The following is a 72,089-nucleotide window of genomic DNA, read 5'->3' on the forward strand; positions in this document are numbered from 1 at the left end:
TGAGTGTGTGAGTAGGAGGATCATGAAGGGTGTGTGGTGGGAGGGACTGTGGTGGGAGGGCTTGTGGTGTGAGTGTGTGTGTTGCGAGGGTGTGTGTGTCGTGGGAATGTGGGAGAAGGAGTGTGGTGGGAGGGTGTGTGGACGGAGGTGTGTGGTGAATGCAGTGTTTTGGGAGGGGATGAGGTGGAAGGGCATGTGGTGGGAGGGCGTGTGGTTAGAGAAAGTGTGGAGTAAGGAGTATGATGTAGGCAATGTGGTGGGAGCCCATGTGGTGCGAAGGTGTGTGGTGAAGGTTAGTGTTGGGAGGGATGTGTTAGAAGAAGTGCTGCGAAGGTTGTGTGGTCGGAGGGACTGTGGTGGGTGTCCGTGTGGCGCGAGGGTGTGTGATGTGTGGGAATGTGAGTCAAGGAGTGTGGTGATTGAGTGTGGTGGGGGGGCATGTGGTGGGAGGACATGTGGTGCGAGTGATTGTGGAGAACTGAGAGTAGTGTGAGGGCGTGTGGTGTGAAGGAGTGGTGAGAAATAGTGAATGGAGTGTGGTGGTAGCACGTGGTGAGAGGGTGTGTGTTGCGAGTTAGTGTGGTGAACTGATGAACCGAGTGTGGTAGTAGGGCGTGTGGTGTAAAGGTGTGTGGTGCGAGTGAGTGTGGTAAAAGCATATGGTAGAGAGAGTTAGTTGGGAGGGTGTGTGTGGTGAGGACATGTGGTGCGAGGTTGACTCATGCGAGTGATTGTGGGAATAGGAATGTGGTGAACTGAGAGTGATGGGAGGGCGAGTGGGGGGAGTGCGTGTGGTGCGAGTGAGTGTAGTGAGTGGGCGTGCCGTATGTGGGTGTGTGGGAGAAGGTGTGTGGTGAAGGGAGTGTGGTGGGAGGGCATCTGGTCAGAGGGTGTGTGGAGCGAGAGTGTATGGGAGAGATAGTGTGGTGAGGTGAGTGTGATGGGAGGGAGTGTGGTTGGAGGGCTTGTTGTTAGAGGAAGTGTGGGATAAGGAGTGTGATTTAGGCAATGTGGTGGGAGGGCATGTGTTGTGAAGGTGTGGTGAAAGTTCCTGTGGGGAGGAGTGTGTTAGAAGAAGTGCGGTGAAGGGTGTGTGGCGTGAGGTACTGTGGTTGGAGTGCGTGTGGTGCCAGGGTGTGTGGTGTGTGGGAATGTGTGACAAGGAGTGTTGAGAAGGGAGTGTGGTGCGAGTGCATGTGGTGTGAGGGTTTTTGGGAGACTTATTGTGGTGAGGGGAGTGTGGTGGGAGGGCGTGTGGTGGGAGTGTGAGTGGTGGGAGGGCATGTGGGCGAAGGAGTGTGGTGAAGGGAGTGTGTTGGGAAGTTATAAGGTTGATGTGCGTATGATGCGAGGGCATCTGGTGGGAGGGCGTGAGGGGCAATGGTGAAGGGAGGTTGGTGGGAGGGCGTGTGGTGTGTTAGTGTGTGGTGCGAGGGAATGTTGAAGATGGAGTATAGTGAAAGGTGTGTGTTGGTAGGGTGGGAGGTGTGCGGACGTGTGGTTCTTGGTTGTGTTGTGCGAATGATTGTGGGAGAATGTGTGTGCCGAAGTGGGTGTGGTGGGAGGGTGAGTGGTGGAGGTGTGTGTGATGCGAGGGAGTGTGATGCATGGGCGTGTCGTGCATGGGTGTCTGGGAGAAGGTGTGTGCTGAAGGAAGTGTGGTGTGGGAGGGCATCCGGTCCGAAGGTGTGTGTTGCGAGGGTGTATGAGAGAGGTAGTGTGGTGAAGTTAGTGTGATGGGAGGGAGTGTGTTTGGAGGGCGTGCGGTTAGAGGAAGTGTGGGATAAGCAGTGTGATTTAGGCAATGTGGTGGGAGGGCATGTGTTGTGAAGGTGCGTGGTGAAAGTTCCTGTGGGGAGGAGTGTGTTAGAAGAAGTGAGGTGAAGGCTGTGTAATGGGACGGACTGTGGTTAGAGTGCGTGTGGTGCCATGGTGTGTGGTGCGTGGGAATGTCGGATAAGGAGTGTGGAGAAGGGAGTGTGGTGTGTGGACGTGTGGTGGGAGGGCTTTTGGGTAAAGGTAGTGTGGGGGGAGTGTGGGAGAAGGAGCGTGGTGAAGGAAATGTGGTGTGAGTTAGTGTGGTGGTTTATCATGTGGTGGGAGAGAGTGTGGTGCAAAAGAGTGTGTGACCAGGAGTGTGGTGAAGAGAATTTGGTGGGAGGGCGGGTGTGGTGTGAGAGAGTATGTGAGTAGGAATGTGGTGAAGGGAGTGGTGGGAGTGCGTGTGGTGGGAGGGCATGTGGTGCCAAGGAATATGGTGGGTTGACGTGTGGAGAAGGAGTGTGGTGGGAGGGCTTGTATGGAAATGTATTGTGGGGAAGTGTAAGGGAGAAGAAATATGGTGAAAGAAGTGTGGTAGGAGTCCATGTGGTGGGCGAGAGTGTGGTGCGAAGGAGTTTGTGACCAGGAGTGTGGCAAAGGGAATTTATTTCAATATTTGCAGCTTCATTTTAGCATTTATTTATACTTTTCGAAATTGAAATTTAATTCGAATTACTTTATCTACATTTTGTTTTTTGGTTGTAAAGTATATTTTTAAAATTCTTTAAAAGTTTTACAAGTCTTATTAATATTTAAACATGAAAGTTCATAGATGTAAAACAATGAATTGATAACATTTCGCAAAAAAAGCATTTATTTTGATGTTAGTAGTTTCATTTTAGCCTGTATATTATTGTTTTTAAAATTTAAATGTGGACGTGAATTTCCTGATCGACATTTTGTTTTCTTTAAGATAATTATGTTTTCAAGCCTCTGACAATTTTTTACATTAGAAAGGCTATTAATATTGGAACTTGGCAGTTCATATGAGAATCATTGTTTAATCATTTCCCAAAAATCCATTTATATTAATGATTGTTGTTTCATTTTCGAAATTATATTATACTTCTTTAAATTGGAAACGTAGATGTGAATTTAGTGTTCTATATTAGGCTAGGTGACCATCGGTTGAGGATGGAGATCTTGTCGCTGAGGAGGACTTTGCCGTCTGAGCTGCGCAGCGGGCTTTGGACTTGGGGTGAGTGGCCGTACACAGCCATTAGAGCCTCGTAGAAACCCCTGAAGTCGCCAATGTCCGCGCTGAGCTGTGTTCGTTTGGCGAGGCTAGTCCACTCATTTTGGATCTCCCGGAGTTTGCGCTGAAGATGGCTGCATGCGCGACGGAAGGCTTGTTTCTTCTCTGGACAGGACGGCTTTGTAAGGTGAGCCTGGTGGGCAGCTCGCTTCTTTGCCAGCAGCTCCTGGATTTCCTGGCTGTTTTCGTCAAACCAGTCCTTGTTTTTCCTGGAGGAGAAGCCCAGTACCTCTTCAGTGGATTGCAGTATGGTAGTCTTCAACTGATCCCAGAGGGTTTCAGGGGACGGGTCCGTGAGGCGGGTTGCAACGTCGAGCTTTGCTTTGAGGTTTGCCTGGAAGTTTCCTCTCGCTTCGTCTGACTGCAGGTTTCCAACATTGAACCTCTTTCTGGGGGCTTTATTGTTCCTGGGCTTTGGCTTGAAGTGAAGTTTGAGCTTGCAGCGAACCAGCCGGTGGTCAGTGTGGCATTCCGCGCTAGGCATGACCCTGGTGTTGAGCACATCTTGTTTGTCACTTTCTCGCACCAGGATGTAGTCCAGGAGGTGCCAGTGTTTGGATCGGGGATGCATCCAGGTGGTCTTAAGGCTGTCCCTCTGCTGAAAAAGGGTGTTTGTAATGACAAGTCGCTGTTCTGCGCAGAGCTCCAACAGGAGGCGCCCATTGTCGTTGCACTTGCCGACGCCATGCTTGCCCAGGATTCCTGGCCAGGTTTCTGAGTCTTTGCCGACACGAGCGTTGAAGTCGCCCAGGATGACAACCTTGTCGGCTGTAGGGGTACGTTGGATGAGGTTGCGCAGGTCGGTGTAGAACGTGTTCTTTTCTGCTGGTTCCGCCTGGAGGGTTGGAGCATAGACACTGATGAGGGTGATGTGACGCTTGTTTTGAAGTGGGAGTCGCATGGACATGATTCGGTCCGAGAGGCCTGTCGTAAGGTTTTCGAGTTTGGAGGCAATGAAGCTCTTGACCATGAAGCCTACACCAGATAGGCGTCGTTCATCCGAAGGCTTTACAGACCAGTAGAGTGTGTAGCCCGCGCCGCGTTCTTGGAGGCTGCCTACATCTGCCAGGCGGACTTCACTGAGAGCGGCTATGTCGATGTCAAGTCTGAGGAGTTCATGTGCAATGAGGGCAGACCGACGTTCAGGTCGGTGGCTGTCAGCCTTGTGTAGCATGGTTCTGATGTTCCAGCATGCTAGCTTGAGTTTGTGAGCATCTTTTGAGGGGGAGGACGTGGAGGGGGAGGACGTGGAGGGGGAGGACATGGACCTGTCCTCGGGCCTGCGCAAAGGAGCTTTTAGGTGGAGTGCAGTGCGCGCAGTACTGGCCCCACACTTTACACCCACGGTTCGTGTGCCGTGGCCAAGCAAGCTGGGACGTGGCAGCGAGGTCCTTGGGTCGTAGGTTTTATATCGTAGTGGCCTTCTCCTATGCAGGTTTCTTACCCGGGCTGGAGGGGCCTGCCTCCCCTCCTAGGTCGGTCCATACTGCCCGGACCGGGGCCGAGGCCGCCGCAGCTCACCCTGTGCCTGGATTGGGACCGCCGCCTCCCACTCTCTGCCCGGATCGGGGCCTTCTTTTTTCAGTGCCAACCGCTCAGTCCAAGATTCCGCCCTGCTCCAGCTCCCTCAACAGCCCCTAAGGCTAGAGCTGGATGAGGTTCCCACCCTGGATGAGACATATAAGGCAATCGAACAACTGAAAAGTGGCAAAGCAGCAGGTATGGATGGAATCCCCCCAGAAGTCTGGAAGGCTGGCGGCAAAACTCTGCATGCCAAACTGCATGAGTTTTTCAAGCTTTGTTGGGACCAAGGAAAACTGCCTCAGGATCTTCGTGATGCCACCATCATCACCCTGTACAAAAACAAAGGCGAGAAATCAGACTGCTCAAACTACAGGGGAATCACGTTGCTCTCCATTGCAGGCAAAATCTTCGCTAGGATTCTACTAAATAGAATAATACCTAGTGTCGCCGAGAATATTCTCCCAGAATCACAGTGCGGCTTTCGCGCAAACAGAGGAACCACTGACATGGTCTTTGCCCTCAGACAGCTCCAAGAAATGTGCAGAGAACAAAACAAAGGACTCTACATCACCTTTGTTGACCTCACCAAAGCCTTCGACACCGTGAGCAGGAAAGGGCTTTGGCAAATACTAGAGCGCATCGGATGTCCCCCAAAGTTCCTCAACATGATTATCCAACTGCACGAAAACCAACAAGGTCGGGTCAGATACAGCAATGAGCTCTCTGAACCCTTCTCCATTAACAATGGCGTGAAGCAAGGCTGTGTTCTCGCACCAACCCTCTTTTCAATCTTCTTCAGCATGATGCTGAACCAAGCCATGAAAGACCCCAACAATGAAGACGCTGTTTACATCCGGTACCGCACGGATGGCAGTCTCTTCAATCTGAGGCGCCTGCAAGCTCACACCAAGACACAAGAGAAACTTGTCCGTGAACTACTCTTTGCAGATGATGCCGCTTTAGTTGCCCATTCAGAGCCAGCTCTTCAGCGCTTGACGTCCTGCTTTGCGGAAACTGCCAAAATGTTTGGCCTGGAAGTCAGCCTGAAGAAAACTGAGGTCCTCCATCAGCCAGCTCCCCACCATGACTACCAGCCCCCCCACATCTCCATCGGGCACACAAAACTCAAAACGGTCAACCAGTTTACCTATCTCGGCTGCACCATTTCATCAGATGCAAGGATCGACAATGAGATAAACAACAGACTCGCCAAGGCAAATAGCGCCTTTGGAAGACTACACAAAAGAGTCTGGAAAAACAACCAACTGAAAAATCTCACAAAGATAAGCGTATACAGAGCCGTTGTCATACCCACACTCCTGTTCGGCTCCGAATCATGGGTCCTCTACCGGCACCACCTACGGCTCCTAGAACGCTTCCACCAGCGTTGTCTCCGCTCCATCCTCAACATCCATTGGAGCGCTTTCATCCCTAACGTCGAAGTACTCGAGATGGCAGAGGTCGACAGCATCGAGTCCACGCTGCTGAAGATCCAGCTGCGCTGGGTGGGTCACATCTCCAGAATGGAGGACCATCGCCTTCCCAAGATCGTGTTATATGGCGAGCTCTCCACTGGCCACCGTGACAGAGGTGCACCAGAGAAAAGGTACAAGGACTGCCTAAAGAAATCTCTTGGTGCCTGCCACATTGACCACCGCCAGTGGGCTGATAACGCCTCAAACCGTGCATCTTGGCGCCTCACAGTTTGGCGGGCAGCAACCTCCTTTGAAGAAGACCACAGAGCCCACCTCACTGACAAAAGGCAAAGGAGGAAAAACCCAACACCCAACCCCAACCAACCAATTTTCCCTTGCAACCGCTGCAATCGTGTCTGCCTGTCCCGCATCGGACTTGTCAGCCACAAACGAGCCTGCAGCTGACGTGGACTTTTTACCCCCTCCATAAATCTTCGTCCGCGAAGCCAAGCCAAAGAAGATTAGGCTAGGTATTTTTACAACCTCTGACAAACGTTTTACATGTGCTGTTTAATCAACTGAGATCATAGGCCACACTACCTTTCCCCACTTTCCGTCGCACCACACGGCATCCCACCACACGCCCTCCTACCAAACTCCCTTCGCCACACTCCTGCTCCCACATACCCTCCCATCACACTCCTCCCACACTAACTCGCACGACATGTCCTCGCACCACACACCCTCCAAACACAGTCTCTTCACCATATCCTTCTTACACTTTCTCCTACCACTCTCCCTTCAACATATTCCTTCTACCACAAGCCCAGGCATCCACACGCCCTCGCACAACACGCCCTCCCAGCACAGTCCCTTCACCACACGCCTTCTCCCACACACCCTCGCACCACACGCCCCCAAACCACTCTCCCTTCTCCACACTCCTTCTCTCACACTCCATCGCTCCACACACCCTCATAACCCTCCCAATACACTCCCTTCACCACACTCCTTACCTCACACACCTTGTCCCACACTCCCTAGCTCCACACACCCTCACAATACTCTCCCTTATCCTCATTCCATCGCACCACACGTCCTAGAACCACACGTCCCCCAAACACCCGCCCTCCAACCATGCGCCCTCCAACCACACGTCCTCCCACCACACTTCTTTCACCACACTCCTTCTACCACATTCATCCTCACAATACCTTCCCCCACAAACCCTCCCACCACATTGCCTACATTAAACCCCTTATCCCACACTTCCTCTAACCACACCTCTTACAACCACACTCCCTCCCATCACAGTTCACCACACTACCTCTCCCATACTGCCTCGCTCCACACCCCCTCTGACCGGATGCCCTCCCAACACACTCCCTTCACCACACACATTCTCTCACACACCCACGCATGACTCGCCCACTCACCACACACCCTCACACCACACGCACCCCCACCACTCACCCTCCCACCACACTCACTTCTCCACACTCTTTCTCCCACACACCTTCGCAACACACAACCTTAAACCAGACGCCCAACCACAGCACTCCATTCACTATTTCACCACGCCCTCAAAAATGAAGCTGCAAACATATATGTATTTTTGGGTAATGTTTAAACAATATTTCACACCTATGAACTGTCATGTTTAAATATTAATAGCCTTTGTAAAACGTTTAAAGAAGTTTAAAAATATACTATACAACAAGAAAACAAAATGTAGAGAAAGAAATTTGCATTTCAAAAAGTATAAATAAACGCTAATATGAAGCCGCAAACATTGAAATGAATGCATTTTAGGAAACGATTAAACATTGCTTTCTCAGCTTTGAACTACGTTGATTATAGTTTAACAGAACATGTAAAACGTTTGTCAGAGGTTGGAAAAGAACTTCTTTAAGAAACCAAATTGTAGATCAGTAAATTTACAATTACATTCTAATTTTAAAAAGATTAATATATGCTTAAAATGAAATTACAAACATAAAATAAAATGTTTTTTTGAGAAATGTTGAAATTTTTTCACATCTATAAACTTTCATGTTTAAATATTAATAGCCTTTGTAAAACGTTTAAAGAAGTTTAAAAATATACTATACAACCATAAAAAAAATGTAGATAAAGAAATTCTCATTTAAATTTCAAGTTCAAAACGTAATAAATGCTAATATGAAGCTGCAAACATTGAAATGAATGTATTTTAGGAAAAGATTAAACATAGCTTTCTCAGCTATGAACTACGTTGTTTATAGTTTAACAGAACTTGTAAAACGTTTGTCAAAGGTTGTCAAGAAACCAAAATGTAGATCAGTAAATTCACATTTGCATATCAATTTTTAAAGAAATAATATAAATTCTTAAAATGAAATTACAAAAATAAAACAAAATACTTTTTTGAGAAATGTTTAAACATTTTTTCACATCTTTAAACTTTCATGTTTAAATATTAATAGCCTTTGTAAAACGTTTAAAGAAGTTGAAAAATATACATTACAACCGGGAAACAAAATGTAGATAAAGAAATTCGCATTTAATTTTCAATTTGAAAAAGTATAAATAAATGCTAATATGTAGCTGCAAACATTGAATTGAATGCATTTTAGGAAAAGATTAAACATAGTTTTCTCAGCTATGTACACCATCGTTTATATATAAACATGCGTAAAACGTTTGTCAGAGTTTATAACAATACTTTTCTTTAACGAAACGAAATGTAGAAGAGTAAATTCATATCTACATTTCAAGTTTAAAAACCATCGTATAATTTCCAAACTGAATCTAAAAACATTAACGCAAATGTATTTTTCAGAAATATTTAAATATTGTTTCACATCTATGAACTTTCATGTTTAAATATTCATAGCCTTTGTAAAACGTTTAAAGCAGTTTAAAAATATACTATGCAACCAGAAAACGAAGTGTAGGCAAAGAAATTTGGATTTAAATTTCAATTTCAAAAAGTAAAATATAATGCTAATATGAAGCTGCATTTTAGGAAAAGATTAAATATAGCTTTCTCAGCTAGAACTACGTTATTTATAGTTTAACAGCACATGTCAAACATGTGTCAGAGCTTGGAAAAATACTTTTCTTCAAGAAGCCCAATTATAGATCAATAAAGTCGCATTTACATATCCAAATTTAAAAGAATAATATAAATGCTTTAAATTACAAAAAATTGCTTATTTGAGAATTTTTTCACAACTATGAACTTTCATGTTTAAATATTAATAACCTTTGTAAAACGTTAAAAGAAGTTTAAAAATATACTATACAACCAGAAAACAAAATGTAGATAAAGAAATTCGCATTTAAATTTCAATTTCAAAAAGTATAAATAAATGCTAATATGAAGCTGCAAACATTGAAATGAATGCACTTTTGGGAAAGATTAAACATAGCTTTCTCATCTATGAATTACGTTGTTTATAGTTTAACAGCACATGTTAAACGTTTGTCAGAGCTTGTAAATGTACTTTTCTTCAAGAAAACAAATTGTAGCTCAGTAAATTCACATTAACATTTCAATATTTAAAAGATAATATAAATGCTTAAAATGAAATTACAAACATAAAATAAAATGCTTTTTTGAGAAATGTTTAAGCATTTCTTCACATCTATGAACTTTCATGTTTAATATTCATAGCCTTTGTAAAACGTTTAAAGCAGTTTAAAAATATACTATGCAACCAGAAAACGAAGTGTAGTCAAAGAAATTCGCATTTAAATTTCAATTTCAAAATGTAAAATATAATGCTAATATGAAGCTGCATTTTAGGAAAAGATTAAACAATCTTTCTCTGCTAAGAACTACGTCGTTTATAGTTTAACAGCACATGTCAAACATGTGTCAGAGCTTGGAAAAATACTTTTCTTCAAGAAGCCCAATTATAGATCAATAAAGTCGCATTTACATTTCAAAATTTAAAAGAATAATATAAATGCTTTAAATTACAAAAAATTGCTTATTTGAGAATTTTTTCACAACTATGAACTTTCATGTTTAAATATTAATAACTTTGTAAAACGTTAAAAGAAGTTTAAAAATATACTATACAACCAGAAAACAAAATGTAGATAAAGAAATTCGCATTTAAATTTCAATTTCAAAAAGTATAAATAAATGCTAATATGAAGCTGCAAACATTGATATGAATGCATTTTTGGGAAAGATTAAACATAGTTTTCTCAGCTATGAACTCCATCGTTAAAATATAAACATGCTTGTAAAACGTTTGTCAGAGTTTGTAAAAATACTTATAATTAAATGAAACGTAGAAGAGTAAATTCACATCTACATTTCAAATTTTAAAAACCATAGTATAATTTACAAAATAAAGCTAAAAACATTATTGCGGATGTATATTTGAGAAAAATATTAAAATTATTTCACCAATGAACTTTCATGTTTAAATATTAATAGCATATGTAAAATGTTTAAAGAATTTTTAAAATATACGTACAACCAGAAAAGAAGTTCGCATTTTAATTTCAATTTCAAAATGTGTTAATAAATGCTAATATGCAGCTGCAATCATTGAAATAAATGCTTTTTAGGAAAAGATTAAACATAGTTTTCTCAGCGATGAACTACGTTATTTAGAGTTTAACCGCACATGTAAAACGTTTGTGAGAGGTTGAAAGAGTACTTTCCTACAGGAATCCCCAATGTAGATCAGGAAATTCACGTCTACATTTAAATTTTGAAAGGAATAATATAAATGCTTGAAATGAAATTACAAACATAAACATAAATGCTTTTTTCAGAAATGTTTAAACATTGTATCACATCTATGAATGTTCATCTTTAAATATTAATAACAGATGTAAAACTTTTATAAAAGTTAAAAACATTATCTTTACAACCAGAAAACAAAATGTAGATAAGAAAATTGGCTTTTAAATTTCAATGTCATGAAGAATAAATATTTATTTATTGCAAACATTGAAAGAATGTTTCTTTGAGAAATGGTTAAACCCAGTTTTGTCACCTATGAACTACGTTGTTTATATTTAAACAGCACATTTAAAACTCTTTGCCAGAGGTTTGAAAAGAACTTTTCTAAAAGAAATAAAATGTTGAACAGTAAATTCACATCTACATTTCCAATTTTGAAAAGCATATTATAATTTCTAACATGAAGCTGTGAACAATAATATATATATGTATTTTTGGGTAATGTTTAAACAATGATTCACTCCTATCAATAGTCATGTTTAAATATTAATAGCCTTTGTAAAATGTTTAAAGAAGTTTTAAAATATACTATGGAACCAGAAAATGAAATGTAGGCAAAAAAATTTGCATTTAAATTTAAATTTCAAAAAGTATAAATAAATGCTAATATGAAGGTGCGAACATTGAATTGAATGCATTTTATGAAAGATTAAACATTGCTTTCTCATCTATGAACTACGTTGTTTAAAGTTGAACAGAACATGTAAAAGTTTGTCAGAGGTTGTAAAAGTACTTTTCTTCAAGAAACCAAATGTAGATCAGTAAATTCACATTTACATTTCAATATTTAAATGAATAATATAAATACTTAAAATGAAATTACAAATATAGAATAAAATGCTTTTTTTTGAGAAATGTTTAAGCATTTCTTGACATCTATGAACTTTCATGTTTCATGTTAATAGTCTTTGTAAAACGTTTAAAGAACTTTGAAAATATTCTATACAACCAGAAAACAAAATGTAGATAAAGAAATTCGCATTTAAATTTCAAAATGAAAACCACAGACCATGGCACAACACACACTCCAACCACCGTCCCTCCCACCACACACCCTTCACCGCACTTCTTCTAACACGTTCCTCAAAAGACTAACTTACACCTCACAGCTTCTCACCACAACCCCTCCCACCACATTCCCTACATCACACTCGTTATTCAACACTTTCTCTAACCATACGTTCTCCAAACACATAGCCTCCCACCACTCTCAGTTAACCACACTGCTTCTCACACACTCCCTCGCTCAACACTCTCCCCGAACGGACGCCTTCCCACCTCACTCTCTTCACCACACTCCACCAACACACCCTCACTTAAAACGCCATCTCACCACACTGCTTCTCACACACTCCCTCGCTCAACACTCCCCCCGAACGGACGCCTTCCCACCACACTCCCATCACCACATTCCTCCAACACTCCCTCGAAACCCACTACCTAGCACCACACGCACTCCACCCACTTGCCCTCCCACCACTCTCAGTTCACCACAATCCTATTCCCACACTCCCTCACACCAGTCAACCTCGCACCACATGTCCTCGCCACACACACCCTCCCAACGAACTCTCTTTACCATATCCTTTTACCACACGCACACGCACCACACTCCCTTCTCCACACTCCTTATCCCACATTCCAATGCACCACTCACCCTGGCTCCACACGCACTCCAACCACAGTCCCTTCCACCACACACCCTTCACCGCACTTCTAACACACTCCTCCCCACGCTAACATTCACCACATACCTTGGCAACACATGACCTCCAACCACATTGCCTCACTCACACTACTTATCCCAAATTTACACTAATCACACGCCGTCCATAACTCCCTCCCATCACACTCACCTCACCACACTACCTCACGCATACACTCTCGCTCCACACACCGTCTGAACGGACGCCGTCCCACCAAAATCCCTTCACCACACTCATTCTCCCACACTCCTTCGAACCACACAACCATGAACTACACGTCCTCACACCACACACACTCCCAACACACCCCCTTCACCACACACCTTCATATACACCCTCACACCACACATCCTCACACCATACGCGCTCCCACCAACCTCCTTTCAATATTGCTCCACACGCCCTCGCATCACACGCATCACACGCACATCACAGGAGCTCGCATCAACTTCATACCTTCCCACCACACTCCCTTCACCACACTCCCTCTCACACACTCCCTCGCACACACCTTCTCCCACCACACGCCCTTGCAGCGCTGCAACTCCCACCACAGGACCTCCCACCACACTCCCCTCACCACACATTCCATCAAACACCCTCGCACAACACTCACTAGCACCACACTCCCTTCTCCACACTCCTTATCCCACATTCCCACGCACCACACACCATGGCACCACACCCACTCCAACCACCGTCCCTCCCACCACACACCCTTCACCGCACTTCTTCTAACACATTCCTCCAAACACTAACTTTCACCACACACCTTCTCAAGACATGCCCTACCACCACGATACCTACGTCAAAATCCTTATTCCACAATTCATCAAACCACACGCCCTCCAACCACAATCCCTCCCACAACACTCACTTAACCACACTGCTTCTCACACACTCCATCGCTCCAGACACCCCCCGAACGGACGCCCTCCAACCACACTCCCTTCACCACACGCTCTCCTCCAACTCGCCCTCCCACCACTCTCAGTTCACCACACTCCTTTTCCCAAACTCCCTCGTACCAGTCAACCTCAAACCACATGTCCTCGCAACACAAACCCTCCCAACTATCTCTCTTTACCATATCCTTTTACTAAACTCACTCGCACCACACACCCCTACACCACATGCCCTACCACCACAATCCATTGACCACGTCAACACACTCATTCGTACCACATACCCGTCCACCACACACCCTACCACCACACTCCATTCACAATTTCTCCCCACTCTTTCACACCACACGCCCTCACACTATTCTACCTTCTCCACACTCACTCGCACCACACGCCCTCCCACCACAAAACTTCCCACCACACTCAATTCACCACACTCCTTGACCCACATTCCCACACACGACACACCCTCGCACCACACGAGCTCCCACCACAGTCACTCTGACAACACTCCCTTCACCCCACTCCTTTTCCCACACTCCCTCGCACCACACGCACACGCACCACACTCCCTTCACCACACTCCTTATCCCACATTCCCACGCACCACACATGCTGGCATCACATGCGCTCCAACCACAGTCCCTCCCACCACACACCCTTCACCGCACATCTTCTAACAAATTCCACCCCACACTAACTTTCACCATACACCTTCACTCCACATGCCCACCCACCACATTGCCAACATAACATACCTTATTCCACACTTCCTCTTACCACACGCCCTCCAACCACAATCCCTCCCACCACACTCACTTAACTACACTGCTTCTCACACACTCCCTCGCTCCAGATACCCCCCGAAAGGACGCCCTCCCATCTCAGTCCCCTCACCACAGTGATTCTCCCAAACACCCTCGCACCAAACGCACACGCACCACACTCCCTTCTCCACATTCCTTATTCCACATTCCAACGCACCACTCACCCTGGCTCCACACACACTCCAAGCACTCTCCCTCCCACCACACACACTTCACCGCACTTCTTCTAACAAATTCCACCCCACACTAACTTTCACCATACACCTTCGCACCACATGCCCTCCCACCACATTGCCTACATCACATTCCTTATTCTACATTTCCTGTTACCACACGCCCTCCAACCACACTCCCACCCACCAATCATTCTTCACCACACCCCTCCCACACACGTTCTTACCACACGCCATCACACCACAGTCCCTACCACCACACAGCATTCACCGCACTTCTTCTAACACACTCCTCCCCATGCTAACATTCACCACACACCTTTGCAACACATGCCCTCCCACCACATTGCCTCAAACACACTCCTTATCCCATACTTACTCTAATCACACGCCCTCCAATCACACTTCCTCCCATCACACTCACCTCACCACACTACCTCACGCTCGCTCCACACACCGTCTGAACGGATGCCCTCCCACCACAATCCCTTCGCCACACACCTTCTCCCACACACCAACGCATGGCACGCCCACTCACCACACTCCCTCTCACCACACTCATTCTCCCACACTCCTTCGAACCACACAACCATGAACCACACGTCCTCACACCACACACCCACCCAACACACCACCTTCACCATACTCCTTCTTATACACCCTCACACCACACATGCTCACACCATATGCGCTCCCACCAAGCTCCTTTCAACATTGCTCCCCACGCCCTCGCATCAATCGCATCACACGCACATCACACGAGCTTGCATCAACTTCATACCTTCCCACCACACACCCTCCCACACACTCCCTCGCACACAACTCCTCCCACCACACACCCTCGCAGCACTCGCACTCCCACCACACTCCCTCCCACAACACTCCCCTCACGACACTCCCTCTCACATACTCCCTCGCACAACACACACTCGCACCACACTACCTTCTCCACTCGCCTTATCCCACATTCCCACGCACCACACACCATGGTACCACACGCACTCCAGCCACCATCCCTCCCACCACACTCCATTCACCACACTCCACCAACACACCCTCGCACAACACGCCATCTCACAGCACTCCCTCGCACCACACTCCCTAGCACCACACGCACTCCTCCAACTCGCCCTCCCACCATTCTCAGTTCACCACACTCCTTTTCCCACACTCCCTCGCACCAGTCAACCTCAAACCACATGTCCTCGCAACACAAACCCTCCCAACTAACTCTCTTTACCATATCCTTTTACTAAAGTCACTTCGCCACACACCCCTACACCACACGCCCTATCACCCCACACTAACTTTCACCATACACCTTCGCTCCACATGCCCTCCCACCACATTGCCAACATCACATTCCTTATTCCACACTTCCTCTTACCACACGCCCTCCAAACACACTCCCACCCACATAAAGTACTTCACCATACCACTTCTCACATACTCCCTCGCTGCACACACCCTCCTAACGGAAGCCCTCTCACCACACTCCCTTCACCACTCTCCCTCGCACCACACGAACTCCCCCCACTCCTCTTAGTTCACCACACCCCTTTTCCCAAACTCCCTCGCACCTGTCAACCTCGCACCACATGTCCTGACCACATACTCCCTCCCAACTAACTCTCTTTACCATATTCTTTGAACACACTCACTCGCACCACACACCCTTACACCACACACCTTGCCACCACACTCCATTCACCATTTCACCACATGCCTTCACACCACATGCTCTCACACTACTCTCCCTTCTCCACACTCACTCGCACCACACGCACAACCACCACACATCCTCCAAACACCGGCCCTCCCACCATGCACCCAACTACCACACGTCCTCCCACCACACTCCTTTCACCACAGCTCCACCCATCATATTCATTTGCACCACACGCCCTCATACCACACGCCCTCCCACCACATGCTCTCCCACCAAACTCCGTTCACCACACTCCTGGTCTAACACTCCTTCGCTCCACACACTCTCCCACCTCATGCCCAACCACCACACTCCATTCACTATTTCACCACAAGCCCTCCCACCACACGCCCTTCCACCTCATCCCCTCCCAAAACACTCCCTTCACCACACTCCTTATCACACACTCCCTCACACAACACGCCCTCACACAACTCTCCATTCTCCACATTCACTCGCAACACACGACCAAGCACCACAGGTCCTCCAAACACCCGCGCTCGCAGCACACGCCCAACCACCACAAGTACTCCCACCACACTTCTTTCACCACACTCTTCTCCCTTACACTTCCACACAATACCTCTCCCTACAAGCCTTCCCACCATACTCCCTCTCCACACGTTAACCCACCATATTCCTTCGCACCACACGCCCTCCCAACACACGCACTCCAACCACACACCCTTCACAGCACTCCTACTAACACACTCCCTCACACCACATGCCCTCCTACCACACGCCCTCCAACCACACCCCTCCCACCACACTCACTTCACCACACTACTTCTCCAATACTCCCTTGTTCCACACATCCTCTGACCGGACACCTTCCCACCACACTCCCTTCTCCACACTCCTTCACCCACATGGCCTCGCACCACACGCATTCCCACAACCTGCCTCCCACCACACTCACTTCACCACACTCCTTCCCCCACACTCCCTCGCACCGCACTGGCTCCCACCACTTTCTTCTCCCACACGCCCTGGCACCACACGTCCTTCCTTCTCTCGCCCTCCCACCACCACCCTCCCACCACGTGCTCTCCAATCCACGTCCTGCCACCACACTTCTTTCACCACACACATTCTCCCACACTCCTCCCCACAAAACCTTTACCCACAAGGCCTCCCACCACACTCCTACTCCCACACAGCCTCCCACCACATTCCCTCGCACCACGGGTCCTCCCACCACAAACACATCAACAAATTCCTTCTCACACACAACCTCGCACCAGACGCCCTCCCACCTCACGAGCTGGCAGCACACGCCCTTCACCACACTCCTTCTCCCACACTCCCTCGCAGCACACTCCTTCTCCCACACTCCCTCAAACAACTCAAACTCGCTCCACACGTCCCAAAAAATCCCTTCAACATATCCTTGTCCCACAAACATTCGCACCAAACACCCTCGCACCACACGACCTCCCATCATTTCTCCACACACCCCCACCACACGCCCTCGTGCCTCACGCCCTTCCAACTCATCCCCTCCCCACACTCACTTCACCACACTCCTTATCCCACACTCCCTCGCACCACACGCCCTCACACTACTCTGCCTTCTCCACACTCCCTCGCACCACACGTCCTAGCACCACACGTCCTCCCACCACACGCCCATCGCACCACGCGCCCTCACACCATACATCCTCCCACCACAGACCCTTCACCACACTCCTCCTAACAAACTCCCTCGCTCCACACGTTCTCCCACCACGCTACCTCACAGCACATTTCCTTCACCATGCACATTCTCCCACATTCCTCCCCACTCCACAAGCCCTCCAACCACACGCCCTCCCAGCACACTCACTTCACCACACCCCTTCTCCCACACACCCTCATACCACATTCATTCTTCCACACTCCCTTGGACCACACAACCTTGCACCATGAGTCCTCACCCCACACACCCTCCAAGCATAATCCCTTCTCCATATACTTCTCCCACACTCACTTGCACCACGCACACTCGCACCACACGCCCTCCCACCACACAACCTTCACTACACTCCTTCTCCCAAACTCCTCGCACCACACGCTCTTCCCATGCTCCCCTGCACCAGTCAACCTCGCACAACATGTCCTCGCCACACACACCCTCCATATTCTCTTCCACACTCACTCGCACCAAACACCCTTGGTGACTCGCCCTACCACCACACTCCATTTACCAGTTCACCACACTCACTAGCACCAAACAACATTTCACCACACCACCTCACACTACTCTCCCTTCTCAACACTCACTCGCACCACACGCACTACCACCACACATCCTCCAAACACCCGCCCTCCCACCATGCACCCAAACAACACACGTCCTCCAACCACACTTCTTTCACCACAGCTCTACCCACCATATTCCTTCGCACCACACGCCCTCCCAACACACGCACTCCAACCACACACCCTTCACAGCACTCCTACTAACACACTCCCTCACACCACATGCCCTCCTACCACACGCCCTCCAACCACACCCCTCCCACCACACTCACTTCACCACACTACTTCTCCAATACTCCCTTGTTCCACACATCCTCTGACCGGACTCCTTCCCACCACACTCCCTTCTCCACACTCCTTCACCCACATGGCCTCGCACCACACGCATTCCCACAACCTGCCTCCCACCACACTCACTTCACCACACTCCTTCCCCCACACTCCCTCGCACCGCACTGGCTCCCACCACTTTCTTCTCCCACACGCCCTGGCACCACACGCCCTGGCACCACACGTCCTTCCTTCTCTCGCCCTCCCACCACCACCCTCCCACCACGTGCTCTCCAATCCACGTCCTGCCACCACACTTCTTTCACCACACACATTCTCCCACACTCCTCCCCACAAAACCTTTACCCACAAGGCCTCCCACCACACTCCTACTCCCACACAGCCTCCCACCACATTCCCTCGCACCACGGGTCCTCCCACCACAAACACATCAACAAATTCCTTCTCACACACAACCTCGCACCAGACGCCCTCCCACCTCACGAGCTGGCAGCACACGCCCTTCACCACACTCCTTCTCCCACACTCCCTCGCAGCACACTCCTTCTCCCACACTCCCTCAAACAACTCAAACTCGCTCCACACGTCCCAAAAAATCCCTTCAACATATCCTTGTCCCACAAACATTCGCACCAAACACCCTCGCACCACACGACCTCCCATCATTTCTCCACACACCCCCACCACACGCCCTCGTGCCTCACGCCCTTCCAACTCATCCCCTCCCCACACTCACTTCACCACACTCCTTATCCCACACTCCCTCGCACCACACGCCCTCACACTACTCTGCCTTCTCCACACTCCCTCGCACCACACGTCCTCCCACCACACGCCCATCGCACCACGCGCCCTCACACCATACATCCTCCCACCACAGACCCTTCACCACACTCCTCCTAACAAACTCCCTCGCTCCACACGTTCTCCCACCACGCTACCTCACAGCACATTTCCTTCACCATGCACATTCTCCCACATTCCTCCCCACTCCACAAGCCCTCCAACCACACGCCCTCCCAGCACACTCACTTCACCACACCCCTTCTCCCACACACCCTCATACCACATTCATTCTTCCACACTCCCTTGGACCACACAACCTTGCACCATGAGTCCTCACCCCACACACCCTCCAAGCATAATCCCTTCTCCATATACTTATCCCACACTCACTTGCACCACGCACACTCGCACCACACGCCCTCCCACCACACAACCTTCACTACACTCCTTCTCCCAAACTCCCTCGCACCACACGCTCTTCCCATGCTCCCCTGCACCAGTCAACCTCGCACAACATGTCCTCGCCACACACACCCTCCATATTCTCTTCCACACTCACTCGCACCAAACACCCTTGGTGACTCGCCCTACCACCACACTCCATTTACCAGTTCACCACACTCACTAGCACCAAACAACATTTCACCACACCACCTCACACTACTCTCCCTTCTCAACACTCACTCGCACCACACGCACTACCACCACACATCCTCCAAACACCCGCCCTCCCACCATGCACCCAAACAACACACGTCCTCCAACCACACTTCTTTCACCACAGCTCTACCCACCATATTCCTTCGCACCACAAGCCCTCCCACCACATGGCCTCCCACTAAACTCCATTCGTCATACTCCTGGTCAAACACTCCTTCGCCCCACACACTCTCCCACCTCATGTACTCCCACCACACTTCTTTCACCTCACTTCTTCACCCTTACACTTCCCCACAATACCATTCCCTACAAGCCCTCTCACCACACTCCTTCTTCACGTGTCAACCCACCACATTCCTACACACCACACGCCCTCCCACCACATGCCCTCTCACCAAAATCCGTTCGCCACACTCCTGGTCAAACACTCCTTCGCTCCACACACTCTCCCAACACATGTACTCCCACCACATTTCGTTCACCACACTTCTTCACCCTCACACTTCCCCACAATACCTTTCCTACAAGCCCTCCCACCACACTCCTTCTCCACATGTCAACCCATCACATTCCTACGTACCACATGCCCTCACACCACACGCACTCCCACCACACACCATTCACCACATTCCTATTCACATACACCCTCACACCACATGCCCTACTACCAACCACCCTCCCACCAAATTCCCTTCGCTACACTCCTGGTCACACACTCCTTTGCACCACACACACTCCGGCCACACGCTAAACCACCACACAAACTCAAACGACATTTCCTTCACCACGCTACTTCTCCCATACTCCTCCCCACACTACCTTTACCCAAAAGCCGTCCCACCACACGTCCTCCCACCACACTCCCTTTTCCACACTCCTTATCCCACATTCCCACGCACCACACACCATGGCACCACATGTACTGCAACCACAGTCCCTCCCACCACACAGCCTTCACCACACTTCTTCTAACACACTCCTCCCCACACTAACTTTCACCACACACCTTCGCAACACATGCCCTCCCACCACATTGCCTAAATCACACTCCTTATCCCACAGTTCCTCTAACCACATGCCCTCCATCCGCACTCCCTCCCATCAAACTCACCTCACCACACTACCCTTCCCATGCACTCTCGCTCCGCACACCCTCTGACCGGATGCCCTCCCACAGCACTCCCTTCACCACACACCTTCTCCTACACACACACGCACAGCACGCCCACTCACCACACTCCCTCGCACCACATGCACCCCCACCACTCACCCTCCCACCACACTCATTCTCCCACACTCCTTCGTACCACACAGCCACTAACCACACGCCATCACACCACACACCCTCCCAACACACTCCCTTCACCATACTCCTTCTTCAACACTCCCTCGCACCACACATCCTCACAACACATGCCCTCCCACCAATTCCGTTCAACATTGCACCCCACGCCCTCCCACCAGATGCCCTCGCATCACACGCACATCAAGCTCATACCTCACTTCACCACACTACTTCTCACATACTCCCTCGCTCCACACACCCTCCGAACAGACGCCCTCCCACCGCACTCCCTTAACCACACTCCTCCAAAACACCCTCGCACCACACGCCATCTCACCACACTCCCTTGCGCCACAATCCCTCGCATCACACGCACTCCCCCTAATCACCCTCCCACCATTCTCAGTTCACCACACTCCTTTTCCCACACTCCCTCACACCAGTCAAGCTCACACCACATGTCCTCGCCGCACACACCCTCCCAACTAACTCTCTCTACCATATCCTTTAACTACACTCACTCGCACCACACATCCTTACACGACACACCCTACCACCACTCTGCATTCACCATTTCTCCCCACTCCTTCACACCACACGCCCTCACACTGCTCTCCCTTCTCCTCACTCACTCGCACCACACTCACTCGCACCATAGACTCTCCCACCACATGTCCTCCAACCACACTCAATTCACCACACTCCTTGACCCACATTCCCACACACCATACACCCTCGCACCACACGCACTCCCATCACAGTCCCTCCAAACACACTCCTTCTCCCACACTACCTTTCACCACACGCCCTCCTACCACCTGTGCTCCCAACCCACTCACTTCACCACACTACTTCTCACACACTCCCTCAAACCATACGCCGATCTACCACACACACTCTCACAACATACGCCATTCCACGACACGCCCTCCCACCAAATACTCTCCCACAATATGCCCTCCTACCACACTTCCTTTACCACATTCCTCCTCTCACACTCAATCGCAAAACACATTCTCCCACCACACGCTCTCCCTCCACATGCCCTCACACCACATTTCATTCACCACACTCCTTCTCCCACACTACTCCCCGCACTGCCTTTCACACAAACCCTCCCACTACATGCCCTCCCACCACACACACTTCACCTCACTCCTTGTCCAACACTCCCTTGCACCACATATCCTCCCACCAACCTCCCTTCACAATTTCTCCCAACGCACGCCTACCACACGCCCTCGCACCACACGCACTTCAACCACATCCCCTACCACCACAAACCCTTCCACCATGCGCTCTCCCACCACACATCTTTCTCCAAATACCAACTCCCACACTACTCCCCACAATACCTGTCCCCACAAGCCCTCCCACCACACTCCTTCTCCCACACTCCATCGGAACACAGGTCCTCAAACCACTCTCCCTTCTCCACCTTTTCTCACACTCCCTCGCACCACCCGCCCTCCCACCACATGCTCTCCCAGCACACGTCCTCCAACTACACTTCTTTCACCACAATCCTTCTCCCACACTCATCCCCACAATACCTTTCCCCACAAACCCTCCCACCACACACACTCCAACCACACTTCTTCTCCCACACGTCCACCCACCACATTCCTTCATACCACACGCCCTCCCTCCAAACTGCCTTTGTCACACACCTGCTCACACACTCACTGACACTACACAATCTCCCACGACATGCTCTCCCAACCACACGCCCTCACAGCACATTTCCTTCAACATGCTACTTCGCCAACACTCCTCCCCACACTACCTTTCCCCAGAAGCCCTCCCACAACACTCCCTTCACCACTCTCCTTCTCCCACACTCACTGGCACCCGCAACACACGTCCTCGCATGACACATCCTCCCAACAAACTCCCTTCACCATTTCTCCACACGCCCTCCCACCAAACCCCTTCGCACTAAACGCCCTCGCACCACATGCCCTTCCACCACACTCCCTACCATCCCACTCCCTCTCCCACTGTTCATCGCACCACACGCCCTGCCAACATACTCACTTCACCACACTCATTCTCCCTCACTCCTCCCAACACTAACTTACACCACATTTCATCGCACCACACGCCCTGCCATCTAATGCTCTTTCACTGCACTGCTTCTCAAACACTCCTCCCCACAATACCTTTACCCACAAGCCTTCCCACCACACACCCTCCTACCACACTACTTCTCACACACTCCTTCGCACCAAACTCCCTTCGCCACACTACTGCTCCCACACTCCCTCGCACGATCCACTCTCCCACCACAAACTCTCCCACCACACGCAATCCCAACACATTCCCTTCACCACACTCCTTCACTCGCACTTCCAGGCATCACACGTCGTCCCACCACATGTTCTCCCACCGAACTCCCTCGCACCTCACGACTTCTCCCACACTCCTCCCCACACTACCTTGCACCACACGCACTCCCACCACACACCCTTCACCACACTCCTCCCATACTCTTTCGCACCACACACCCTCCCACCACACGCCCTCACACCACGTTCTCTTTTCCACACTCCTTCTCCCACACTCTTCCCCACACTACCTCGCACCATATGCCCTCCTACGACTCTCCCTTCACCACCATCGTTCTCCCACACTCCCACGCACCACACTCCCTCGCAGCACACGCCCTGCCACCACACTCCCTTCACCACACTCCTTCTCCCAAAAGCCGTCGCACCACACTCCCTCCCACCACACTACCTTGACCAAACTACTTCTCCCACACTCCCTCACACCGGTGAAGGGAGTGTGTTGGGAGTGTGTGTGGTGCGAGGACGTGTGGTTCGAGTTTGTGTGGTGTGAAGGAGTTTGGGAGAAGGGGTGTGGTGAAGGGAGTGTGTTGGGAAGTTATAAAGTTGATGTGCATGTGATGCGAGGGCATCTGGTGGGAGGGCGTGAGGTGCAATGGTGAAGGGAGGTTGGTGGGAGGGCGTGTGGTGTGTTAGTGTGTGGTGTGAGGGAATGTTGAAGAAGGAGGATAGTGAAAGGAGTGTGTTGGTAGGGTGTGAGGTGTGCGAACATGTGGTTCTTGGTTGTGTCATGCGAATGAGTGTGGGAGAATGAGTGTGGTGGGAGGGTGAGTGGTAGGGGGGTGTGTGATGCGAGGGAGTGTGGTGAGTGGGCGTGTCGTGCGTGGGTGTCTGGGAGAAAGTGTGTGCTGAAGGGAGTGTGGTGGGAGGGCATCCGGTCCGAAGGTGCGTGTTGCGAGGATGTATGGGAGAGGTAGTGTGATTGGAGGGAGTGTGGTTGGAGGGCGTGCGGTTAGAGTAAGTGTGGGATCAGGAGTGTGATGTAGGCAATGTGGTGGGAGGACTTGTGTTGCGAATGTGTGTGGTGAAGGTTAGTGTGGGGCTGAGTGTGTTAGAAGAAGTGCGGTGAAGTGTGTGTGGTCGGAGGGACTCTGGTGGGAGTCCTTGTGGTGTGAGGGTGTGTGGTGTGTGGGAATATGGGTCAAGGAATGTCGTGAATTGAGTGTGGTTGGAGGACATGTGGTGGGAGGGAGTGTGGTGCGAGTGAGTGTGTTGAATAGGTGAATGAGTGTGGTGGTAAGGCGTGTGGTGTAAGGGTGTGTTGTGCGAGTGAGTGTGGTAAAAGGATATGGTAAAGAGAGTTAGTAGGCAGGGTGTGTGTGGCGAGGACATGTGGTGCGAGGGTGACTGGTGAGAGGGAGTGTTGGAAAAGGAGTGTGGTGAACTGAGAGTGGTGGGAGGGCGAGTGGGGGAGTGCGTGTGGTGCGAGGGAGTGTGGTCTGTGGGCGTGCCATGTGTGGGTGTGTGGGAGAAGGTGTGTGGTGAAGGTAGTGTGGTGGGAGGGCATCCGGTCAGAGGGTGTGTGGAGCGAGAGTGTATGGGAGAGGTAAGTGTGGTGAGGTGAGTGTGATGGGAGGGAGTATGGTTGGAGGGCTTGTGGTTAGAGGAAGTGTGGGATAAGGAGTGTGATTTAGGCAATGTGGTGGGAGGGCATGTGTTGTGAAGGTGTGTGGTGAAATTTCCTGTGGGGAGGAGTGTGTTAGAAGAAGTGCGGTGAAGGGTGTGTGGCGTGAGGTACTGTGGTTGGAGTGCGTGTGGTGCCAAGGTGTGTGGTGTGTGGGAATGTGCGATAAGGAGTGTTGAGAAGGGAGTATGGTGCGAGTGCATGTGGTGCGAGCATTTTTGGGAGACTTATTGTGGTGAGGGGAGTGTGGTGGGAGGGCGTGTGGTGGGAGTGTGAGTGGTGGGAGAGAGTGTGGGAGAAGGAGTGTGGTGAAGGGAGTGTGTTGGGAAGTTATAAGGTTGATGTGCGTGTGATGCGAGGGCATCTGGTGGGAGGGCGTGTGGGGCAATGGTGATGGGAGGTTGGTGGGAGGGCGTGTGGTGTGTTAGTGTGTGGTGCGAGGGAATGTTGAAGAAGGAGTATAGTGAAAGGTGTGTGTTGGTAGGGTGGGAGGTGTGCGGACGTGTGGTTCTTGGTTGTGTTGTGTGAATGATTGTGGGAGAATGTGTGTTCCGAAGTGAGTGTGGTGGGAGGGTGAGTGGTGGAGGTGTGTGTGATGCGAGGTAGTGTGGTTGGAGGGCTTGTGGTTAGAGGAAGTGTGGGATAAGGAGTGCGATTTAGGCAATGTGCTGGCAGGGCATGTGTTGTGAAGGTGTGTGGTGTAAGTTCCTGTGGGGAGGAGTGTGTTAGAAGAAGTGCGGTGAAGGCTGTGTGGTGGGAGGGACTGTGGTTAGAGTGCGTGTGGTGCCATGGTGTGTGGTGCATGGGAATGTGTGATAAGGAGTGTTGAGAAGGGAGTGTGGTGCGAGTGCATGTGGTGCGAGGGTTTTTTGGAGACTTATTGTGGTGAGGGGAGTGTGGTGGGAGGGCGTGTGGTGGGAGTGTGAGTCGTGGGAGGGCATGTGGGAGAAGGAGTGTCGTGAAGGGTGTGTGTTGGGAAGTTATAAGGTTGATGTGCGTGTGATGCAAGGGCATCTGGTGGGAGGGCGTGAGGGGCAATGGTGAAGGGAGGTCGATGGGAGGGCGTGTGGTGTGTTAGTGTGTGGTGCGAGGGACTGTTGAAGAAGGAGTATAGTGAAAGGTGTGTGTTGGTAGGGTGTGAGGTGTGCGGATGTGTGATTCTTGGTTGTGTTGTGCGAATGATTGTGTGAGAATGAGTGTGCCGAAGTGAGTGTGGTGGGAGGGTGAGTGGTGGAGGTGTGTGTGTGATGCGAGGGAGTGTGGTGAGTGGGCGTGTCGTGCATGGGTGTCTGGGAGATGGTGTGTGCTGAAGGAAGTGTGGTGGGAGGGAATCCGGTCCGAAGGTGTGTGTTGCGAGGGTGTATGGGAGAGGGTAGTGTGGTGAAGTTAGTGTGCTGTGAGGGAGTGTGTTTGGAGGGCGTGCAGTTAGAGTAAGTGTGGGATCAGGAGTGTGATGTAGGCAATGTGGTGGGAGGGCATGTGTTGCGAAGGTGTGTGGTGAAAGTTAGTGTGGGGCAGAGTGTGTTAGAAGAAGTGTGGTGATGGGTGTGTTGTCGGAGGGACTCTGGTGGGAGTCCATGTGGTGCGAGGGTGTGTGGTGTGTGGGAATATGGGTCAAGGAGTGTGGTGAATTGAGTGTGGTTGGAGGACATGTGGTGTAAGGGTGTGTAAAAGGATATGTTAAAGAGAGTTAGTCGGCAGGGTGTGTGTGGCGAGGACATGTGCTGCGAGGGTGACTGGTGCGAGGGAGTGTAGGCAAAGGAGTGTGGTGAACTGAGAGTGGTGGGAGGGCGAGTGGGCGGAATGCATATGTTGCAGGGATTGTGGTGCGAGGGAGTGTGTTGAGATGGCGTGTGGTGCGAGGGTGTGTTGGAGGAGTGTGGTGAAGGGTGTGTGGTGAGAGGGCGTCCGTTCGGAGGGTGTGTGGAGCGACGGAGTGGTGGGAGGGCATGTGGTGGGACGCCGTGTGGTGCGAGTGAGTGTGGAGAAGGGAGAGTAGTGTGAGGGTGTGTGGTGTGAAGGAGTGGTGAGAAATGTGGAGTGTGGTGGTAGGACATGTGGTGGGACGGTGTGTGGTGCGAGTGATTGTGGTAAAAGTATATGGTACAGAGTGTTAGTTGGGAGGGTGTGTGTGGTGAGGACATGTTGTGCGAGGTGGACTTAGAGTGGTGGGAGGGAGATTGGGGGGAGTGTATGTGGTGCGAGGGAGTGCGGTGTGTGGGCGTGCCATGCGTGGGTGTGTGGGAGAAGGTGTGTGGTGAAGGGAGTGCGGTGGGAGGGCATGCGGTCAGAGGGTGTGTGGAGCGAGAGTGTATGGGAGAGGTAAGTGTGGTGAGGTGAGTGTGATGGGAGGGAGTATGGTTGGAGGGCTTGTGGTTAGAGGAAGTGTGGGATAAGAGGAGTGTGATTTAGGCAATGTGGTGGGAGGGCATGTGTTGCGAAGGTGTGTGGTGAAAGTTCCTGTGGGGAGGAGTGTGTTAGAAGAAGTGCGGTGAAGGCTGTGTGGTAGGAGGGAATGTGGTTAGAGTGCGTCTGGTGCCATGGTGTGTGGTGCGTGGTAATGTGGGATAAGGAGTGTGGAGAATGGAGTGTGGTGTGAGGACGTGTGGTGGGTGGGCTTTTCGGTAAAGATAGTGTCGGGAGGTGTGTGGGAAGAGGAGCGTGGTGAAGGAAATGTGGTGTGAGTTAGTGTGGTGGTTTATCGTGTGGTGGGAGAGAGTGTGGTGCAAAAGAGTGTGTGACGAGGAGTGTGGCGAAGAGAATTTGGTGGGAGGGCGGGTGGTAGGATGGCATGTGGTGTGAGGGAGTATGTGAGTAGGAATGTGGTGAAGAGTGTGTGGTGGGAGGGCATGTGGTGAGAAAGAATGTGGTGGATTGACGTGTGGAGAAGGAATGCATTGGGACGGCTTCTAGGGAAAGGTATTGTGGAAAAGTGTAAGTGAGATGAAGTGTGGTGAAAGAAGTGTGGTGGGAGAATGTGTGGTAGGACAGTGTGTGGAGAGAGGGAGTATTTGAGAAGGAGTGTTGCGAACGGAGTTTGGTGGTTGGGTATGTGGTGGGAGGGCGGATGGTACGAGTGCATGTGGTGCAAAGGAAAATGGTGGGTGGAGCTGTGGTGAAAGAAGTCTCGTGGGAGGACGTGTGGTGTTTGGGTGCATGGTGGGAGGTCGGGTGTTTGGAGGATGTGTGATGGTAGTGCGTGTGGTGCGAGAGAGTGTGGTGAGTGGGCATGCCATGCGTGGGTGTGTGGGAGAAGGTGTGTGGTGAAGGAAATGTATTGTGGGGAAGTGTAAGGGAGAAGAAGTATGGTGAAAGAAGTGTGGTGGGAGTCCATGTGGTGGGCGAGAGTGTGGTGTGAAGGAGTTTGTGACCAGGAGTGTGGCAAAGGGAATTTATTTCAATGTTTGCAGCTTCATTTTAGCATTTATTTATACTTTTTGAAATTGAAATTTAAATTCGAATTACTTTATCTACATTTTGTTTTCTGGTTGTAAAGTATATTTTTAAAATTCTTTAAAAGTTTTACAAGTCTTATTAATATTTTAACATGAAAGTTCATAGATTTAAAACAATGAATTGATAAACATTTCGCAAAAAAAGCAGTTATTTTGATGTTAGTAGTTTCATTTTAGCCTGTATATTATTCTTTTCAAAATTTAAATGTGGACGTGAATTTCCTGATCGACATTTTGTTTTCTTTAAGATAATTATTTTTTCAAGCCTCTGACAATTTTTTACATTTTAGAAAGACTATTAATATTTGAACATGGCAGTTCATATGAGAATCATTGTTTAATGATTTCCCAAAAATCCATTTATATTAATGTTTGTTGTTTCATTTTCGAAATTATATTATACTTCTTTAAATTGGAAACGTAGATGTGAATTTAGTGTTCTTACAACCTCTGACAAACGTTTTACATGTGCTGTTTAATCAACTGATATCATAGGCCACACTACATTTCCCCACTTTCCGTCGCACCACACGGCATCCCACCACACGCCCACCCACCATACGCCCTTCCACCACACGCCCTCCTACCAAACTCCCTTCGCCACACTCCTGCTCCCACACACCCTCCCACCACACTCCACCCACACTAACTCGCACCACATGTCCTCGCACCACACACCCTCCAAACACAGTCTCTTCACCATATCCTTCTTACACTTTCTCCTACCACTCACCCTTCAACATATTGCTTCTCCCACTAGCCCAGGCATCTACAGGCCCTCGCACAACACGCCCTCCCAGCACAGTCCCTTCACCACACTCCTTCTCCCACACACCCTCGCACCACACGCCCACAAACCACTCTCCCTTCTCCACACTCCTACTCTTACACTCCATCGCTCCACACGCCCTCGCACCACACGCCATTGCACCTCATACCCTCCCAATACACTCCCTTCACCACACTCCTTACCTCACACTCCTTATCCCACACTCCCTAGCTCCACACACCCTCACAATACACTCCCTTATCCTCATTCCATCGCACCACACGTCCTAGATCCACACGTCCCCCAAACACCCGCCCTCCCACCACGTGCCCTCCAACCACACGTCCTCCCACCACCATTCTTTCACTACACTCCTCCTACCACATTCATCCTCACAATATCTTCCCCCACAAACCCTCCCACCACATTGCCTACATTAAACCCCTTATCCCACACTTCCTCTAACCACACCTCTTACAACCACCCTCCCTCCCATCACAGTTCACCACACTACCTCTCCCATACTGCCTCGCTCTACACCCCCTCTGACCGGATGCCCTCCCAACACACCTTCTCCCACACACCCACGCATGACTCGCCCACTCACCACACACCCTCACACCACACGCACCCCCACCACTCACCCTCCCACCACACTCACTTCTCCACACTCTTTCTCCCACACCCCTTCGCAACACACAACCTTAAACCACACGCCCAACCACAGCACTCCACTCACCATTTCACCACGCCCTCAAAAATTAAGCTGCAAACATATATGTATTTTTGGGTAATGTTTAAACAATATTTCACACCTATGAACTGTCATATTAATAGCTTTTGTAAAACGTTTAAAGATGTTTAAAAATATACTATACAACAAGAAAACAAAATGTAGAGAAAGAAATTTGCATTTCAAAAAGTATAAATAAACGCTAATATGAAGCTGCAAACATTGAAATGAATACATTTTAGGAAACGATTAAACATTGCTTTCTCAGCTGTGAACTACGTTGATTATAGTTCAACAGAACATGTAAAACGTTTGTCAGAGGTTGGAAAAGAACTTCTTCAAGAAACCAAATTGTAGATCAATAAATTTACAATTGCATTCTAATTTTAAAAAGATTAATATATGCTTAAAATGAAATTACAAATATTAAGTAAAATTTTTTTTTGAGAAATGTTGAAATTTTTTCACATCTATAAACTTTCATGTTTAAATATTAATAGCCTTTGTAAAACGTTTAAAGAAGTTTACAAATATACTATACAACCATAAAAAAAGTGTAGATAAAGAAATTCGCATTTAAATTTCAAGTTCAAAACGTAATAAATGCTAATATGTAGATGCAAACATTGAATTGAATGCATTTTAGGAAAAGATTAAACATAGTTTTCTCAGCTATGTACACCATCGTTTATATATAAACATACGTAAAACGTTTGTCAGAGTTTATAACAATACTTTTCTTTAACGAAACGAAATGGAGAAGAGTAAATTCATATCTACATTTCAAGTTTAAAAACCATCGTATAATTTCCAAATTGAATCTAAAAACATTAATGCTTTTCTTCAAGAAAACAAATTGTAGATCAGTAAATTCACATTTACATTTCAATATTTAAAAGATAATATAAATGCTTAAAATAAAATTACAAACAAAATAAAATGCTTTTTTGAGAAATGTTTGAGCATTTTTTCACATCTATAAACTTTCATGTTTAAATATTAATAACCTTTGTAAGACGTTTAAAGCAGTTTAAAAATATACTATACAACCAGAATACAAAATGTAGATAAAGAAATTCGCATTCAAATTTCGATCAAAACGTAATAAATGCTAATATGAAGCTGCAAACATTGAAATTAATTAATTTTTGGAAAAGATTAAACATAGCTTTCTCATCTAAGAACTACGTTGTTTATAGTTTAACAGCACATGTTAAACGTTTGTCTGAGGTTGTAAAAGTACTTTTCTTCAAGAAAACAAATTGAGGATCAGTAAATTCACATTTACTTTTCAATTCTAAAAAGAATGATATGAGTGCTCAATATGAAACATGAAATAAAATGCTTTTTTGCAACATGTTTAAACATTTTTTCACATCTATAAACTTTCATATTTAAATATTAATAGCCTTTGTAAAACATTTAGTTTTAAAATATACTATGGAACCAGAAAACATAATGTAGTCAAAGAAATTCGCATTTAAATTTAAATTTCAAAAAGTATAAATAAATGCTAATATGAATGTGCGAACATTGAATTGAATGCATTTTATGAAAGATTAAACATTGCTTTCTCATCTATGAACTATGTTGTTTATAGTTGAACGGAACATGTAAAAGTTTGTCAGAGGTTGTAAAAGTACTTTTCTTTAAGAAAACAACTTGTAGATCAGTAAATTCATTTACATTTCAATATTTAAAAGATAATATAAATTCATAAAATGAAATTACAAACACAAAATACAATGATTTTTTGAGAAATGTTTAAGCATTTATTCACATCTATGAACTTTCATGTTTAAATATTCATAGCCTTTGTAAAACGTTTAAAGAAGTTTAAAAATATACATTACAACAAGAAAACAAAATATAGATAACGAGATTCGCATTTAATTTTCGTTGAAAAAGTATAAATAAATACTAATATGAAGCTGCATTTTAGGAAAACATTAAACAAGCTTTCTCATCTATGAACTACGTTGTTTATAGTTTAACAGCGCATGTAAAACTTTTGTCAGAGGTTGAAAACATACCTTTCTTCAAGAAACCCAATTGTGCATCAGTAAATTTACATTTACACATCAATATTTAAAATTTTAATATAAATGCTTATAATGAAATTACAAACATAGAATAAAATGCTTTTTTGAGAAATCTTTAAATATTTTTTCACATCTATGAACTTTCATGTTTCATATTAACAACCTTTGTAAAACGTTTAAAGAAGTTTAAAAATACACTATACAACCAGAATACAAAATGTAGATAAAGAAATTCGCATTCAAATTTCGATCAAAACGTAATAAATGCTAATATGAAGCTGCAAACATTGAAATTAATTAATTTTTGGAAAAGATTAAACATAGCTTTCTCATCTAAGAACTACGTTGTTTATAGTTTAACAGCACATGTTAAACGTTTGTCAGAGGTTGTAAAAGTACTTTTCTTCAAGAAAACAAATTGAGGATCAGTAAATTCACATTTACTTTTCAATTCTAAAAAGAATGATATGAGTGCTCAATATGAAACATGAAATAAAATGCTTTTTTGCGACATGTTTAAACATTTTTTCACATCTATGAACTTTCATATTTAAATATTAATAGCCTTTGTAAAACGTTTAGTTTTAAAATATACTATGGAACCAGAAAACATAATGTAGTCAAAGAAATTCGCATTTAAATTTAAATTTCAAAAAGTATAAATAAATGCTAATATGAATGTGCGAACATTGAATTGAATGCATTTTATGAAAGATTAAACATTGCTTTCTCATCTATGAACTATGTTGTTTATAGTTGAACGGAACATGTAAAAGTTTGTCAGAGGTTGTAAAAGTACTTTTCTTTAAGAAAACAACTTGTAGATCAGTAAATTCATTTACATTTCAATATTTAAAAGATACTATAAATGCTTAAAATGAAATTACAAATATAAAATAAAATGCTTTATTGAGAAATGTTTAAGCATTTCTTGACATCGATGAACTTTCATGTTTAAATATTCATAGCCTTTGTAAAACGTTTAAAGCAGTTTAAAAATATACATTACAACAAGAAAACAAAATATAGATAAGGAGATTCGCATTTAATTTTCCTTGAAAAAGTATAAAAAAATGCTAATATGAAGCTGCATTTTAGGAAAACATTAAACAAGCTTTCTCATCTATGAACTACTTTGTTTATAGTTTAACAGAACATGTAAAACTTTTGTCAGAGATTGAAAACATACTTTTCTTCAAGAAACCCAATTGTGCATCAGTAAATTTACATTTACACATCAATATTTAAAAGAATAATATAAAAATTTCTCAAAAAAACATTTTATTCTACGTTTGAAACTTCATTTTATGAACTTTCATGTTTCACATTAATATCCTTTAAAGAAATTTAAAATATACTATACAACCTGATAACAAAATGTAGATAAGGAAATTCGCATTTAATTTTCAATTTGAAAAAGTGTAAATAAGTGCTAATATGAAGCTGCAAACATTGAAATGAATGCATTTTTGGGAAAGATTAAACATAGTTTTCTCAGCTATGAACTCCATCGTTAAAATATTATCATACATGTAAAACGTTTGTCAGTGTTTGTAAAAATACTTATAATTAAATGAAATATAGAAGAGTAAATTCACTTCCACATTTCAAATTTTAAAAAGCATATTATAATTTCTAACATGAAGCTGAAAACATTAATGTAGTTTTGGGTAATGTTTAAACAATGTTTCACACCTATCAAAAGTCATGTTTAAATATTAATAGCCTTTGTAAAACATTTAAAGATGTTTTAAAATGTATTCTGCAACCAGAAAACAAAATGTAGGCAAAGAAAATCGCATTTACATTTCAATTTCAAAAAGTAAAATTAAATGCTAATATGAAGCTGCAAACATTCAAATGAATTCATTTTTGGAAAAGATTAAACATAGCTTTTTCATTTATGAACTACGTTGTTTATAGTTTACCAGCATATGTTAAACGTGTGTCAGAGGTTGGAAAAGTACTTTCCTTCAAGAATCAGTAAATTCACATTTCAATATTTAAAAGAATAATAAAAATGCTTAAAATGAAATTACAAACTTAGAATAAAATGATTTTTTGAGAAATTTTTAAATATTTTTACACATCTATGAACTTTCATGTTTCATTAATAGTCTTTGTAAAACGTTTAAAGAACTTTGAAAATATACTATACAACCAGAAAACAAAATGTAGATAAAGAAATTCGCATTTAAATTTCAAGATGAAAACGACACACCATGGCACCACACGCACTCCAACCACCGTCCCTCCCACCACACACCCTTCACCGCACTTCTTCTAACACGTTCCTCAAAACATTAACTTACACCTCACAGCTTCTCACACAACCCCTCCCACCACATTCGCTACATCACACTCGTTATTCAACACTTTCTCTAACCATTCGTTCTCCAACCACATAGCCTCCCACCACTCTCACTTAACCACACTGCTTCTCACACATTCCCTCGCTCAACACTCCCCCCGAAGGGACGCCTTCCCACCACACTCTCTTCACCACACTCCACCAACACACCCTCACTCAACACGCCATCTCACCACACTGCTTCTCACACACTCCCTCGTTCAACACTCCCCCCGAACGGACGCCTTCCGACCACACTCCCTTCACCACACTCCACCAACAAACCCTCACTCAACACGCCATCTCACCACACTGCTTCTCACACACTCCCTCGCTCCACACTCCCCCCGAACGTATGCCCTCTCACCACACTCCCTTCACCACATTCCTCCAACACTCCCTCGAAACCCACTACCTAGCACCACACGCACTCCACCCACTCGCCCTCCCACCACTCTCAGTTGACCACAATCCTTTTCCCAAACTCCCTCCCACCAGTCAACCCCGCACCACATGTCCTCGCCACACACACCCTCCTAACTAACTGTCTTTACCATATCCTTTTACCACACTCACTCGCACCACACACCACAACACCACACGCCTTACCACCACAGTCCATTCACCAGTTCACAACACTCATTCGCAAAACACACCCTGACACCACACACCCTACCACCCCACTCCATTCACCATTTCTCCCCACTCCTTCACACCACACGCCTCACACTACTCTCCCTTCATCACACTCACTCGCACCACACGCCCTCCCACTACAAAACCTCCCACCACACTCAATTCACCACACTCCTTGACCCACATTCCCACACACCACACACCCTCGCACCACACGGGCTCCCACCACAGTCACTCTGACAACACTCCCTTCACCGCACTTCTTCTAACACGTTCCTCAAAACACTAACTTACACCTCACAGCTTCTCACCACAACCCCTCCCACCACATTCCCTACATCACACTCGTTATTCAACACTTTCTCTAACAACTCGTTCTCCAACCACATAGCCTCCCACCACTCTCACTTAACCACACTGCTTCTCACACACTCCCTCGCTGAACACTCCCCACGAACGGACGCCTTCCCACCACAGTCTCTTCAACACACCCTCACTCAACACGCCATCTCACCACACTGCTTCTCACACACTCCCTCGCTCAACACTCCCCCCGAACGGACGCCTTCCCACCACACTCACTTCACCACATTCCTCCAACACTCCCTCGAAACCCACTACCTAGCAACACACGCACTCCACCCACTCCCCTCCCACCAATCTCAGTTCACCACAATCCTTTTCCCACACTCCCTCGCACCAGTCAACCTCGCACCACATGTCCTCGCCACACACACCCTCCCAACTAACTCTCTTTACCATATCCTTTTACCACACTCACTCGCACCACACTCCCGAACACCACACGCCCTACTACCACAGTCCATTCACCAGTTCACCACACTCATTCGCACCACACACCCTGACACTACTCACCCTACCACCCCACTCCATTCACCATTTCTCCCCACTCTTTCACACCACACGCCTCACACTACTCTCCCTTCATCACACTCACTGGCACAACACGCCCGCCCACCACACGTCCTCCCACCACTCTTAATTCACCACACTCCTTGACACACATTCCCACACACCACACACCCTCCCACCACACGGACTCCCACCACAGTCCCACCGACCACAGTCCCTTTACCCCACTCCTTCTCCCACACTCCCTCGCACCACACGCCCTCCCACCACTCACGCTCCCACCACTCGCCCTCCCACCACACTCCCCTCACCACAGTGATTCTCCCAAACACCCTTGCACCACACGCACACGCACCACACTCCCTTCTCCACACTCCGTATCCCACATTCCCACGCACCACTCACCCTGCCTCCACATGCAATTCCACCACATTCCCTTCACCACACGCTCTCCTCCAACTCGCCCTCCCACCACTCTCAGTTCACCACACTCCTTTTCCCACACTCCCTCGCACCAGTCAACCTCAAACCACATGTCCTCGCAACACAAACCCTCCCAACTAACTCTCTTTACCATATCCTTTTACTAAACTCACTCATACCTCACACCCTTTCACCACACACCCTACCACCACAATCCATTCACAATTTCTCCTCACTCTTTCACACCACACGCCCTCACACTATTCTCCCTTCTCCACACTCACTCGCACCACACGCCCTCCCAGCACAAAACCTCCCACCACACTCAATTCACCACACTCCTTGACCCACATTCCCACAAACTACACACCCTCGCACCACACGGTCTCCCACCGCACTCACTCTGACAACAGTCCCATCACCCCACTCCTTTTCCCACTCTTCCTCACACCACACGCACACGCACCACACTCCCTTCTCCACACTCCTTATCCTACATTCCCACGCACCACACACGCTGGCATCACATGCGCTCCAACCACAGTCCCTCCCACCACACACCCTTCACCGCACATCTTCTAACAAATTCCAACCCACACTAACTATCACCATACACCTTCACTCCACATGCCCACCCACCACATTGCCAACATAACATTCCTTATTCCACACTTCCTCTTACCACACGCCCTTCAACAACAATCCCTCCCACCACACACACTTAACTACACTGCTCCTCACACACTCCCTCGCTCCAGTCACCCCTCGAAAGGATGCCCTCCCATATCACTCCCCTCACCACAGTGATTCTCCCAAACACACTCGCACCAAACGCACACGCACCACACTCCCTTCTCCACATTCCTTATTCCACATTCCAACGCACCACTCACCCTGGCTCCACACGCACTCCAAGCACTCTCCCTCCCACCACACACACTTCACCGCACTTCTTCTAACAAATTCCACCCCACACTAACTTTCACCATACACCTTCGCACCACATGCCCTCCCACCACATTGCCTACATCACATTCCTTTTTCTACATTTCCTGTTACCACACTCCCTCCAACCACACTCCCACCCACCAATCATTCTTCATCACACCATGCACACACCCTCCGAACGGACGCCCTCCCACCATACTCCCTTCGCCACACCCCTCCCACACACCCTCGCACCACATGCCATCTCACCACAGTCCCTACCACCACACAGCATTCACCGCACTTCTTCTAACACAATCCTCCACACGCTAACATTCACCACACACCTTCGCAACACATGCCCTCCCACAACATTGCCTCAAACACACTCCTTATCCCATACTTACTCTAATCACACGCCCTCCAACCACACTCCCTCCCATCACACTCACCTCACCACACTACCTCACGCATACACTCTCGCTCCACACACCGTCAGAACGGATGCCCTCCCACCACAATCTCTTCACCACACACCTTCTCCCACACACCGACGCATGGCACGCCCACTCACCACACGCCCTCTCACCACACTCATTCTCCCACACTCCTTCGAACCACACAAGCATGAACCACACGTCCTCACACCACACACCCACCCAACACACCCCTTCACCATACTCCTTCTTATACACCCTCACACCACACATCCTCACACCATACGCGCTCCCACCAACCTCCTTTCAACATTGCTCCCCACGCCCTTGCATCACACGCATCACACGCATATCACACGAGCTCGCATCAACTTCATACCTTCCCACCACACTCCCTTAACCACACTCCCTCCCACACAATCCCTCGCACACAACTCCTCCCACCACACGCCCTCGCAGCACTGGCAATCCCACCACACGCCCTCCCACCACACTCCCCTCACCACACTCCCTCTCACACACTCCCTCGTACAACACTCACTCGCACCACATTCCCTTCTCCACACGCCTTATCCAACATTCCCACGCAACACACACCATGGCACCACACGCACTCCAACCACCGTCCCTCCCACCACACACCCTTCACCACACTTCTTCTAACACATTCCTCCATACACTAACTTTCACCACACACCTTCTCATGACATGCCCTCCCGCCACGACGCCTACATCAAAATACATATTCCACAATTCCTCTAAACACACGCCCTCCAACCACAATCCCTCCCACCACACTCACTAAACCACACTGGTTCTCAGACACTCCCTCTCTCCAGACACCCCCCGAACGGATGCCCTCCCACCACACTCCCTTCACCACACTCCACCAACACACCCTCGCACAACACGCCATCTTACAGCACTCCCTCGCACCACACGCACTCCTCCAACTCGCCCTCCCACCACTCTCAGTTCATCACACTGCTTTTCCCACACTCCCTCGCACCAGTCAACCTCAAACCACATGTCCTCGCAACACAAACCCTCCCAACTAACTCTCTTTACCATATCCTTTTACTAAACTCAATCGTACCACACACCCCTACACCACACGCCCTACCACCACAATCCATTCACCACGTCACCACACTCATTCGTACCACACACCCTTTCACCACACACCCTACCACCACACTCCATTCACAATTTCTCCACACTCTTTCACACCACGCGCCCTCACACTATTCTCCCTTCTCCACACTCACTCGCACCACACGGGCTCCCACCACAGTCACTCTGACAACACTCCCTTCACCCCACTCCTTTTCCCACATTCCCTCACAGCACACGCACACGCATCACATGCGCTCCAACCACAGTCCCTCCCACGACACACCCTTCACCGAACATCTTCTAACAATTTCCACCCCACACTAACTATCACCATACACCTTCACTCCACATGCCCACCCACCACATTGCCAACATAACATACCTTATTCCACACTTCCTCTTACCACACGCCTTCCAACCACAATCCCTCCCACCACACTCACTTAACTACACTGATTCTCACACACTCCCTCGCTCCAGACACACCCAGAAAGGACGCCCTCCCATTTCACTCCCCTCACCACAGTGATTCTCCCAAACACCCTCGCAACAAATGCACACACACCACCCTCCCTTCTCCACACTTCTTATCCCACATTCCAACGCATCACTCACCCTGGCTCCACACGCACTCCAAGCACTTTCCTTCCCACCACACACCCTTTACCGCACATCTTCTAACAAATTCCACCCCACACTAACTTTCACCATACACCTTCGCACCACATGCCCTCCCACCACATTGCCTACATCACATTCCTTTTCTACATTTCCTGTTACCACACGCCCTCCAACCACACTCCCAACCACCAATCATTCTTCATCACACCATGAACACACCCTCCGAACGGACGCCCTCCCACCATACTCCCTTCACCACACCCCTCCCACACACCCTCGCACCACACGCCCTCACCACACACCCTACCACCACACAGCATTCACCGCACTTCTTCACAACACATGCCCTCCCACCACATTTCCTCCAACACACTCCTTATCCCATACTTACTCTAATCACACGCCGTCCAACCACACTCCCTCCCATCACACTCACCTCACCACACTACCTCACGCCTACACTCTCGCTCCACACACGGTCAGAACGGATGCCCTCCCACCACAATCCCTTCACCACACACCTTCTCCCACACACCGACGCATGGCACGCCCACTCACCACACTCCCTCTCAACACACTCATTCTCCCACACTCCTTCGAACCACACAACCATGAACCACACGTCCTCACACCACACACCCACCCAACACACCCCTTCACCATACTCCTTCTTATACACCCTCACACCACACATCCTCATAACATACGCGCTCCCACCAACCTCCTTTCAACATTGCTCCCCACGCCCTCGCATCACATGCATCACACGAACATCACATGAGCTCGCATCAACTTCATACCTTCCCACCACACTCCCTTAACCACACTCCCTCTCACACACTCCCTCGCACAACACTCACTCGCACCACACTACCTTCTCCACACGCCTTATCCCACATTCCCATTCACCACACACCATGTCACCACACGCACTCCAACCACCGTCCCTCCCACCACACACCCTTCACCGCACTTCTTCTAATACATTACTCCATACACTAACTTTCACCACACACCTTCTCACGACATGCCCTCCCACCACGATGCCTACATCAAAATCCATATTCCACAATTCCTCTAACCACACGCCCTCCAACCACAATCCCTCCCACCACACTCACTTAACCACACTGCTTTTCACACACTCCCTCTCTCCAGACACCCCCCGAACAGACGCCCTCCCACCACACTCGCTTCACCACACTCCACCAACACACCCTCGCACAACACGCCATCTCACGGCACTCCCTCGCACCACACGCACTCCTCCAACTCGCCCTCCCACCACACTCCCCTCACCACACTCCCTCTCACACACTCCCTCGCACAACACTCACTCGCACCACACTCCCTTCTCCACACGCCTTATCCCACATTCCCATGCACCACACACCATGGCACCACATCCAACCACCGTCCCTCCCACCACACACCCTACACCGCACTTCTTCTAACACATTCCTCCAAACACTAACTTTCACCACACACCTTCTCACGACATGCACTCCCACCACGATGCCTACATCAAAATCCATATTCCACAATTCCTCTAACCACACGCACTCCAACCACAATCCCTCCCACAACACTCACTTAACCACACTGCTTCTCACACACTCCCTCTCTCCAGACACCCCCCGAACTGACGCCCTCGCACAACACGCCATCTCACAGCACTCCCTCGCACCTCACGCACTCCTCCAACTCACCCTCCCACCACTCTCAGTTCACCACACTCCCTCGCACCAGTCAACCACAAACCACATCCCAACTAACTCTCTTTACCATATCCTTTTACTACACACACTCGCACCACATACCCCTACAGCACACGCCCTACCACCACAATCCATTCACCACGTCACCACACTCAGTCGTACCACACACCCTTAAACAACACACCCTACCATCACACTCCATTCACAATTTCTCCCCACTCTTTCACACCACACGCCCTCACACTATTCTCCCTTCTCCACACTCACTCGCACCACACTCGCTCACACCACAAAACCTCCCACAACACTCAATTCACCACTCTCCTTGACCCACATTCCCACACACCACACACCCTCGCACCACACGGGATCCCACCACATTCACTCTGACAACACTCCCTTCACCCCACTCCTTTTCCCACACTCCCTCACACCACACGCACACGCACCACACTCCATTCACCATTTCACCACATGCCTTCACACCACACACTCTCACACTACTCTCCCTTCTTCACACACACTTGCACCACACGCACAACCACCACACATCCTCCAAACACCGGCCCTGCCACCATGCACCCAACTACAACACGTCCTCCCAGCACACTCCTTTCACCACAGCTCCACCCATCATATTCCTTCACACCACACGCCCTCCTACCACACGCCCTCCCACCACATGCTCTCCCACCAAACTCCGTTCACCACACTCCTGGTCAAACATTCCTTCGCTCCACACACTCTCCCACCTCATGCCCAACCACCACACTCCTTTCACTATTTCACCACAAGCCCTCCAACCACACGCCCTTCCACCTCATCCCCTCCCAAAACTTTCCCTTCACCACACTCCTTATCACACACTCCCTCACACCACACGCCCTCACACAACTCTCCATTCTCCACATTCACTCACACCACACGACCAAGCACCACAGGTCCTCCAAACACCCGCGCTCGCAGCACGCGCCCAACCACCACAAGTACTCCCACCACACTTCTTTCACCACGCTCTTCTCCCTTACACTTCCACACAATACCTTTCCCTACAAGCCTTCCCACCATACTCCCTCTCCACACGTTAACCCACCATATTCCTTTGCACCACACGCCCTCCCAACACACGCACTCCGACCACACTACCTTCACAGAACCCCTACTAACACACACTCTCTCACACCACATGCCCTCCTACCACATGTCTTCCAACCACACCCCTCCCACCACACTCACTTCACCACACTACTTCTCCAATACTCCTCACACATCCTCTGACCGGACACCTTCCCACCACACTCCCTTCTCCACTCTCCTTCACCCACACACCCTCGCACCACACGCATTCCCACAACCTGCCTCCCACCACACTCACTTCACCACACCCCTTCCCCCACACTCTCTCACACCACACTGGCTCCCACCACATTCCTTCTCCCACATTCCCTGGCACCACACGCCCTGGCACCACACGTCCTTGCTTCTCTCGCCCTCCCACCACCAGCCTCCCACACGTGCTCTCCAATCCACGTCCTGCCACCACACTTCTTTCACCACACTCCTCCCCACAAAACCTTTACCCACAAGGCCTCCCACCACACTCCTACTCCCACACAGCCTCCCACCACATTCCCTCGCACCACGGGTCCTCCCACCACAAACACTTCAACAAACTCCTTCTCACACACAACCTCGCACCAGACGCCCTCCCACCTCACGAGCTGGCAGCACACGCCCTTCACCACACTCCTTCTCCCACACTCCCTCGCAGCACACTCCTTCTCCCACACTCCCTCAAACCACTCAAACTCGCTCCACACGTCCGCGCCCCTCACACTACTCTCTCTTCTCCACACTCCCTCGCACCACACGTCCTAGCACCACACGTCCTCCCACCACCCGCCTATCGCACCACGCGCCCTCACACCATACATCCTCCCACCACAGCCCCTTCACCACACTCCTCCTCACAAACTCCCTCGCTCCACATGCTCTCCCACCACGCTACCTCACAGCACATTTACTTCACCATGCACGTTCTCCCACATTCCTCCCCACTCCACAAGCCCTCCAACCACACGCCCTCCCAGCACACTCCCTTCACCATTTCTCACCACTACTTCACACCACACGCCCTCACACTACTCTCTGTTCTCCACACTCACGTGGACCACATGCACTCCCACCACTTGCCCCCCCACCACACTCAATTCACCACACTCCTTGACTCACATTCCCACAAATCACACACCCTCGCGCCACACGGACGCCCACACAAGCTTCACAGCATTTCTTCTAACACATTCTAACACATTCCTCCCAACACTAAACTTCACCACACACCTTCGCACCACATGGGCTCCCACCACATTGCCTACATCACACTCCTTATTCCACACTTCCTCTAACCACACGCCCTCGCACCACGTGCCCTTTCACCTCATCCCCTCCCAAAACATTGCTTTCACCACACACCTCCCACCACACGCCCTCCCACCACACTCCTTCTCCCACATTCCCACGACACACACACCCTCGCAACACACACCCTCACACCACACGCACTCCCACCACAGTCCCTCCCACCACACACCCTTCATGATCCACCTACTCACACACTCCCTCGCACCACACGCACTCCCCCCACTCGCCCTCCCACCACTCTCAGTTCACCACACTCCTTTTCCCACACTCACCCGCACGAGTTAACCACGCACCACATGTCCTCACCCCACACACCCTCACAACTAACACTCTCTACCGTATACTTTTACCACAATCACTCGCACCACACACCCTCCCAACACATGTCCTACCACCACACTCCATTCACCATTCCTCAACACTCCTTCTCACCACACGCCCTCACACTACTCTCCCTTCTCCACACTCACTCGCACCCCACGCCCTCCCACCACATGCCCTCCCACCACACTCAATTCACCACACACCTTGACCCTCATTCCCACACATCAAACACCCTCACGCCACATGGACTCCCACCACAGTCCCTCCGACCAAACCTTCACTGCACTTCTTCAAACACATTCCTCCCAACACTAACCTTCACCACACATCTTCGCACCACATGCCCTCCCACCACATTGCCTACATCCCACTCCTTATTCCACACTTCCTCTAACCACACGCACTCCAACCACATTGCCTCCCACCACACTCACCTCACCACACTGCTTCTCACATAGTCCCTCGCTCGACACACCCTCCGAACGGCCGCCCTCTCACCACACTCCCTTCACCACACTTCTCCAACACACACTCGCACCACACGCCATCTCACCACACTCCCTCGCACCACACTTCCTCGCAACATATGCACTCCCCACACTCGCCCTCCCACCACTCTCAGTTCACCACACTCCTTTTCCTACACTCCCTCGGACAAGTCACCCTCGCACCACATGTCCTCGCCACACACACCCTGCCTACTAACTCTCTTTACCATATCCTTTTACCACACTCACTCGCACAACACACCCTTACACCGCATGCCTTACCACAACACTCCATTCACCTGTTCAACACACTTACTCGCACCACACTCCCTCCCACCATATGTCCTCCAACCACACTCAATTCACCACACTCCTTGACCCATATTCCCACACACCACATACCCTCGCACCACAAGGACTCCAACCAGAGTCCCTCCGACCACACACACTTCACCGCACTTCTTCTAACACACTCCGACCCACACTAACTTTCACCACACACCTTCGCAACACAAGTCCTCCCACCACGTTGCCTACATCATACTCCTGATCCCACACTTACTCTAACCGCACACCCTGCAACCACAATCCCTCCCATCACACTAACTTCACCACACTACCTCTCCCATACATCCTTGCAACACACACCTTCGGACTGGATGCCCTCCCACCACACTCCCTTCAGCACACACCTCCTCCCAGACACACACGCACGACACGCACACTCACCACACTCCCTCGCATCACACGCCCCCCTACCACTCACCCTCCCACCCCACTCACTTCGCCACACTCATTCTCCCACCCTCATTCGCACGACACAACCAAGAAACACATGTCCGCACACCTCACACCCTACCAACACACTCCTTTCACTATACTCCTTCTTCAACATTCCCTCGCACCACACACTAACACACCACACGCCCTCCCACCAACCTCCCTTCACCATTGCCCCTCACGCCCTCCCACCATCTGCCCTCGCATCACACGCACATCAACTTTATGTTCCCAACACACTCCATTCACCACACCCCTTTTCCTACATTTCCACACACCACACATCCTCGCACCACACGAACTCCTACCACAGTCCCTCCAACCACAGACATTTCACCGCATTTCTTCTAACACACTCCTCCCCACAGTAACTTTCACCGCACACCTTCGCAAGACATGCCCTCCCACCACATTGCCTACATCACACTCCTTATCCCACGCTGTCTCTAACCACACGCCCTACAAACACACTCCCTCCCACCACACCCACTTCACCACACTACTTATCACTCCACACACCCTCCGACAGGGCGTCCTTCCACCACACTCCCTTCACTACACACCTTCTACGACACACCCTCGCACCACACGCCCATTCTCCACACTCAGTTCGCCACAATCCTTCTCCCATATTCCCTCACACCAGTCAACCTCGCATCACATGTCCTCACCACACACACCCACCCAACACACTATCTTCACCATATCCTTTTACCACACTCACTCGCACCACTCACCCTTACATCACACGCCCAACCACCACACTCCATTCACCAGTTCACCACACGCCCTACAACCACACGCCCTTCCAACTCATCCCCTCCCAAGACACTGCATTCACCTCACTCCTTAACCCACACGACCTCACACCACATGCCCTCACGCACAATCACTCTCACCACACGCCCAGGCACCACACATCCTCCAAACACATGCCTTCCCACCATGCGCCCAACCACCACACAGACTCCCACCACACTTCTTTCACCACACTTCTTCTCCGTCACACTTCCCCACAATACCTTACCCTAGAAACCCTCCCAGCACACACCCTCTCAACACACTCCTCCCACACGTCCACCCACCACACTCCTACTCACACACTCCCTCACACCATTCGCCCTCCTAACACACGCCCTCTCACCACATGCCCTCCAAACAAACTTCCTTCGCCACACACCTGGTCACACATTCCTTCGCACCACTCATTATCCCACCACACCCTATCCCACCACGCAACCTCAAAGCACATTTCTTTCAACACGCTCCTTCTCCCACACTCCCACGCATCATACACCCTCACACCACACGCACTCCCACCACAGTCGCTCCCACCACACACCCTTCACTGCACTCCTTCTAACACACTCATCCCCAAACTAACGTTCACCACACTCATTCTCACCACATGGCGTCCCCACCACACTCCCTATATCACACTCCATCTCCCACACTTCCTCTTACCTCACGCCCTCCACCCACACGCCCTCCCACCACACTCCCTTCACCACACTCCTTCTCCCACACTCCTTCGCACCACACAAACTCGAACCACACGTCCTCGCACCACACACACTCCCAACACACTCCCCTCACCGGTGTGAGGGTTTGTGGGAGAAGTAGTTTGTTCAAGGTAGTGTGGTGGCAGGGAGTGTGCTGCGAGGGAGTGTGGTGCGTGGGAGTGTGGGAGAACGATGGTGGTGAAGGGAGAGTCGTAGGAGGGCATATGGTGCGAGGTAGTGTGGGGAAGTGTGTAGGAGAAGGAGTGTGGAAAAGAGAGCGTGGTGTGAGGGCGTCTGGTGGGAGGGGGTGTGGTGCGAAAGAGTCTGGGAGGAGTGTGGTGAAGGAAGTGTGGTGGGAGGGCGGGTGGTGCGAGGGCGTTTGGGAGAAGATGTGTGATTAAGGGAGTGTGATGGGAGTGCGTGTGGTGCAAGGTAGTGTGGGGAGGAGTGTGGGAGAAGTCGTGGGGTGTGAGGGAGTTCGGTGGGAGAAAATGTGGTGGGACGACGTGTGATGCTTGCAAGTGCGAGTGAAGGAGTGTGGTGAAGGGAATGTGTTGGGATTGCTTGTGATGGGAGAGTTTGTGGTGGGAGAGTGGATCGTGCGAGGGAGTGTGGGAGCAGTAGTGTGGTAGGAGGGTGTGTGGTGGGAAGGCTTGAGGGTATTGTGGGGAGGAGTGAGGGAGAATGAGTGTGGTGAAGTGAGTATGTTGGCAGGGCGTGTGCTGCGATGAACAGTGGGAGATGGAGTGGGATGGTATGGACTGTGGTGGAAGGGCGTGTGGTGCGAGGGCGTTTAGTGTGAAGGCGTTTGGTGGGAGGGCGTGTGGAGAAATGGTGAAGGGAGTTTGTTGGGAGGATGTGTCATGCGAGGACGTGTGTTGCGGGTGCCAGTGAGTGTGGGAGAAGGAGAGTGGTGAAGGGAGTGTTGTGGGAGGGCTTCTGGGGAAAGGTAGTGTGGGGAGGAGTGTTGGCGAAGTAGCATGTTGAAGGAAATGTGCTGTGAGGGCGTGTGATTGGGAGAGCATGTAGTGGGAGATTGTGTAGTGTCAGGGAGTGTGTGAGCAGGTGTGTGGCAAACGCAGTTTGGAGGGAGGGCGTGTGGTATGAAGGAATGTGGTGGGTGGACGTGTGGGAGAAGGAGTGTGGTGGGAGTGTGTGTGGTGGGAGGGTTTGTGGGGAAAGGTATTGTGGGGACGAGTGTTGGAGAAGGATTGTGGTGAAAGAAGTGTGGTGGGAGTACTTGTGGTGGTTGGGAGCGTGCTGCGAGCGCGGTTGTTTGGAGGACCTGTGGTGCTTGGTCGTGTGGTGCGAGTGATTGTGGAGAATGGAGAGTTGTGTGAGGGCGTGTGGTGTGAGGGATTGTGTGATAAGGAGTGTGGTGAAGGGAGTGTTTTGGGAGTGGATGAGGTGGAAGGGCGTGTGGTTCGAGGGCTTGTGGTGAAATAGTGAAAGGAGTGTGGTGGTTGGGCATGAGGTGGAAGAGTGTGTGGAGCGAAGGAGTGTTTGACCAGGAGTGTGGTGAATGGAGTTTGGTGGGAGAGCATGTGGTGGGAGGGCGTGTGGTAGGAGGGCATGTGGTGCGAAGGAATATGATGGGTGGAGCTGTGGTGAAAGGAGTGTGATGGGAGGACGTGTGGTAGTTGGGTGCATGGTGGGAGGGCCGGTGTTTGGAGGATGTGTGGTGGTTGTGCGTGTGGTGCGAGTGAGTGTAGTGAGTGGGCGTGCCGTACGTGGGAGAGTGGGAGAAGGTGTGTGGTGAAGGTAGTGTGGTGGGAGGGCATCCGGTCAGAGGGTGTGTGGAGCGAGAGTGTATGGGAGAGGTAGTATGGTGAGGTGAGTGTGATGGGAGGGGGTGTGGTTGGAGGGCCTGTGGTTAGAGGAAGTGTGGGATAAGGAGTGTGATTTAGGCAATGTGGTGGGAGGGCATGTGTTGTGAAGGTGTGTGGTGAAAGTTCCTGTGGGGAGGAGTGTGTTAGAAGAAGTGCGGTGCCGGGTGTGTGGCGTGAGGTACTGTGGTTGGAGTGCGTGTGGTGCCAGGGTGTGTGGTGCGTGGGAATGTGGGGTAAGGAGTGTTGAGAAGGGAGTATGGTGCGAGGACGTGTGGTGGGAGGGCTTTTGGGTAAAGGTAGTGTGGGGAGGAGTGTGGGAGAAGGAGCATGGTGAAGGAAATGTGGTGTGAGTTAGTGTGGTGGTTTATCGTGTGGTGGGAGAGAGTGTGGTGCAAAAGAGTGTGTGACCAGGAGTGTGGCGAAGAGAATTTGGTGGGATGGCATGTGGTGTGAGGTAGCATGTGAGTAGGAATGTTGTGAAGAGTGTGTCGTGGGAGGGCATGTGGTGAGAAGGAATGTGGTGGATTGACGTGTGGAGAAGGAATGTGTTCGGACGGTTTGTACGGAAAAGTATTCTGGAGAAGTGTAAGGGAGATGAAGTCTGCTGAAAGAAGTGTGGTGGGAGAACGTGTGGCAGGAGAGTGTGTGGAGAGATGGAGTATTTGAGAAGGGGAGTTGCGAATGAAGTTTGGTGGTTGGGCATGTGGTGGGAGGACGTGTGGTACGAGAGCATGTGGTGCGAAGGAAAATGGAGGGTGGAGCTGTGGTGAAAGAAGTTTCGTGGGAGGACATGTGGTGGTTGGGTGCATAGTGGGTGTGCGGGTGTTTGGAGGATTTGTGGTGGTAGTGCGTGTGGTGCGAGTGAGTGTGGAGAAGGGAGATTAGTGTGAGGCCGTGTGGTGTGAAGGTGTGTGGTGAAATGGTGAATGGAGTGTGGTGGTAGGGCGTGTGGTGTAAGGGTGTGTGTGCGAGTGAGTGTGGTAAAAGTGTATGGTAAAGGCAGTTAGTTTGGGAGGTTGTGTGTGGCGAGGACATGTGGTGCGAGGTTGGTGCGAGGGAGTTTGGGAGAAGGGGAGTGGTGAACTGAGAGGAGTAGGGGGAGTGCGAGTGTGGGGAATGCATATCTTGCGAGGGAGTGTGGTTTGAAGGAGTGTGGAGAATGGACGTGTGGTGCGAGGGTGTGTGGTCGAAGGTGTGTAGTGAAGGGAGTGTGGTGGGAGGGACTGTGGTGGGAGTGCGTGTGGTGCGAGGGTGTGTGGTGCGTGAGAATGTGGGAGAAGGAGTGTGGTGAAGGGAGTGTGGTGGGAGGACATGTGGTGGGAGGGAGTGTGGAAAGAGGATATGTGGGAGAATGAGTGTGATGTAGGCAATATGGTGGGAGGGCATGTATTGCGAAGGTGTGTGGTGAAAGTTAGTGTGGGGAGGAGTGTGTTAGAAGAAGTGAGGTGAAGGGTGTGTGGTCGGAGGGATTGTGGTGGGAGTCCATGTGGTGCGAGGATGTGTGGTGTGTGGAAATGTGGGTCAAGGAGTGTGGTCAATGGAGTGTGGTGGGAGGACGTGTGTTGGGAGGACGTGTGTTGGGAGGGCTTTTGTGTAGTGTTGGGAGCAGGGTGGGAGAAGGTGGCTGGTGAAGGAAATGTGGTGTGAGCTTGTGTGGTGGGATAGCGTGTGGTGGCAGAGTGTGTGGTGCAAAGGAGTGTGTGACGAGGATTGTTGCGAAGGGAGTTTGGTGGGAGGGCATGTGGTGGGAGGGCGTGTGGTGTGAGTGAGTTTGTGAGTAGCTGGGTCATGAAGGGTGTGTGGTGGGAAGGACTGTGGTGGGAGTGCATGTGTTGTGAAGGTGTGTGTTGCGAGGGTGTGTGTGTCGTGGGAATGTGGGAGAAGGAGTGTGGTGGGAGGGCGTGTGGTGGGAGGGCGTGTGGTTAGAGGTAGTGTGGAGTAAGGATTGTGATGTAGGCAATGTGGTGGGAGCCCATGTGGTGCGAAGGTGTGTGGTGAAGGTTAGTGTTGGGTGGAATGTGTTAGAAGAAATGTTGTGAAGCTTGTGTGGTCAGAGGGACTGTGGTGGGCGTCCGTGTGGCGCGAGGGTGTGTGGTGTGTGGGAATGTGAGCCAAGGAGTGCGAAGGTGTGTGGTGGGGGGGCATGTGGTGGGAGGGCATGTGGTCCGCGTGAGTGTGGAGAACTGAGAGTAGTGTGAGGGCGTGTGGTGTGAAGGAGTTGTGATAAATGGTGAATGGAGTGTGGTGATAGGACGTGGTGGGAGGGTGTGTGGTGAGAGTTAGTGTGGTGAACTGATGAAACGAGTGTGGTGGTAGGGCGTGTGGTGTAAGGGTGTGTGGTGTGAGTGAGTGTGGTAAAAGCATATGGTAGAGAGAGTTAGTTGGGAGGGTGTGTGTGGTGAGGACATGTCGTGTGATGTTGACTCATGCGAGTGATTGTGGGAATAGGAGTGTGGTGAACTGAGAGTGGTGGGAGGGCGAGTGGGGGGAGTGCGTGTGGTGCGAGTGAGTGTAGTGAGTGGGCGTGCCGTACGTGGGTGTGTGGGAGAAGGTGTGTGGTGAAGGTAGTGTGGTGGGAGGGCATCCGGTCAGAGGGTGTGTGGAGGAAGAGTGTATGGGAGAGGTAGTATGGTGAGGTGAGTGTGATGGGAGGGGGTGTGGTTGGAGGGATTTTGGTTAGAGGAAGTGTGGGATAAGGAGTGTGATTTAGGCAATGTTGTGGGAGGGCATGTGTTGTGAAGGTGTGTGGTGATAGTTCCTGTGGGGAGGAGTGTGTTAGAAGAAGTGCGGTTAAGGCTGTGTGGTGGGACAGACTGTTGTTGGAGTGCGTGTGGTGCCATGGTGTGTGGTGTGAGGGAATGTGGGATAAGGTGTGTGGAGAAGGGAGTGTGGTGGGAGGACGTGTGGTGGGAAGGCTTTTGGGTAAAGGTAGTCTGGGGAGGAGTGTGGGAGAAGGAGTGTGGTGAAGGAAATGTGGTGTGAGGTAGTGTGGTGGGATATCGTGTGGTGGGAGAGTGTGTGGTGCAAAATAGTGTGTCACCAGGAGTGTGGCGAATAGAATTTGGTGGGAGGGTGGGTGGTAGGAGGGCATGTGGTGTGAGGGAGTATGTGAGTAGGAATGTGGTGAAGGGTGTGGTGGGAGTGCATGTGGTGGGAGGACGTGTGGTGCCAAGGAATATGGTGGGTTGACGTGTGGAGAAGGAGTGTGGTGGGAGGGCTTGTATGGAAATGTATTGTGGGGAAGTGTAAGGGAGAAATATGGGGAAAGAAGTGTGGTGGGAGTCCATGTGGTGGGCGAGAGTGTGTTGCGAAGGAGTTTGTGACCAGGAGTGTGGCAAAGGGAATTTATTTCAATGTTTGCAGCTTCATTTTAGTATTTATTTATACTTTTTGAAATTGAAAAATAAATTCGTATTACTTTATCTACATTTTGTTTTCTGGTTGTAAAGTATATTTTTAAAATTCTTTAAAAGTTTTTCAAGTCCTATTAATATTTAAACATGAAAGATGTAAAACAATGAATTGATAAACATTTCGCAAAAAAAGCATTGATTTTGATGAAGCTAATATGAAGCTGCAAACATTGAAATGAATGTATTTTAGCCTGTATAGTATTCTTTTTAAAATTTAAATGTGTAGGTGAATTTCCTGATCGACAGTTTGTTTTCTTTAAGATAATTATTTTTTCAAGCCTCTAACAATTTTTTACATTTTAGAAAGGCTATTAATATTTGAACATGGCAGTTCATATGAGAATCATTGTTTAATCATTTCCCAAAAGTCCATTTATATTAATGTTTGTTGTTTCATTTTCGAAATTATATTATACTTCTTTAAATTGGAAACGAAGATGTGAATTTAGAGTTCTATATTAGGCTAGGTATTTTTACAACCTCTGACAAACATTTTACATGTGCTGTTTAATCAACTGAGATCATAGGCCACACTAACTTTCCCCACTTTCCATCGCACCACACGGCATCCCACCACACGCCCACCCACCATACGCCCTTCCACTACACGCCCTCCTACCAATCTCCCTTCACCACACTCCTTCTCCCACACACCCTCCCACCACACGCCCCCAAACCACTCTCCCTTCTCCACACTCCTCCTCTCACACTCCATTGCTCCACACGCCCTCGCACCACACGCCCTTGCACCTCATACCCTCCCAATACACTCCCTTCACCACACTCCTTACCTCACACTCCATCGCTCCACACGCCATCACAATACTCTCCCTTATCCACATTCCATCGCACCACACGTCCTAGAACTACACGTCCCCCAAATACCCGCCCTCCCACCACGCGCCCTCCAACCACACGTCCTCCCACCACACTACTTTCACCACACTCCTTCTACCACATACATCCTCACAATAGCCCCCACAAACCCTCCCACCACATTGCCTACATTAAACCCCTTATCCCACACTTCCTCTAACCACACCTCTTACAACCACACTCCCTCCCATCACAGTTCACCACACTACCTCTCCCATACACCCTCGCTCCACACACACTCTGACCGGATGCCCTCCCAACACACTCCCTTCACCACACACCTTCTCCCACACACCCACGCATGATTCGCCCACTCGCGTGTGGTGGGATGCCGTGTGGTGCGACGGAAAGTGGGGAAAGGTAGTGTGGCCTATGATCTCAGTTGATTAAACAGCACATGTAAAACGTTTGTCAGAGGTTGGAAAAGAACTTCTTCAAGAAACCAAATTGTAGATCAGTAAATTTACAATTACATTCTAATTTTAAAAAGATTAATATATGCTTAAAATGAAATTACAAACATAAAATAAAATGTTTTTTTGAGAAATGTTGAAATTGTTTCACATCTATAAACTTTCATGTTTAAATATTAATAGCCTTTGTAAAACGTTTAAAGAAGTTTAAAAATATACTATACAACCATAAAAAAAATGTAGATAAAGAAATTTGCATTTAAATTTCAAGTTCAAAACGTAATAAATGCTAATATGAAGCTGCAAACATTGAAATGAATGTATTTTAGGAAAAGATTAAACATAGCTTTCTCAGCTATGAACTACGTTGTTTATAGTTTAACAGAACTTGTAAAACGTTTGTCAAAGGTTGTCAAGAAACCAAAATGTAGATCAGTAAATTCACATTTACATATCAATTTTTAAAGAAATAATATAAATCCTTAAAATGAAATTACAAAAATAAAACAAAATACTTTTTTGAGAAATGTTTAAACATTTTTTCACATCTTTAAACTTTCATGTTTAAATATTAATAGCCTTTGTAAAACGTTTAAAGAAGTTGAAAAATATACATTACAACCGGGAAACAAAATGTAGATAAAGAAATTCGCATTTAATTTTCAATTTGAAAAAGTATAAATAAATGCTAATATGTAGCCGCAAACATTGAATTGAATGCATTTTAGGAAAAGATTAAACATAGTTTTCTCAGCTATGTACACCATCGTTTATATATAAACATACGTAAAACGTTTGTCAGAGTTTATAACAATACTTTTCTTTAACGAAACGAAATGTAGAAGAGTAAATTCATATCTACATTTCAAGTTTAAAAACCATCGTATAATTTCCAAACTGAATCTAAAAACATTAATGCAAATGTATTTTTCAGAAATATTTAAAAATTGTTTCACATCTATGTGAATATTAATAGCCTTTGTAAAACGTTTAAAGCAGTTTAAAAATATATTATGCAACCAGAAAACGAAGTGTAGGCAAAGAAATTCGGATTTAATTTTCAATTTCAAAAAGTAAAATATAATGCTAATATGAAGCTGCAAACATTGAATTGAATGCATTTTATGAAAGATTAAACATAGCTTTCTCATCTATGAACTACGTTGTTTATAGTTTAACAGAACGTAAAAGTTTGTCAGAGGTTGTAAAAGTACTTTTCTTCAAAAAACCAAATGTAGATTAGTAAATTCACATTTACATTACAATATTTACAAGAAATATACCATAGTAAATGCTTAAAATGAAATTACCATCATAAAATAAAATGCATTTTTGAGAAATGTTTAAGCATTCTTTCACTGATGAACTTTCATGTTTAAATATTAATAACCTTTGTAAAACGTTAAAAAAAGTTTTACAAAGGCTATTAATATTTAAACATGAAAGTTTATAGATGTGAAAAAATTTCAACATTTCTCAAAAAAACATTTTATTTTATGTTTGTAATTTCATTTTAAGCACATATTATTGTTTTTAAAATTAGAATGTAATTGCAAATTTACTGATCTACAATTTGGTTTCTTGAAGAAGTTCTTTTCCAACCTCTGACAAACGTTTTACATGTTCTGTTAAACTATAATCAACGTAGTTCACACCTGAGAAAGCAATGTTTAATCGTTTCCTAAAATGCATTCATTTCAATGTTTGAAGCTTCATATTAGCGTTTATTCATAATTTTTGAAATGCAAATTTCTTTCTCTACATTTTGTTTTCTTGTTGTATAGTATATTTTTAAACTTCTTTAAACGTTTTACAAAGGCTATTAATATTTAAACATGACATTTGATAGGTTTGAAATATTGTTTAAACATTACCCAAAAATACATATATGGTTGCAGCTTCATTTTTTGAGGGCGTGGTGAAATGGTGAATGGAGTGCTGTTGTTGGGCGTGTGGTTTAAGGTTGTGTGTTGCGAAAGGGTGTGGGAGAAAGAGTTTGGAGAAGTGAGTGTGGTGGGAGGGTGAGTGGTGGGGGTGCGTGTGGTGTGAGGGTGTGTGATGTGTGGGCGAGTCATGCATGGGTGTGTGGGAGAAGGTGTGTGGTGAAGGGAGTGTGTTGGGAGGGCATCCGGTCAGAGGGTGTGTGGAGCGAGGGAGTATGGGAGAGGTAGTGTGGTGCACTGTGATGGGAGGGAGTGTGGTTGTAAGAGGTGTGGTTAGAGGAAGTGTGGGATAAGGGGTTTAATGTAGACAATGTGGTGGGAGGGTTTGTGGGGGAAGGTATTGTGAGGATGAATGTGGTAGAAGGAGTGTGGTGAAAGAAGTGTGGTGGGAGGACGTGTGGTTGGAGGGCGCGTGGTGGGAGGACGGGTGTTTGGGGGACGTGTGGTTCTAGGACGTGTGGTGCGATGGAATGTGCATAAGAGAGAGTATTGTGAGGGTGTGTGGAGCTAGGGAGTGTGGGATAAGGAGTGTGAGGTAAGGAGTGTGCTGAAGGGAGTGTATTGGGAGGGTATGAGGTGCAAGGGCGTGTGGTGCGAGGGCGTGTGGGAGAAGGAGTGTGGTGAAGGGACTGTGCTGGGAGGGCGTGTTGTGCGAGGGCGTGTGGATACCTGGGCTAGTGGGAGAAGCAATATGTTGAAGGGAGAGTGGTAGGAGAAAGTGTAAGAAGGATATGCTGAAGAGACTGTGTTTGGAGAGTGTGTGGTGCGAAGATATGTGGTGCGAGTTAGTGTGGGTGGAGTGTGGTGGGAGGATGTGTGGGAGCAGGAGTGTGGCGAAGGGAGTTTGCTAGGAGGGCGTGTGGTGGAAGGGCGTATGGTGGGTGAGCGTGTGGTGGGTTGCCGTGTGGTGCGACGGAAAGTGGGGAAAGGTTGTGTGGCCTATGATCTCAGTTGATTAAACAGCACATGTAAAACGTTTGTCAGAGGTTGTAAAAATACCTAGCCTAATATAGAACACTAAATTCACATCTACGTTTCCAATATAAAGAAGTATAATATAATTTCGAAAATGAAACAACAAACATTAATATAAATGGATTTTTGGGAAATGAATAAACAATGATTCTCATATGAACTGCCATGTTCAAATATTAATAGCCTTTCTAAAATGTAAAAAATTGTCAGAGGCTTGAAAAAGTAATTATCTTAAAGAAATCAAAATGTCGATCAGGAAATTCACATCCACATTTAAATTTTAAAAAGAATAATATACAGGCTAAAATGAAACTACTAACATCAAAATAACTGCTTTTTTAGCGAAATGTTTATAAATTCATTGTTTTAAATCTATGAACTTTCATGTTAAAATATTAATAAGACTTGTAAAACTTTTAAAGAATTTTAAAAATATACTTTACAACCAGAAAACAAAATGTAGATAAAGTAATTCGAATTTAAATTTCAATTTCAAAAAGTATAAATAAATGCTAAAATGAAGCTGCAAACATTGAAATAAATTCCCTTTGCCACACTCCTGGTCACAAACTCCTTCGCACCACACTCTCGCCCACCACATGGACTCCCACCACACTTCTTTCACCATACTTCTTCTCCCTTACACTTCCCCACAATACATTTCCATACAAGCCCTCCCATCACACTCCTTCTCCACACGTCAACCCACCACATTCCTTGGCACCACATGCCCTCCCACTACACGCACTCCCACCACACCCTTCACCACATTCCTACTCACATACTCCCTCACACCACATGCCCTCCTACCACCCGCCATCCCACCAAATTCCCTTCGCCACACTCCTTGTCACACACTCTTTTGCACCACACACTCTCCCACCACACGATATCCCACCACACTACCTCACACCACATTTCCTTCACCACGCTCCTTCTCCCACACTCCTCCCCACACTACCTTTACCCAAAAGCCTTCCCACCACAAGTCCTCCCACCACACTCCCTTCTCCACACACCTTATCCCACATTCCCTCACACCACACGCACTCCAACAACAGTCCCTCTCACCACACAGCATTCACCGCACATCTTCTAACACATTCCTCCCCACAGGAACTTTCACCACACACCTTCACAAAACATGTCCTCCCACCACATTGCCTAAATATCACTCCTTATCCCACACTTCCTCTAACCACAAGCCCTCCAACCATGCTCCCTCCCATCACACTCACCTGACCACACTTAACTCTCCCATACACTCTCGCTCCACACAACCTCTGACCGGATGCCGTCCCACCGCACTCCCTTCACCACACACCTTCTCTCACACACCCACGCACGGCACGCCCACAGATGGCTCTCCCTCGCACCACACGCACTCACCCCACTCGCCCTCCCACCACTCTCAGTTCACCACACACCTTTTCCCACACTCACCCGCACGAGTCCACCTCGCACCACATGTCCTCACCCCACACACCCTCACAACTAACACTCTCTACCATATACTTTTACCACAATGACTCGCACCACACATCCTCCCACCACGTCCTACCACCACACTCCATTCACCATTCCTCACCACTCCTTCACACCACACGCCCTCACACTATTCTCAGTTCTCCACACTCACTCGCACCACATGCCCTCCCACCACATGCCCCCCCACCACACTCAATTCACCACACTCCTTGACTCACATTCCCACACACCACACACCCTCGTGCCACACGGACGCCCACCACAATCCCTCTGACCACACAACCTTCACAGCACTTCTTCTAACACATTCCTCCCAACACTAACCTTCACCACACACCTTCGCACCACATGGGCTCCCACCACATTGCCGACATCACACTCCTTACTCCACACTTCCACTAACCACACGCCCTCCCACCACATGCCCTTTCACCTCATCCCCTCCCAAAACATTGCTTTCACCACACACCTCCTACCACACGCCCTCCCACCACACTCCTTCTCCCACATTCCCATGACACACACACCTTCACACCACACGCACTCCCACCACAGTCCCTCCCACCACACACCCTTCATGACCCTCCTACTCACACACTCACTCACACCACACGCCCCATACCACACGCCCTCCCACCACATGCCCTCCCACCAAACTCCCTTCGCCACAATGCTCGTTACACACTCCTTTGCACCACACACTCTGCCACCACATGCCCTCCCACCAAACTCCCTTCGCCACAATGCTCGTTACACACTCCTTTGCACCACACACTCTGCCACCACACGCTATCCCACCACACAACCTCACACCACATTTCTTTCACCAGCCACCTTCTCCCACCCTGCTCCCCACACTACCTTTACACAAAAGCCCTCCCAACACACGTCCTCCCACCACACTCCAGTGACCACACTCCTTGACCCACATTTCCACACACCACACATCGTCGCATCACACGGAATCCCACCACAATCCCTCCGACCACACACCCTTCACCTCACTTCTTCTAACACACTCCTCCCCACACTAACTTTCAACACACTCCTTCGCAATACATGCCCTCCCAACACATTGCCTACATCACACTCATTCTCCCACATTTCCTTCGTACAACACGTCCTCCCACCACATGCCCAACCACCAAGGATATGTTGAAGGGATTTTTTGGGAGGGTGTGTGGGGCGCGGACGTTTGGAGCGAGTTTGAGTGGTTTGAGGGAGTGTGTGAGAAGGAGTGTGCTGCGAGGGAGTGTGGGAGAAGGAGTGTGGTGAAGGGCGTGTGCTGCCAGCTCGTGAGGTGGGAGGGCGTCTGGTGCGAGGTTGTGTGTGAGAAGGAGTTTGTTGAAGTGTTTGTGGTGGGAGGACCTGTTGTGCGAGGGAATGTGGTGGGAGGCTGTGTGGGAGTAGGAGTGTGGTGGGAGGCCTTGTGGGTAAAGGTTTTGTGGGGAGGAGTGTGGGAGAAAGTGTGTGGTGAAAGAAGTGTGGTGGCAGGACGTGGATTGGAGAGCACGTGGTGGGAGGGTGGAGGTGGGAGGGCGAGAGAAGGAAGGACGTGTGGTGCCTTGGCATGTGGTGCCAGGGAGTGTGAGAGAAGGAATGTGGTGGGAGCCAGTGTGGTGCGAGAGAGTGTGGGGGAAGGAGTGTGGTGAAGTGAGTGTGGTGGGAGGCAGGTTGTGGGAATGCGTGTGGTGCGAGGGTGTGTGGGTGAAGGAGTGTGGAGAAGGGAGTGTGGTGGGAAGGTGTCCGGTCAGAGGATGTGTGGAACAAGGGAGTATTGGAGTAGTGTGGTGAAGTGAGAGTGGTGGGAGGGGTGTGGTTGGAGGGCGTGTGGTAGTAGGGCATGTAGTGTGAGGGAGTGTGTTAGTAGGAGTGCTGTGAAGGGTATGTGGTCGGAGTGCGTGTGTTGGGAGGGCGTGTGATGCGAAGGAATATGGTGGGTTAACGTGTGGAGAGGGAGTATGGTGGGAAGGCTTGTAGGGAAAGGTATTGTGTGGAAGTGTAAAGGAGAAGAGTGTGGTGAAAGAAGTGTGGTGGGAGTACTTGTGCGTGGTTGGGCGCGTGCTGCGAGCGCGGGTGTTTGGAGGACCTGTGGTGCTTGGTCGTGTGGTGCGAGTGTATGTGGAGAATGGAGAGTTGTGTGAGGGCGTGTGGTGTGAGGGAGTGTGTGATAAGGAGTGTGGTGAAGGGAGTGTTTTGGGAGGGGATGAGGTGGAAGGGCGTGTGGTGGGAGGGCTTGTGGTGAAATAGTGAAAGGAGTGTGGTGGTTGGGCATGAGGTGGGAGAGTGTGTGGAGCAAAGAAGTGTTAGACCAGGAGTGTGGTGAACGGAGTTTGTTGGGAGAGCATGTGGTAAGAGGGCGTGTGGTGTGAAGGAATATGATGGGTGGAGTTGTGGTGAAAGGAGGGTGGTGGGAGGACGTGTGGTAGTTGGGTGCATGGTGGGAGGGCCGCTGTTTGGAGGATGTGTGGTGGTTGTGCGTGTGGTGCGAGTGAGTGTGGAGAAGGGAGAGTAGTGTGAGAGGGTGTGGTGTGAAGGTGTGTGGTGAAATGGTGAATGGAGTGTGGTGGCAAGGTGTGTGGTGTAAGGGTGTGTGGTGCGAGTGAGTGTGTTCAAAGAATATGGTAAAGAGAGTTAGTTGGGAGGGAGTATGTGGTCAGGACATGTGGTGCGAGATTGACAGGTGCGAGGAAGATTGGGAAAAGGGGTGTGGTGAACTAAGAGGAAGGTTAGGGTTAGGGTTAGGGTTAGGGTTAGGGTTAGGGTTAGGGTCACTCACATCACACACCCTCCCACCACATGTCCTAGCACCACACTCCACATTCCTCACCACTCCTTCACACCACACACTCTCACACTACTCTCCCTTCTCCACACTCACTCGCACCACACGCCCTCCCACCACATGCCCTCCCACCACACTCACTTCACCTCACTGCTTCTCACATACTCCGTCGCTCCACACACCCTCCGAACGGACGCCCTCTCACCACACTCCCTTCACCACACTCCCTCGCAACATATGCACTACGCCCACTCTCCCTCCCACCACTCTCAGTTCACCACACTCCTTTTCCTACACTCCCTCTCACCAGTCACCCTCGCAGCACATGTCCTCGCCACACACACCCTGCCTAATAACTCTCTTTACCATATCCTTTTACCACACTCACTAGCAGAACACACGCTTAAACCACACGCCTTATCACAACACTCCATTCACCTGTTCAACACACTCACTCGCACCACACTCCCTTCCACCACATGTCCTCCAACCACACTCAATTCACCACACTCCTTGACACATATTCCCACACACCACACACCCTCGCACCACAAGGACTCCCACCAGAGTCCCTCCGACCACACACCCATCACCACACTTCTTCTAACACACTCTGCCCCACACTAACTTTCACCACACACCTTCGCAACACATGCCCTCCCACCACATTGCCTACATTACACTCCTGATCCCACACTTACTCTAACCGCACGCCCTCCAAACACACTCCCTGAAATCACACTAACATCACCACACTACCTCTCCCATACACTCTCGCAACACACACCTTCGGACTGGATGCCCTCCCACCACACTTCCATCAGCACACACCTTCTCTCAGACACCCATGCACGACACGCCCACTCACCACACTCCCTCGCATCACACACACCTCCACTACTCACCCTCCCACCACACTCACTTCGGCACACTCATTCTCCCACAATCATTCGCACAACACAACCAAGAACCATACATCCGCACACCTCACACCCTACGAACACACACCTTTCACTATACTCCTTCTTCAACAGTCCCTCGCACCACACACTAACACACCACACGCCCTCCCACAAACCTCCCTTCAACACTTCCCCTCACGCCCTCCCACCAGATGCCCTCGCATCACACGCACATCAACCTTATAACTTCCAAACACACTCCCTTCACCACTCTGCTTCACCCACATGCCCTCCCACCACTCACACACCCACCACACGCCCTACCACCACACTCCCCTCACCACAATAAGTCTCCCAAAAACCCTCGCACCACATGCACTCGCTTCCCTTCTCAACTCCCTTCTCAACACTCCTTCTCAACACTCCCTTCTCAACACTCCTTATCACACATTCACACACACCACACACCCTGGCACCACACGCACTCCAACCACAGTACCTCACGCCGCACACCCTTCACCGCACTTCTTCTAACACACTCCTCCCCACAGGAACTTTCACCACACACCTTCACAACACATGTCCTCCCACCACATTGCCTAAATCACACTTCTTATCCCACACTGCCTCTAACCACAAGCCCTCTAACCACACTCCCTCCCATCACACTCACCTCACCACACTACCTTTCCCATACACTCTTGCTCCACACACCCTCTGACCGGATGCCCTCCCACCACACTCACTTCACCACACACCTTATCCCACACACCCACGTACGGCACACCCACTCACTACACTCACTCGCACCACACGCACTCCCCCCACTGGCCCTCCCACCACACTCCTTTTCCCACAATCACTCGGACGCGTCAACCTCGCACCACATGTCCTCACCACACACACCCTCCCAACTAACTCTCTCTACCATATGCTTTTACCACACTCACTAGCACCACACACCCTTACACCACACGCCCTACAACCACACTCGGTTCATCAGTTCACCACACTAACTGGCACCACACACCCTCCCACCACGTCCTACCACCACACTCCATTCACCATTTCTCACCACTCCTTCACACCACACGCCCTCACACTACTCTCAGTTCACCACACTCACTCGCACCACATGCCCTCCCACCACATGCCCCCCCACCACACTCAATTCACCACACTCCTTGACACAAATTCCCACACACCACACACCCTCGCGCCACACGGACGCCCACCACAGTCCCTCCGACCACACAACCTTCTCAGCACTTCTTCTAACACATTCTTCCCAACACTAACCTTCACCACACACCTTCGCACCACATGGGCTCCCAGCACATTGCCTACATCACACTCCTTACTCCACACTTGCTCTAACCTCACGCCCTCCCACCACATGCCCTTCCACCTCTTCCCCTCCCAAAACACTGCTTTCACCACATTCGCACTAAACACCCTCGCACCACACGACCTCCCATCATTTCTCCACACACCCCCACCACACGCCCTCGCGCCTCACACCCTTCCAACTCATCCCCTCCCCACACTCGCTTCACCACACTCCTTATCCCACACTCACTCGCACCACACGCCCTCACACTACTCTCCCTTCTCCACACTCCCTCGCACCACACGTCCTAGCACCATACGTCCTCCCACCACCCGCCCATCGCACCACGCGCCCTCACACCATACTTCCTCCCACCACAGACCCTTCACCACACTCCTCCTCACAAACTCCCTCGCTCCACATGCTCTCCCACCATGCTACCTCACAGCACATTTCCTTCACCATGCACGTTCTCCCACATTCCTCCCCACTCCACAAGCCCTCCAACCACATGCCCTCCCAGCACACTCCCTTCACCACACTCCTTCTCCCACACACCCTCTTACCACATTCATTCTCCCACACTCCCTCGGACCACACAACCTTGCACCATGAGTCCTCGCCCCACACACCCTCCAAGCATAATCCCTTCACCATATACTTCTCCCACACTCACTTGCACCATGCACACTCGCACCACACGCCCTCCCACCACACAACCTTCACTACACTCCTTCTCCCAAACTCCCTCACACCACACGCTCTTCCCATACTCCCCTGCACCAGTCAAACTCGCACAACATGACCTCGCCACACACACCCTCCCAACTAACTCTCTCTACCATATCCTTTAACCACACTCACTCGCACCACACATCTTCACAAGACACGCCCTCCCACCAATCTCCTTTCAACATTGCACCCCACGCCCTCCCACCAGACGCCCTCGCATCACACGCACATCAAGCTCATACCTCACTTCACCACACTGCTTCTCACATACTCCTTCGCTCCACACACCCTCCGAACAGAAGCCCTCCCACCGCACTCCCTTAACCACACTCCTCCAAAACAGCCTCGCACCACACGTCATCTCACCACACTCCCTTGCGCCACACTCCCTCGCACCACACGCACTCCCACTAATCGCCCTCCCACCATTCTCAGTTCACCACACTCCTTTTCCCACACTCCCTCGCACCAGTCAAGCTCGCACCACATGTCCTCGCCACACACACCCTCCCAACTAACTCTCTCTACCATATCCTTTAACCACATTCACTCGCACCACACACCCTTACATGACACACCCTACCACCACTCTGCATTCACCATTTCTCCCCACTCCTTCACACCACACGCCCTCACACTGCTCTCCCTTCTCCTCCCTCACTCGCACCACACTCACTCACACCAAAGACCCTTCCACCACATTTCCTCCCACCACACTCAATTCACCACACTCCTTGACCCACATTCCCACACACCATACACCCTCGCACCACACGCACTCCCACCACAGTCCCTCCAACCACACTCCTTCTCCCACACTACCTCTCACCGCACGCCCTCCTACCACATGTGCTCCCACCACACTCACTTCACCACACTACTTCTCACACACTCCCTCGAACCATACGCCGATCTACCACACACACTCTCACACCATACGCCATTCCACGACACGCCCTCCTATCAAATACTCTCCCACAACACGCCCTCCTACCACACTTCCTTTACCACATTCCTCCTCTTACACTCAATCGCAAAACACATTCTCCCACTACACGCCCTCCCACCACACACACTTCACCACACACCTTGTCCAACACTCCCTCGCACCACATACCCTCCCACCAACCTCCCTTAACAATTTCTCGCAACGCACTCCTACCACACGTCCTCGCACCACACGCACTTCAACCACATCCCCTCCCACCACAAACCCTACACCACGCGCTCTCCCACCACACATCTTCCTCCAAATACCAACTCCCACACTACAACTACCTTTCCACACAAGCCCTCCCACCACACTCCTTCTCCCACACTCCATCGGAACACAGGTCCTAAAACCACTCTCCCTTCTCCACCCTCCTTTTCTCACACTCCCTCGCACTACATGCCCTCGCACCACACGTCCTTCCTCCACCCGCCCTCCCACCACCCGCCCTCCCACCACATGCTCCCCCAGCACACGTACTCCAACTACACTTCTTTCACCACAATCCTTCTCCCACACTCGTCCCCACAATACCTTTCCCTACAAACCCTACCACCACACTCCTTCTCCCACACGTCCACCCACCACATTCCTTCATACCACACGCCCTCCCTCCAAACTGCCTTTGCCACACACCTGCTCACACACTCCCTGACACTACACAATCTCCCACTACATGCTCTCCCAATCACACGCCCTCAAAGCACATTTCCTTCAACATGCTGCTTCGCCAACACTCCTCCCCACACTACCTTTCCCCAGAAGCCCTCCCACAACACTCCCTTCACCACTCTCCTTCTCCAACACTCACTGGCACCCGCAACACACGTCCTCGCATGACACATCCTCCCAACAAACTCCCTTCACCATTTCTCCACCAAACGCCTTCGCACTAAACGCCCTCGCACCACACGCCCTTCCACCACACTCCCCACCATCCCACTTCCTCTCCCACTGTTCATCGCACCACACGCCCTGCCAACATACTCACTTCACCACACTCATTCTCCCTCACTCCTCCCAACACTAACTTACACCACACTCCATCGCACCACCCGCCCTGCCACCTAACGCTCTTTCACTGCACTGCTTCTCAAACACTCCTCCCCACAATACCTTTACCCTCAAGCCTTCCCACCACACAGCCTCCTACCACACTACTTCTCACACACTCCCTCGCACCAAACTCCCTTCGCCACACTACTGGTCCCACACTCCCTCGCACGATCCACTCTCCCACCACAAGCAATCCCAACACATTCCCTTCACCACACTCCTTCACTCGCACTTGCAGGCATCACACGTCGTCCCACCACATGTCCTCCCACCGAACTCCCTCGCACCTCACGACTTCTCCCACACTCCTCCCCACACTACCTTGCACCACACGCACTCCCATCACACTCCCTTAATCACACATCTTCTCCCAAATGCCCTCGCACCACCCGCCCTCCCACCACACTCCCTTCACCACACTCCTCCCAGACTCTTTCGCACCACAGCCCCTCCCACCACAAGCCCTCACACCACACTCTCTTTTCCACACTCCTTCTCCCCCACTCTTCCCCACACTACCTCGCACCATATGCCCTCCTACGACTCTCCCTTCACCACCATCGTTCTCCCACACTCCCACGCACCATACTCCCTCGCAGCACACGCCCTGCCACCACACTCCCTTCACCACACTCGTTCTCCCAAAAGCCGTCGCACCACACTCCCTCCCACCACACTACCTTGACCAAACTACTTCTCCCACACTCCTTCACACCGGTGAAGGGAGTGTGTTGGGAGTGTGTGTGGTGCGAGGACGTGTGGTTCGAGTTTGTGTGGTGCGAAGGATTGTGGGAGAAGGAGTGTGGTGAAGGGAGTGTGGTGGGATGGCGTGTGGGTGGAGGGCGTGAGGTGAGAGGAAGTGTGGGAGATGGAGTGTGATATAGGGAGTGTGGTGGGGGGGCCATGTGGTGAGAATGAGTGTGGTGAAAGTTAGTTTGGGATGAGTGTGTTAGAAGGAGTGCAGTGAAGGGTGTGTGGTGGGAGCGACTGTGGTGGGAGTGCGTGTGGTGTAAGGTTGTATGATGCGTGGGAGTGTGGGAGAAGGAGCGTGTTGAAAGAAATGTGCTTTGAGGTAGCGTGGTGGGATAGGGTGTGGTGGGATAATGAGTGGTGCGAAGAAATGTGTGACCAGGTGTGTGGCGAAGGGAGTTTTTTAGGAGGGCATGTGGTGAGAGGGCGTTTGTGAGGAGGGCGAGTGGTGTGAGGGAGTGTGTGAGTAGGAGTGTGGTGGGTGGACGTGTGGGAGGAGTGTGTTGAGAGGGTGTGTGGTGGGAGGGTTTCTAGGGTAAGGTATTGTGGGGTAGTGTGCCGGAGAAGAAGTGTGGTGAAAGAAGTGTGGTGGGAGGCCGTGTGGTGGTTGGGCACGTGGTGGTGGGCGGATATTTGGAGGACGTGTGGTGCTCAGGCGCGTGGTGCAAGTGAGTGTGGAGAAGGGAGAGTAATGGGAGGGCGTGTGGTGAGATGGCGTGTGGTGCGAGAGTGGGTGGGAGGAGTGTGGTGAAGGGAGTGTGGACAGAGGGGGTCCGTTCAGAGGATGTGTGGAGCGAGGGAGTATGTGAGAGGTGGTATGGTGAAGTAAGTTTGGTGTGAGGTCGTGTGGTAGGATAGCGTGTGGTAGGAGGGCATATGGTGTGAGGGAGTGTGTGAGTAGTAGTTTGGTGAAGCGTGTGTGGTGGAAGTGCGTGTGGTGGGAATGCGTATGTTGTGAAGGAATGTGGTGGGTGGACGTGTGGAAAAGAAGTGTGGTGCAAGGCTTTGTAGGGAAACGTATTGTAGGGTAGTGTAGGGAGAGAAGTGTGGTGAAAGAAGTGTGGTGGGAGTCTGTGTGGTGGTTGAGCGCGTGGTGGGAAGGCATGTGTTTGGAGGAAGTGTGGTGCCTGGGCGTGTGGTGCGAGTGAGTGTGCAGTAGGGAGAGTAGCATGAGGGCATGTGGTGTGAGATCACGTGGGATAAGGAGTGAGGTGAAGGGAGTGTTTTGGGAAGGGATGAGGTGGAAGGGCGTGTGGTTGGAGGGCGTGTGGTGAACTGGTGAATGGAGTGTGGTGGTTGGGCGTGTGATGTAAGGGTGAGTGGTCCGAGTGAGTGTGCTAAAAGGATATGGTGAAGAGAGTGTGTTGGGAGGGTGTGTGTGGTGAGGACATGTGATGCGAGGTTGACTGGTGTGAGGGAATATGGGAGAAGGATTGTGGCGAACTGAGTGTGGTGGGAGGGCGAGTGGTGGGAGTGCGTGTAGTGCGAAGGAGTGTCGAGAATGGGCGTGTGGTGCGAGGGTGTGTCGTAGAAGGTGTGTAGTGAAGGGAGTGTGGTGGGAGGACGCCCAGTCGAAGGGTGCGTGGAGTGATAAGTAGTGTGGTGAAGTGAGTGTGGTGGGAGGGAGTGTGTTTGGAGGGTGTGTGGTTAGAGACAGCGTGGGATAAGGAGTGTGATGTAGGCAATGTGGTGGGAGGGCATGTCTTGCAAAGGTGTGCGGTGAAAGTTACTGTGGGGAGGAGTGTGTTAGAAGAAATGCGGTGAAAGGTGTGTGGTCGGAGGGACTGTGGTAGGAGTTCGTGTGGTGCGAGGATGTGTGGTGTGTGGAAATGTGGGAGAAGGGGTGTGGTGAATGGAGTGTGTTGGGAAGTTATAAAGTTGATGTGCGTGTAATGCGAGGGCATCTGGTGGGAGGGCGTGAGGGGCAATGCTGAAGGGAGGTTGGTGGGAGTGCGTGTGGTGTGTTAGTGTGTGGTGCGAGGGAATGTGGAGTATAGTGAAAGGAGTGTGTTGGTAGGGTGTGAGGTGTGCGGACATGTGGTTCTTGGTTTTGTCGTGCGAATGAGGGTGGGAGAATGAGTGTGGCGAAGTGTGAGTGGTGGGAGGGCGAGTGGGGGGAGTGCGTGTGGTGCGACGGAGTGCGGTCTGTGGGCGTGCCATGCGTGGGTGTGTGGGAGAAGGTGTGTGTGGTGAAGGGAGTGCGGTGGGAGGGCATCCGGTCAGAGGGTGTGTGGAGCGAGAGTGTATGGGAGAGGTAAGTGTGGTGAGGTGAATGTTATGGGAGGGAGTGAGGTTGGAGGGATTGTGGTTAGAGAAAGTGTGGGATAAGGAGTGTGATTTAGGCAATGTGGTGGGAGGGCATGTGTTGCGAAGGTGTGTGGTGAAAGTTAGTGTGGGGCAGAATGTGTTAGAAGAAGTGTGGTGATGGGTGTGTGGTCGGAGGGACTCTGGTGGGAGTCCTTGTGGTGCGAGTGTGTGTGGTGTGTGGGAATATGTGTCAAGGAGTGTGGTGAATTGAGTGTGGTTGGAGGACATGTGGTGGGTAGGAGTGTCGTGCGAGTGAGTGTGTTGAACAGGTGAATGGAGTGTTGTGAGAAGGCGTGTGGTTTAAGCGTGTGTTGTGCTAGTGAGTGTGGTAAAAGGATATGGTAAAGAGAGTTAGTAGGCAGGGTGTGTGTGGCGAGGACATGTGCTGCGAGGGTGACTGGTGAGAGGGAGTGTAGGAAAAGGAGTGTGGTGAATTGAGAGTGGTGGGAGGGCGAGTGGGCGTAGTGCCTATGTTGCGAGGGAGTGTGGTGCGAGGGAGTGTGCTGAGATGGCGTGTGGTGCGAGGGTGTGTTGGAGGAGTGTGGTGAAGTGAGTGTGGTGAGAGGGCGTCCGTTCGGAGGGTGTGTGGAGCGACGGAGTATGTGAGAAGCAGTGATGTGAAGTGAGTGTGGTGGGAGGGCATGTGGTGGGAGGGCGTGTGGTGCGAGTGAGTGTGGAGAAGGGAGAGTAGTGTGAGGGTGTGTGGTGTTAAGGAGTGGTGAGAAATGTGGAGTGTGGTGGTAGGACATGTGGTGGGAGGGTGTGTGATGTGAGTGACCCTAACCCTAACCCTAACTCTAACCCTAACCCTAACCCTAACCCTCCTCTTAGTTCACCACACCCCTTTTCCCAAACTCCCTCGCACCTGTCAATCTCGCACCACATGTCCTGACCACATACACCCTCCCAACTAACTCTCTTTACCATATTCTTTGAACACACTCACTCGCACCACACACCTTTACACCACACACCTTGCCACCACACTCCATTCACCATTTCACCACATGCCTACACACCACACCCTCTCACACTACTCTCCCTTCTCCACACTCACTCGCACCACACGCACAACCACCACACATCCTCCAAACAGCGGCCCTCCCACCATGCACCCAACTTCCACACGTCCTCCCACCACACTCCTTTCACCACAGCTCCACCCATCATATTCCTTCGCACCACACGCCCTCTTACCACACGCCCTCCCACCACATGCTCTCCCACCAAACTCCGTTCACCACACACCTGGTCAAACACTTCGCTCCACACACTCTCCCACCTCATGCCCAACCACCACTCTCCTTTCACTCTTTCACCACAAGCCCTCCCACCACACGCCCTTCCACCCCATCCCCTCCCAAAACACTCGCTTCACCACACTCCTTATCACACACTCCCTCACACCACACGCCCTCACACAACTCTCCATTGCAAAAGAGTATGTGACCAGGAGTGTGGTGAAGAGAATTTGGTGGGAGAAGAGTGGTAGGATGGCATGTGGTGTGAGGGAGTATGTGAGTAGGAATATGGTGAAGAGTGTGTGGTGGGAGGGCATGTGGTGAGAAGGAATGTGGTGGATTGACGTGTGGAGAAGGAATGTGTTCAGACGGTTTGTAGGGAAAGGTATTCTGGAGAAGTGTAAGGGAGATAAAGTGTGCTGAACGAAGTGTGGTGGGAGAACGTGTGGTAGGAGAGTGTGTGGAGAGAAGGAGTATTTGAGAAGGAGTGTTGCGGATGGAGTTTGGTGGTTGGGCATGTGGTGGGAGGACGTGTGGTATGAGGGCATGTGCTGCGAAGGGAAATGGAGGGTGGAGCTGTGGTGAATGAAGTCTCGTGGGAGGATGTGTGGTGACTGGGCATGTGGTGCGAGTGAGTGTGCAGTAGGGAGAGTAGCGTGAGGTCGCGTGGGATAAGGAGTGAGGTGAAGGGAGTGTTTTGGGAGGGGATGAGGTGGAAGGTCGTGTGGTTGGAGGGCGTGTGGTGAACTGGTGAATGGAATGTGGTGGTTGGGCGTGTGATGTAATGGTGAGTGGTGCGAGTGTGTGTGGTAAAAGGATATGGTGAAGAGTGTGTGTTGGGAGGGTGTGTGTCGTGAGGACATGTGATGCGAGGTTGACTGGTGTGAGGGAATATGGGAGAAGGATTGTGGTGAACTGAGTGTGGTGGGAGGGCGAGTGGTGGGAGTGCGTGTGGTGCGAAGGAGTGTGGAGAATGGGCGTGTGGTGCGAGGGTGTGTTGTAGAGGTGTGTAGTGAAGGGAGTGTGGTGGGAGGACGCCCAGTCGGAGGGTGTGTGGAGTGATAAGTCGTGTGGTGAAGTGAGTGTGGAGAAGGGAGATTAGTGTGAGGGCGTGTGGTGTGAAGGTGTGTGGTGAAATGGTGAATGGAGTGTGGTGGTAGGGCGTGTGGTGTAAAGGTGTGTGTGCGAGTGAGTGTGGTAAAAGTGTATGGTAAAGGCAGTTAGTTTGGGAGGGTGTGTGTGTGGCAAGGATATATGGTGCGAGGTTGACTGGTGCGAGGGAGTTTGGGAGAAGGGGTGTGGTGAACTGAGAGGAGTAGGGGGAGGGCGAGTCTGGGGAGTGCATATGTTGCAAGGGAGTGTGGTGCGAAGGAGTGTGGAGAATGGGTGTGTGGTGCGAGGGTGTGTGGTAGAAGGTGTGTAGTGAAGGGAGTGTGGTGGGAGGGACTGTGGTGGGAGTGCGTGTGGTGCCAGACTGTGTGGTGCGTGAGAATTTGGGAGAAGGAGTGTGGTGAAGGGAACGTGGTGGGAGGACATGTGGTGGGAGGGAGTGTGTAATAAATAGTGTGGTGAATGGAGGGTTTTGGGAGGGGATGAGGTGGAAGGGAGTGTGGTGGGAGGGCGTGTGGAAAGAGGAAATGTGGGAGAATGAGTGTGATGGGAGGGCATGTATTGCGAAGGTGTGTGGTGAAAGTTAGTGTGGGGAGGAGTGTGTTAGAAGAAGTGAGGTGAAGGGTGTGTTGTCGGAGGGATTGTGGTGGGATTCTGTGTGGTGCGAGGATGTGTGGTGTGTGGAAATGTGAGTCAAGGAGTGTGGTTAATGGAGTGTGGTGGGAGTGCGTGTGGTGGGAGGACATGTGGTGCCAAGGAATATGGTGGCTTGACGTGTGGAGAAGGAGTGTGGTGGGAGGGCTTGTATGGAAATGTATTGTGTGGAAGTGTAAGGGAGAAGAAGTATGGTGAAAGAAGTGTGGTGGGACTCCATGTGGTGGGCGAGAGTGTGGTGCGAAGCAGTTTGTGACCAGGAGTGTGGCAAAGGGAATTTATTTCAATGTTTGCAGCTTCATTTTAGCATTTATTCGAATTACTTTATCTACATTATGTTTTCTGGTTGTAAAGTAT

This window comes from Narcine bancroftii, chromosome 12 (assembly GCF_036971445.1).
Source record: "Narcine bancroftii isolate sNarBan1 chromosome 12, sNarBan1.hap1, whole genome shotgun sequence".
In the NCBI taxonomy this organism is placed as follows: Eukaryota; Metazoa; Chordata; class Chondrichthyes; order Torpediniformes; family Narcinidae; genus Narcine; species Narcine bancroftii.